At 45.4% G+C, this 71,441-nt stretch overlaps 1 protein-coding gene and 1 pseudogene across 4 annotated transcripts; one reads left to right on the top strand and one right to left on the bottom strand.

The window, feature by feature from the left end:
* The first annotated feature begins 18,409 nt into the window (after positions 1-18,409).
* ZC3HC1 (zinc finger C3HC-type containing 1) lies at positions 18,410-54,037 on the top strand. Of its 4 annotated transcripts, XM_025380160.1 has the most exons (11): positions 18,521-18,635; positions 19,364-19,401; positions 20,721-20,851; positions 29,489-29,639; positions 30,989-31,072; positions 44,391-44,518; positions 46,488-46,642; positions 47,901-48,144; positions 48,951-49,163; positions 50,147-50,353; positions 53,591-54,037. In XM_025380160.1, the coding sequence occupies exons 1-11, from the start codon at positions 18,598-18,600 to the stop codon at positions 53,657-53,659; spliced, it is 1,458 nt and encodes a 485-aa protein (XP_025235945.1). In that variant the 5' UTR covers positions 18,521-18,597; the 3' UTR covers positions 53,660-54,037. The 4 variants fall into 4 exon arrangements, with proteins under 4 accessions (XP_025235944.1, XP_025235946.1, XP_025235947.1 ...); XM_025380159.1 differs by lacking the exon at positions 19,364-19,401 and having other exon boundaries at positions 18,410-18,634; positions 20,740-20,851; XM_025380161.1 differs by lacking the exon at positions 19,364-19,401 and having other exon boundaries at positions 18,410-18,634; positions 20,740-20,851; positions 48,030-48,144; positions 53,591-54,031.
* On the bottom strand, positions 36,130-36,545 carry LOC112621016 (annotated as a pseudogene).
* Positions 54,038-71,441: the final 17,404 nt, after the last annotated feature.

Below are 71,441 nucleotides of genomic sequence, written 5' to 3'. Positions count from 1 at the left end.
ATCACTGGAACCTGGGAGGCGGAGGCTGCAGTGAGCTGAGATCGTGCCATTGCACTCCCACCTGGGTGACAGAGTGAGACTCTGTCTCAAAAGAAAGAAAAAAGAAAAAAAAATTGATTAATGGTCAGTCGTTTTAAAAATTATGTGAATAAGTCATTTGAGTACTTACCTCCTTCAACAACCTAACAGAAACTTCTGGGCTAAAACTAGACACTTTTTCAACATCTGCAGTGATTGCACTTGAAGTCCAGATATTATTTCCTGTTCCCTATTCCAACAATAATTGGCTTAGACACTCATTTAATGCAGATTTGAGTAACACTAACTTAACTACAAGGGAACAAGTTTGTTTTAATGAAGATATCAAGTCACATCTCATTAAATTGACATTAAAGAAATGCTTTCTTGCAAAATCTTTTGTGACTTATTAAGTTCAATTATTTTGAATAAGTAAATAAAGCCTTGAAATTATGAATATCATTTTGTATTTCTGGTGTGACAAACTTATGTGAACAGGCATTCTCTGCATGTGTTAATATATTAAAACAAAATTACACAAGCAAATTAAATAAACTAAAATAGAGCTATATTTTTCTGCTTTGTTCCAACATTGGTAATTGTGTTTCAGCAAAGCAACATCACTCATCAGAGAAAATGAATGCCATTAATGTGAATTGTTTTGAATTTGTGGTTATTTAATTAATAAATTTATTCTTTTTAAATTTTTATTGATTTATTTTTTTGAGATGGAGCCTCACTCTGTTGCCCAGGCTGGAGTGCAGTAGCATGATCTTGACTCACTGCAACCTCTGCCTCCCAAGGTCAAGCAATTCTTCTGCCTCAGCCTCCCGAGTAGCTGGGATTACAGGTGACCGCCACCATGCCTGGCTAATTTTTGTATTTTTAATAGAGACAGGGTTTTGTTATGTTGGGCAGGCTGGTCTCAAACGCCTGGCCTCAACTGATCCTCCAGCCTCAACTTCCCAAAGCACTGGGATTACAGGCATGAGCCACCATGCCCGACCTATTTAATTAATAAATTTATTCTGATTTCATATTCTGATTTCAAATTTGTTTTGAGAAAAACAAATTTACTTATATGCATAAATTATTTATAAGCGCCTTATGCTTATAGGAGCTTATAAATAATTTATGCATATAAGTAAATGTGGTTTTTTTGGCTGAGATCTCACATATAAGCAAAATTGGATAAAATAACTTGTTAACATTGAGGAAGGGGTTTCTTTTTCTTTAGAATAGGAAGAACAGAATTAAAAGGTGGAGGGAACATTCCTCAATTTTAAGAAATGCTGTTCCATTCAGTTTTCCTTCTTTTTTTTTTTTTTTTTTTTTTTTTTTTTTTTGAGACGGAGTCTTGCACTGTCGCCCAGGCTGGAGTGCAGTGGCCGGATCTCAGCTCACTGCAAGCTCCGCCTCCCGGGTTCACGCCATTCTCCGGCCTCAGCCTCCCGAGTAGCTGGGACTACAGGCGCTGCCACCTCGCCTGGCTATTTTTTGTATTTCTTAGTAGAGACGGGGTTTCACCGTGTTAGCCAGGATGGTCTCGATCTCCTGACCTCGTGATCCACCCATCTCGGCCTCCCAAAGTGCTGGGATTACAGGCTTGAGCCACCGCGCCCGGCCTAAGTTTTCCTTCTTGCTTAGGTTAAATTGGATTTTTACCTGAAACCAATAAAATTATAATTAATACACTACCTCTAGAGCTGTGAGAAATAGATTCAAACCATAAAGTACAATGGAATCAGATATTTACTACACAGAGAGAGAGTGTGTGTGTGTGTTTTGTGAGATAACATCTCCTCTGTCACACAGGCTGGAGTGCAGTGGCACAGTCATAGCTCATGGCAACCTTCAACTCCTGGGCTCAAAGGCTCCTCCTGCCTGCACCTCCTAAGTACAGGCACCTGGCTAATTTTTTAATTTCTTGTAGAGATAGGGCAGTATCGGGGAGGTAGTCCTACCTTGTTGCTCCAGCTAGTCTAGAACTCCTGGCCTCAAACCATCCTCCTGCCTTGGCCTTCTGAAGCATTTGTAATTTTAGGCATGAGCCACCATGCCCAGCCAAAGTAGATTCTTAAATAACACTTCCTAATTAATCAACTGGGAGAGATGAAATAAGAAAACAACATATAAAGTTTTGGCTGGACGCGATGGCTCACGCCTGTAATCCCAACACTTTCTGTAATCCCAATACTTTGGGAGGCCGAGGTGGGCGGATCACCTGAGGTCAGGAGTTCAAGACCCGCCTGGCCAACATGGTGAAACTCTGTCTCTACTAAAAATTCAAAAAAATTAGCCAAGCATAGTGGTGGGTGCCTATAATCCCAGCTACTTGGGAGGCTGAGGCACGAGAATTGCTTGAACCCAGGAGGCAGAGGTTGCAGTGAGCCGAGATCATGCCATTGTACTCCAGCATGGGCGACAGAGCAAGACTCTGTCTCAAAAATAAAAAATATATAAATAATTTTTAAAAGGGCCGGGTGCGGTGGCTCATGTCTGTAATCCCAGCACTTTGGGAGGTCGAGAGGGGCGGATCATGAGGTCAGGAGATGGAGACCATCCTGGCTAACACGGTGAAACCCCATCTCTACTAAAAATATTTTTAAAAAACAAAAAAAAAATTAGCCAGATGTGGTGGCAGGCGCCTGTAGTCCCAGCTACTCCGGAGGCTGAGGCAGGGGTATCACTTGAACCTGGGAGGCAGAGGTTGCAGTGAGCCGAGACCGCGCTGCGACACTCTGGCCTGGGCAACAGAGTGAGACTCCGTCAAAGGAAGGAAGGAAGGAAGGAAGGAAGGAAGGAAGGAAGGAAGGAAGGAGGGAAGGAGGGAAGGAGGGAAGGAGGGAAGGAGGGAAGGATGGAGGGAGGGAGGGAGGGAGAGAAGGAAGGGAGGAAGGAGGGAGGGAGGGAGGGAGGGAAGGAAGGAAGGAAGGAAGGAAGGGAGGGAGGGAGGGAGGGAGGGAGGGAGGAAGGCAGGAAGGAAGGGAGGAAACATATAAAGTTATAGTAGTCCCAAGGTTTGGCTCCATAGCTATATGGGTAACTGCTATGATTCTAATGTGTCCCCCACAGTTCATGTGTTGGAAACTTAATCCCCAATGCAACAATCTGGAGAACGAACCTTTGAGAGTGATTAGGACCTGAGGGTTCTGCCCTCATGAATGGATTAATGCTATAATGGCAGGAATGGGTTAGTTATCTCAGGAGTGTGTTCCCAATAAAAGGATAACTTTGGTGCCTCTCTCTCACTCTCCCTCTCTCTCTCCCTTTCTCTCTCTCTTCCTCCTTCCCTCTGCCTTTCCCTTTCACTCTCTCTCACCCAATGTGATGCTTTTTCTGCCATGTTAAGATGCAGCAAGACGGCCCTTTTCAGATGTGGCTCCAGGATCTTGAACTTCTAAGCCTCTAGAACCATGAGCCTAATAAATTTCTGTTCATTATAAATCATCCAGTCTGTCAGTATTCTCTTATAGCAGTACAAAATGGACTAAGACAGTAACTCTACTGTCTTTAAATTTAATCCTAATGTTCAAAATAATGGCCAGGCACGGTGGCTCACACCTGTAATCCCAGCACTTTGGGAGGCCAAGGAGAGCAGATCACCTGAGGTCAGGAGTTTCAGACCAGCCTGACCAACATGGAGAAACCCCCCTCTCTACTTAAAATACAAAATTAGCTGGCGTCATGGTGCATACCTGTAATCCTAGCTACTCAGGAGGCTGAGGCAGGAGAATTGCTTGAACCCAGGAAGCGGAAGTTGCAGTGAGCCAAGATCCCACCATTGCACTCCAGCCTGGGCAACAAGAGTGAGACTTGATATCAAAAAAAAAAAAAAAAAAAAAAAAAAGTACATCCTTATTTTATAATCTTAAATAAACAGAGGAATATAGAGAAAAAGTGAAACTTTCCATTTCACCCTTCCCCCAGTCTTATTCTCCTCTTCAAAAGACTATTAGTAGTTTGATGGCTGGGCTCAGTGGCTCATGCCAGTAATCCTAGCACTTTGGGAGGCTGAGGCGGACAGATGGCTTGAGGTCAGGAGTTCCAGACCAGCCTGGGGAACATAGTGAAATCTAGCCTGTACAAAAATTAGCCAGGCATGGTGGCACATGCCTGTGGTCCCAGCTACTCAGGAGGCAGAGGTAGGAGGATTGCTTGAGCCCAGGAAGTAGAGGCTGCAGTGAGCCGAGATCACACCACTGCACTCCAGCCTGGGTGTCAGAATGAGACCCTGTCTCAAAAAAAAAAAAAAAAAAAAAAGACTATTAACAATTTTATATAGGCCAGTCGCAGTGGCTCACACCTGTAATCCCACACTTTGGAGGCTGAGGCGGGTGGATCACCTGAGGTCAGGAGTTTGAGACCAGCCTGGCCAACATGATGAAACCCCATCTTTACTAAAAGTACAAACATTAGCTGGGCATGGTGGCAGGCACCTGTAATCCCAGCTACTTGGGAGGCTAAGGCAGGAGAGTCGCTGGAACCCAGGAGGCGGAGGTTGCAGTGAGCTGAGATCGTGCCATTGCACTCCAGCCTGGACGACAAGAGTGAAACTCCATCTCAAAATAAAAAACAAAAAAAACACAGTTTGATATAGTTTTAGTTCTCTTTCTATGTAAACGCATACACATTTGTAGACCTATGCAGGTATTCTGTTTTTGCTTATTACATAAATGGGATTGGGGATTGTACAGAATGTATTCAGCAGATAGGTTTTTGTTCTTTTATACAATATGTCTTAGAGAGCTCTATACATTGTTTTTTGTGGGTTTTGTTTTGGTTTGGTTTTTGTTTGTTTTTTGAGACAGGGTTTCATCTTTCACCCAGGCTGGAGTGCACTGATGCAATCTTGGCTCACTGCAGCCTTGACCTCCTGGACTCAAGCCATCCTTTCACCTCAACCTCCCAAGTAGTTGGTCATAGGCATGCATGATCATGCCCAGCCAATTTTGTTTATTTTTTATAGAGATGGAGTTTCACTGTGTTTCATTTTTATGTTTTTTTTTTTTTTTTTTTTTTTGAGACGGAGTCTCACTGTATTGCCCAGGCTGGAGTGCAGTGGCACGATCTTGGCTCACTGCAACCTCCAACTCCCAGGTTCAAGTAATTCTTCTACCTCAGCTTCCTGAGTACCTGGGATTACAGGCGTGTACCACCACACCTGGCTAACTTTTTTTGTACTTTTAGTGGAGACAGGGTTTCACCATGTTGGCTAGGCTGGTCTCAAACTCCTGACCTCAAGTGGGCCGGGCTCGGTGGCTCACGCCTGTCATCCCAACACTTTGGGAGGTCAAGGCAGATGGATCACCTGAGGCCAGAGTTCAAGACCAGCCTGGCCAACATGTTGAAACCCTGTCTCTACTAAAAGTAAAAAAAAAACCCCGGGTATGGTGGTACACACCTGTAATCCCAGCTACTCAGAAGGCTGAGGCAGGAGAATCACTTGAATCTGGGAGGCAGAGGTTGCAGTGAGCCGAGATTGTGCCATTGTACTCCAGCCTGGGTGACAGAGCAAGTCTCTATATCAAATTAATTAATTAATTAATTAATTAATTAATTTTAAAAGTAAATAAATAAAATCTGCAACCATTCTTTTTTCACCATTGGTGAAAACAACTAGTAAAGAGTTCTCAAAAAAAAAAAAAAAAAAAAAATGAGGCCAGCCGCAGTGGATCACGCCTGTAATCCCAACACTTTGAGAGGCCAAGGTGGGTGGATCATGAGGTCAGGAGTTCAAGACTAGCCTGGCCAAGATGGCCAAACCTCTTCTCTACTAAAAATAGAAAAATTAGCTGAGTGCAGTGGCCGGTGCCTGTAATCCCAGCTACTTGGGAGGCTGAGGCAGGAGAATTGCTTGAACCTGGGAGGCAGAGGTTGCAGTGAGCCAAGATTGTGCCACTGCACTCCAGCCTGGGCAACAGAGTGAGACTCTGTCTCAAAAAAAAAAAAAACAGGCCGGGCGCGGTGGCTCACGCCTGTAATCCCAGCACTTTGGGAGGCCGAGGCGGGCGGATCACAAGGTCAGGAGATCGAGACCACAGTGAAACCCCGTCTCTACTAAAAATACAAAAAATTAGCCGGGCGCGGTGGTGGGCGCCTGTAGTCCCAGCTACTCAGGAGGCTGAGGCAGGAGAATGGCGTGAACCCGGGAGGCGGAGCTTGCAGTGAGCCGAGATCGCGCCACTGCACTCCAGCCTGGGCGACAGCGCGAGACTCCGTCTCAAAAAAAAAAAAAAAAAAAAAAAAAAAACTGCTAAGCCCCAAATCAGCACATTGCAAGTTTAAAATGTAAGTTTAAGGCCAGGGGCAGTGGCTCATATCTATAATCTCAGTCCTTTGGGAGACTGAGGTAGGAGGATCGCTTAAGCCCAGTTCAAGACCAGCCTGGGCAATATAGTGAGACCCCCATTTCTTTTTTATAGCCCGTGCCTGTAGTCCCAGCTACTTGGAAGGAGCAGGTAGGAGGATCCTTTGAGCCCTAGGGCTCCAGGCTGCAGTGAGCTATGATCTCATTGCTGCACTCCAGCCTGGGTGACAGAGCAAGCAAGACTCTGTCTCAAAAATCAATAAATTAAATTTTTTTAAACACAGAAAAAATTAAACAAAAGATGTTAAAATCATTCCAAGACTCCAAATAAATAAAAGCAAAGTTGAAGTTGTCCTCAGCATATTAACAATCTTTCCTTTCAAAAAAAAATTAAGGGTGGCTTGGGATTTCTCTAAACAGGAAGGATAATTCATCAAGATCTGAGTGAATCTGAGGACATCCCTGTACAGTAGGTTCAAAAAGTTTGACCAGGTGGGGCAGCCCATGCCTGCAATTCCAGCACTTTAGGAGGCGTAGGTGGGCGGGTTGTTTGAAACCAGGAATTTGAGACCAGCCTACACAACAGGTGAAACCCCATCACTATAAAAATAATACAAAAATTAGCCCGGCGTGGTGGTGCCCGCCTGTGGTCCCAGATGCTGCTCTGGAGGCTGAGACAGGAGGATCACCTAAGCTGGGGCAGTTGAGGCTGTAGTGAGCTGTGTTCATGCCACTGCACTCCAGGCTTGGCGCCAGAGTGAGACCTTGTCTCAAAAAGAGGAAAAAGAAGGAGAAGGAGAAGGGGGTGGGGGGAAGAACCAGGCGCCTGTAATCTCAGCACTTTGGGAGGCCGAGGCGGGTGGATCACTTGAAGTCAGGAGTTCGAGACTAGCCTGGCCAATATGGTGAAACCCTGTCTCTGCTAAAAATAAAAAAATTAGCCAGGCACGGTGGCAGGTGCCTGTAATCCCAGCTACTCAGGAGACTGAGGCATGAGAATCGCTTGAACCTGGGAGGTGGAAGTTGCAGTGAGCTGAGATCATGCCACTGTCAACAGGGCAAGACTCCGTCTCAAAAAAAAAAAAAAGAAAAAGTTCCACTGAGTTTTATCTCCCCTGAGAGAATTTGTTCATAGGACACTGTTCTGGTTTCTCCATGCAGTTATTGCTCCTTAAATCAGGAGTTCCTGGCTGGGTGAAGTGGCTCACACCTGTAATCCCAGTACTTTGGCAGGCTGAGGCACGAGGATTGCTTGAGGACAAGAGTTCAAGACCTGCCTTTAGCAAGACCCCCGTCTCTACTAAAAATTTTTAAATTATCAGAGTGTATTGGCGCCCCCTTGTGGTCCCAGTACTCAGGGGACTGAAGTGGGAGGATCACTTGAGCCCAGGTCTTTCAAGACTGAGAGACAGAGTAAACCATTGTCTCAAAAAAAAAAAAAAAATCAGGGTTTTTTAACCTCTATCAACCTGGCAGAGCCTATGAACACTTTTTCAGAAAAAATGTTTTTAACGCATAAAATAAGACGTGTAGGATTACAAACAAAACCAATTATATTGATATATAGATATTATATATCAAAATAATTAAATTTGTAATATAGTAAATTTTTTTTTGAGACAGGGTCTCACTCTCGTCTAGGTTACAGTGCAGTGGAGCAATCACAGTTTACTGCGGCTGCAACCTCCTAGGCTCAGGTGTTCCTCCCGTCTCAGCCTCCCAAGTAGCTGAGACTACAGGCATGCACCACCACACCTGGCTAAGTTCTGTAATTTTTTTAGAGACAGGGTTTTGTCATGTTGCCCAGGCTGGTCTCAAACTCCTGGGCTCAAGCGATCTGCTCATCTCAGCCTCCCAAAGTGCTGGCATTACAGGAGGGAGCCACTGCACCCAGCTGTGATAATGTAATTAATGTGCCTCTAACACATTACATAACAAGTCAAGGCCAGGTGCAGTGCCTCATGCCTGTTATTACAGCACTTTGGGAGGCCAAGGAAGGTGGATCACCTGAGGTCAGGAGTTCAAGACCAGCCTGGCCAACATGGTGAAACCCTATCTCTACTAAAAATATAAAAATTATCCGGGCACAGGGGCACACTCCTGTAATCCCAGCTACTCAGGAGGCTGAGGCAGGAGAATTGCTTGAACCTGGGTGGCGGAGGTTGCAGTGAGCTGAAATCATGCCATTGCACTCCAGCCTGGGCAACAAGAGCGAAACTCCGTCTCAAAAAATAAATAAATAACAAGTTAAGTGGTAGTCTAATAACTATTATAGGGAATAAATAATATTTCTTTGGGTGCAGTAGCTCATGCCTATAATCTCAGCACTTTGGGAGGCCAAGGCAGGCAGATCACCTAAGGTCGGCAGTTCGAGACCAGGCTGACCAACATCAAGGAACCCTGTCTCTATTAAAAATACAAAATTAACTGGGTGTGGTGGCACATGCCTGTAAGCCCAGCTACTCAGGAGGCTGAGGCAGGAGAATCACCTGAACCCAAGAGGCAGAGATTACAATGAGCTGAGATTGCACCATTGCACTCCAGCGTAGGCAACAAGAGCAAAACTCCATCTAAAAAAAAAAAAAAAAACACCCACAATGTTTCAAAAAAATTGCAATAACTATAATGGGATATGAAAGTATCTGGATTTCTATTGGTGACAAACTCACAGTACAGTTAATACCACTGTGGCTTGTTGACTACATTTATCATAGATGGAAATTCCAAATTTCAGTTGGAAGATTATGAAAACAGTGGTACTTTTTTCCTATTTATATTAATCTCCCAGGTGTATTAGTTGGCTAAGGCTGCCATAACAAAATACCACAGTCTACTTAAACAATAGAAATTTATTTTCTTACAATTCCAGAGGCTAGAAGTCCAAAATCAAGACATCAGCCAGATGTCTTGATGTTTGATCTGATGCCTGTCTCCTTGACTTGCTGACAGCCACTGGGATTACAGGTGCGTGCCACCACACCTGGCTAATTTTTGTATTTTTAGTAAAGCCGGGGTTTCACCATGTTGGTCGGGCTGGTCTGGAACTCCTGACCTCTTGATTCGCCTCCGCCTTCCCAAAGTGCTAGGATTACAGGCGTGAGCCACTGCACCTGGACCTGTTTTTTTGTTTTTTGTTTTTTGTTTTTTAAGAGACCAGGTCTTGCTCTGTTACCCAGGCTGGAGTGCAGTGGCATGATCACAGCTCACTACAGCCTCAACCTCCCGGGCTCAGGTGATCCTCTGACCTCAGCCTCCCAAATAGCTGGGGTTACAGGTGAGCGCCATACCCAGCTAATTTTTTGTACAGTCACTATGTTGCCTGGACTGGTCTCAAAACTCTGGGGGCTCAAGCAATCCTCCCTCCTCGGTCTTCCAAAGTGCTGGGATTACAGATGTGAGCCACCGCACCCAGCCTGCTAGGTATTTTTTTAACCGCAATTTAAAAAAGAGATAAGGAATGAAAAAAAAAGGAAAAGGATGCCAGAAGAAGACTGAACCCATTCAGTACTATATATACATCTTTTTTTTTTGAGACGGAGTCTTGCTCTTCACTCTGTCACCCAGGCTGGAGTGCAGTGGTGTGATCTTGGCTCACTGCAAGCTTTGCCTGCCAGATTCACCCTATTCTCCTGTCTCAGCCTCCCAAGTAGCTGGGACTACAGGTGCCCGCCACCACACCCAGCTAATTTTTTGTATTTTTAGTAGAGATGAGGTTTCACCTTGTTAGCCAGGATAGTCTTGATCTCCTGACCTAGTGATCCACCCACCTCAGCCTCCCAAAGTGCTGGGATTACAGGTGTGAGCCACTGCGCCCAGCCCCCATTCAGTAATATTCTATTCTACCAAAAATATTCTATTCAACTTGGCTTCCTTTGGACCCAAAATGTGAAAATGTGAACAGTATTTCAAAGGAATTTTTATGATAATTATCTTATTCTTATCGGTAATGTTCTTGTATTTACCAGATAATAAACTCAGAAGTGGCTGGATGGGGTGGCTCCTGCCTGTAATCCCAGTACTTTAGGAGGTCGAGGTGGGAGAATCACTTGAGGCCAGGAAGACCAGCCTAGGTAACAAAGTAAAACTCCGTATCTACAAAAAAATTTTAAATCAGCCAGGCATCATGGAGTATGCCTCTAGGTCTAACTACTTGAGAGGCTGAGGTGGGAGGATCCCTTGAGCTTAGGAATTTGAGGTTGCAGTGAGCCGAGATCCCTACTGCATTCCAGCCTGGGTGACAGAGTGAGACTCTGTCTCAATAAATAAATAAATAAATAAATAAATTCCTAAAACTCTACAACAAAAAGACAACCCATTTAAAAAATGGCCAAAAAAGCACAAATAGCTATTTCTGCAAAGAAGATATACAAATGACCAATAAACACAGGAGAAGATGTTCAGCATCATTAGTCCTTAGGGAAATGCAAATTGAAACCACAGTGAGATACCACTTCACACTCACTAGAATGGCTAAAATATAAAAGACAGACAATTATAAGTGTTGGCAAGGATGTGGAGGAAGGGAATCCCTCATACGTTGCTAGTGGGAATGTAAAACGGTGGAGCCATTTTGAAAAACATTTTGACAGTTTCTCTAAATGTTAAATATACAATTACCATATGATCCAGAAATTCTGCTCCTTAGTATATGCCCAACAGAATTGAAAACATATGCCCTTACGAAAACCTCTGTATGAATATTCATGGTAGCATTTTTCATAATAGCCAAAAGTGTAAACAACCCGAAGGTTCATCAATGGATGAATTGAGAAACAACATATGATATGCCTATACAGTGAAATATTGTTCAACCATACAAAGGAAGTATAGTACTAATACATGCTACAACATGGATGAACCTTGAAAACATGATGCTAAGTGAAAGAAGTAAGACACAAAAATCCACATATTTAATGACACCATTTATATTAAACGTCCAGAATAGGCAAATCCATAGTGACTAAAAGTAGATTAGTGGTTGCCAGGGAGGGAGAGGAGGGATGGCAGTAACTGCTAATGGTTACTGGGTTTCTCTTAGGGAGTGATAAAATGTTCTGGAATCAGTGGCAATAATTGCACATATCTGCGAATATACTAAAAACCACTGACTTGTACACTTTAAAGGGTAAATTTTATGTTACGTGAGATCTACATCAATAAAAAGCAGCTCAAAAGAAATGAAATGTTTTGACTCAGCGCAGTGGCTCATGCCTATATTTCCAGCACCTTGGGAGGGTGAGGCGGGCGGATCACTTAAGGTCAGGAGTTCAAGACCTGCCTGGCCAACACGATGAAACTTCGTGTCTGCTAAAAATACAAAAAAATTAGCCAGGCATGATGGCACACACCTGTAATCCCAGCTACTGGGGAGGCTGAGGCCTGAGAATTGCATGAACCCAGGAGGTGGAGGTTGTAGTGAGCTAAGATCATACCACTGCACTCAAGCCTGGGTGACAGCAAGACTCCATCTCAAAAAAGAAAAAAAGAAATGAAAATGTTTAATAAATGTATATTCACTTAAAAACCTGTGTCGCCGGCCAGGTGCGGTGGCTAAAGCCTGTAATCCCAGCACTTTGGGAGGCCGAGACGGGTGGATCACGAGGTCAGGAGATCGAGACCATCCTGGCTAACACGGTGAAACCCCGTCTCTACTAAAAAATACAAAAAACTAGCCGGGTAAGTTGGCGGGCGCCTGTAATCCCAGCTACTCGGGAGGCTGAGGCAGGAGAATGCGTAAACCCGGGAGGCGGGGCTTGCAGTGAGCTGAGATCCAGCCACTGCACTCCAGCCCGGGGCGACAGAGCAAGACTACGTCTCAAAAAAAAAAAAAAAAAAAAAAAAAAACACCTGTGTCACCTTGTATATAAATTAAATTTTCACTAAAAATGAAAATTTTGCTTTTTTTTTTTTTTTTTTTGAGACAGGGTCTCACTCTGACATTGTCTAGAAATCAGTGAGGCAGTCATGGCTCACTGCAGCCTTGACCTCCAGGGCTCAAGCGATCCTTCTGTGTCAGCCTCCTGAGTAGCTGGGATTACAGGTGCATACCACCAAGTCTAGCTAATTTTTTAATTTTCTGTAGAGACAGCATTTCACCATGTTGCCCAGGCTGGTCTCAAACTCCAGGCCTCAAGCTATCCACCCACCTAGGATTCCAAAGTGCTGGGATTAAAGATGTGAGCACAGAGCCTAGCTAAATTTTGCTAGTTGACACATTTTTCTACTTCATGAAAGAATTATACTCACAAAAATAGTATGTTTGATTTATTCCTAAGAGGAGAGGTCCTATGAAGTCCTAAAAGCTTCTCAGTTTAAATGTTTGTGTGTTTTTTTTTTGTTTGTTTTTTTTTTTGAGACAGAGTCTTGCTCTGTCACCCAGGCTGGAGTGCAGTGGCGTGATCTCAGCTCACTGCAACCTCCGCCTCCCAGTTTCAAGCAATTCTCATGCCTCAGCCTCCCAAGTAGCTGGGATTACAGGTGCATGACACCATGCCCATCTAATTTTTGTATTTTTAGTAGCGGCAAGGTTTGACCATTTTGGCCAGGCTGGTCTCGAACTCCTGACCTCAAGTGATCTGCCCACTTCGGCCTCCCAAAGTGCTGGGATTACAGGCATGGGCCACCACACCTGGCCAAATGTTTGTGTGTTCTCACATTAAAAACCATACATACAGCTGGCCGGGCATGGTGGTTTATGTCTGTAATCCCAACACTTTGGGAGGCCGAGGCAGGCAGATCACGAGGTCAGAGGATCAAGACCATCCTAGCTAACACGGTGAAACCCCATCTCTACTAAAAAATATATATATAAAAAATTAGCCAGGCATGGTGGCAGCCGCCTGTAGTCCCAGCTACTCGGGAGGCCGAGGCAGGAGAATGGGGTGAATCCGGCAGGCAGAGCTTGCAGTGAGCCAAGATCATGCCACTGCACTCCAGCCTGGGCGACAGAGAGAGACTCCGTCTCAAAAACAAACAAACAAAAAAACTCACAAAAAACAAAGAAACATACATATGACTGGGTACAGTGGCTCATACCTATAATCCCAACACTTTAGGAGGCCAAGGCGGGCAGATCACAATGTCAGGGGATAGAGACCATCCTGGCCAACATGGTGAAACCCCATCTCTACTAAAAATACAAAAATTAGCTAGGCATGTTGGCATGCACCTGTGGTCCTAGCTACTTGGGAGGCTGAGGCAGGAGAACTGCTTGAACCTGGGAGCAGAGATCGCGCCACTGCACTCTAGCCTGGTGACAGAGCGAGACTCTGTCTCAAAACAAAACAAAAAACCATACATACAGTAAAGACAGTCTGACAGCTGGAGCAATCAGCAGAACTGTCTACTTCCCCAGTATAAACAAAATGGATGAGCAGCTCCTGAGAGGGAGATTAGCATGCAGGAGGTTTTTGGGGAGGACTCTTGGGGTCAGCACCATGGAAAGGATGGGAAGGAAGCTGGTCTGGGCAGGGGGAGAAGCTGGGCTACGATGCAGTCTCAAGGGAGACCCTCCAGGAAACCCTGAGACTGGATGGCCCTTCAGCATTATCCTGAGTTAGGACACACGGCTGGGCCTTTTATAACTGTCTGGATTAGTTACTGGATGCCCTGAGGAAGGGAGTGGAGGTGACCTCAGGAGAAATGGCTTCCTTCAGTGAAGTAGATATTAAAGGAGATGACAGCCAAGGACAGCAGGGCTTCCTGCTGCTGCTATGCCTAGTGGCTGGGGAGATTAGTTCTTTATTCCTGAAAGGATGTGGAATAATGCATCACTAAAATGCTTAGGAAGAAAACTAACACTTACCAAGAACCTACTACGCACCAAACATTTTCGTATACATTATTTCATTTAGTCTCAAATCCAGAAGTTATTTGACCCTAAGGCCACATGGCTAGTGATGGAAGCAGAATAAGAGACCATCTCTGTCTCCAAAACTCTTTTCTTCACATCACACTGGCCAAGTGACTATCTGAAACTTGGAAATTTTTTATTGATTCCTGTCTTAAAATTGACATCTTCTGGCTGGGCGTGGTGGCTCACACCTGTAATCCCAGCACTTTGGGAGGCCAAGGCGGGCAGATTATGAGATCAAATGATCAAGACCACCCTGATCAACATGGTGAAACCCCGTCTCTACCAAAAATACAAAAATTAGCTGGGCATGGTGGCACGTGCCTGTAGTCCCAGCTAATCGCTTGAACCTGGGAGGCAGAGGTTACAGTGAGCTGAGATGGCACCACTGCACTCCGGCCTGGCAAAAGAGCAAGACTCTGTCTCCAAAAAAAAAAAAATTGACATCTTCTGAACATCTACTACATGCCAGATGCTGGAGAATTAAGGGGAAAAAAACTGAAATATCTCACACACACACAATATATACATTATACATAATAGATATAAATAAATAAATAAATATGTATACATCAATATACATATAGTTGTCCCTGCATATCCTCAAGGGATTAGTTCAGGACTACTCTTCAATATCAACATCCACAGATGCTCAAGTCCCTTATATAAAATGGTGTAGTATTTGCATATAACCCATACACATCCTTCCATATGTGTATCTATTAAATCATCTCTAGATTACTTACAATACCTAATACAATGTAAATGTTATATAAATAGTTGTTATACTGTATTGTTAAAAGAATAACAAGGAAAAAAGTCTGTACGTGTTCAATACTGATGCAACCATCCATTAAAAAAATATTTTCTAGGCTGGGCATGGTGACTTATGCCTGTAATCCCATCACTTTGGGAGGCTGAGGCGGGCAGATTACAAGGTCAGGAGATCAAGACCATCCTGGCTAACGTGGTGAAACCCTGTCTCTACTAAAAAAACACAAAAAATTAGCCGTGCATGGTGGTGGGTGCCTGTAGTCCCAGCTACTCTGGAGGCTGAGGCAGGAGAATGGAGTGAACCCGGGAGGTGGAGCTTGCAGTGAGCTGAGATGCACCACTGCACTCCAGCCTGGGTGACAGAGCGAGACTCCATCTCAAAAAAAAACCAAAAAAACGAAAAAAAAAAAAAACCCCACAAAGCCAAATTTCTTGCTTACTATAAACAGTAAGAGCCGTGCAGGTGAGGCACAGTCTTCAAGCAGACCAGACTACTAATCTTCTATCAGGCTTTGAGAAAGTGAGGAGTTCAGAGATGGGCAAACTTTCAAAGGTGTAAGTGTGTTGGCATCATTTGTAGAAGTGATAACTTGGGTGAAACTATTGTTGAGTGGCTGGTACTCAGAGGAGTGGTTATTGAAGTGAGTCTTTGTGATTGGTTGAATCAAGAAGTTGTCATTGATTGGATTTACAAAAGCACGTTCACTGTGATGAGTAATCATGGGTCAATTGAACTTAAAACTGGCTCTGATTGCTGGTTGTTATCATGGCTAACTGTATAGTCAATATTTTCGTAGGAGTGTGTCATTAGCAGAAAGGAAGTATGGATAAGTGGAAGTGTTGAAGGTGTTTGAGGAGAGAGTTACACAATAGCCATCTATGAAGGCGGGCGCAGTGGCTCACACCTGTAATCCTACCACTTTGGGAGGACGAGGTAGACAGATAACTTAAGGTCAGGAGTTTGAGACTAGCCTGGTGAATGTGGTGAAACCCTGCCTCTACTAAAATTATAAAAATTAGCCAGGCATGACATATATAAAAGTGGCCGGGCATGGCAGCTCATGCCTGTAATCCCAGCACTTTGGGAAGCCAAGATGGGTGGATCACCTGAAGTCAGGAGTTCAAGCCCAGCCTGGCCAACATGGTGAAACCCCGTCTCTACTAAAAATAGGACAAATTAGCTGGGCATGGTAGCAGGTGCCTGTAATCCCACCTACTCGGGAGGCTGAGGAAGGAGAATCGCTTGAACCCAGGAGGCAGAGGTTGCAATGAGCCGAGATTGTGCCACTGCACTCCAGCCTGGGCAGCAGAGGGAGACTCTGTCTGAAAAAAAAAAAAAAGTCATCTATGAAAAGTGGGAAGAGAAGTGGACTAGATAAAGGTAGTATAATTACTGGGAAGAATTAAGGTCCCACTTGAAGTCAAGAATATAAAAAGACAAGAAGTTAGTTTGTCATTTCTCTTTAGCCATATTTAGTTGTATGGGTACAGAAGCAGTAATACAGAACTTACTTCAACTGCGATTGAGGTTTTGTCAAGTAAGTACCATTAAGCAAGAGAGGTTCAAGGAAATTCAAAGGGTATGCAAGAACATGTATTTTTTAGCTTATGTATTTTGCTTTTTATTATGATATTGTCAAATATACTTAATAGCAGAAAGAACAATATAATGAACCCCACAATTCTATCATCCAAGTCCAATAGTTTAAAATTTTGCAATCTTTTTTCATCTATTTCTCCACATGGTTTCTTTTCCTGGATAATTTCAAAGCAAATTCCAGACATCATATCAGTTCACCTATAAATACTTCCAGATGCATTTCTAATAAAGAAGGGCTTTTAAGAATCGTAACTACAATGCTATTATTACATATAGTGAAATCAACAATGATTCCTTCATATTAACTAATTCTCAATCCATGTTCCAGTTTTGCAAAGGAATGATGATAACAACCAGTAATGAATTTAAGCCAGCTAAGAAAAGAAGAAACAAGGCTGATGGTGGAGTTAGGAATAGCAGAAAAGTAATTGGATCAATAGGTTGCAGGTCCTGCTGCTGGGAGCATTGATAGAGTCAGGAACCCACAGGTAGGGTGCTCAAAGGATAGGAGGTGATCCCAATTTCCTCTTTGCCCATCGTTTAGTCACATCAGTCTTCCAACCTGGGGGGTTGGAAGATTCTATACGGATTTCTTCCCTTCAATCTCATCCATCTCAGCTCCAGCACCTGATTTTCTCAGGAGAATGTGCAAACTAAATTAGATTCTCCTATTACAACCTTGGTGCATCTTTGGAACACTTGTAATCATAATTTTAAAACTATAAGAAAATTTATTTGACATCTAACTCCACCAAGATCTACAGCTCCTTTGCTCACAACTGTCATTGCCAGTGCCTAGAGACTATCAACAGGAGATTTTTGGCTGGGCAAGGTGGCTTATGCCTGCAATCCCAGCACTTTGGGAGGCCGAGGCAGGTGGATCACCTGAGGTCAGGAGTTCAAGACTAGCCTGGCCAACATGGTGAAATCCCATCCCTAATAAAAATACAAAAAAAAAAAAAAAAAAAAAAAAATTGCTGGGCGTGGTGGCGCATGCCTGTAAGCCCAGCTACTCAGGAGGCTGACATAGGAGAATTGCTTGAACCCGGAGGCAAAGGTTGCAGTAAGCCGAGATTGAGCCATTGCACTGCAGCCTGGGCAACAAGAGCGAAACTCCGTCTCAAAAAAAAAAAAAAAAAAAAAAAAGGATGCTTTCAATAAATATTTGTTGAACGAAGGAAGGAGTATCAATAGTGTCAAATGCCACAGACTTCTAAATCCATCCATAACACAGTTTCCAACAAGGATTCTAAATTATTTGCTCTCAAGAGAGGGACACCATTTCCTCGCTTGTAAAAAGACGCAACTTAGTAGGGTCGTAAGAGTTTTTTTTTTTTTTTTTTTTAAACGGAGTTTAGCTCTTGTCGCCCAGGCTGGAGTGCAGTGGAGCGATCTCGGCTCACTGCAACCTCCGCCCCCCGGGTTCCAGTGATTCTCCTACCTCAGTCTCCCTAGTAGCTAGGATTACAGGCGCCTGCCAGCACGTCCAACTAATTTTTGCATTTTTGGTAGAGATGGGGTTTCACCATGTTGGCCAGGCTGGTCTCGAACTCCTGACCTCAGGTGATCCGCCCGCCTCGGCCTCCCAAACTGCTGGGATTAGGCATGAGCCACTGTGCCCGGCCGTATTAGTTAGTATTAGTTGAAAACTAAGTTAAGCCCCTCATCCCTGCTGAATTTGGACAGACCGCGTTCTAAAAATCTCTTATCAACCTAAATATGCTAGTTGATAAAGGAAATGATTAATCAAGATTGTCCTAAACACTACAGCCCTCCTTAAGCTCGCTCTGAGGTTCTAAAACGACCAAAAAAGGCGTGGACCATGCGGTTAAACTCTCCCGGTCAGGCTGCCTCAAGAGGCGGATATTAACCTCTCAGGACGGAAGTTCCGGAGCCTTCAAACGCTCGGGGAAGCGACTCGGCAGCGGACCAAGATGGCGGCGCCCAGTGAGGAACAAGCGTTTGCCGTAGGGGTTGAAAAGAATTGGGGTGCAGTTGTTCGCTCCCCAGAAGGGACCCCCCAGAAAATCCGGCAGCTGATAGATGAAGGGATTGCCCCGGAAGAGGGAGGCGTGGACGCGTGAGTTCACGAGTTAGCCCTGGGTCCGGCATTGGAAGATTGGAGAAGGCTTGGGGAGGGGGTGGCGTGTCGCGTGGGGGGTTCCCCTCGGTCGGCGTCTCGGGCAGTGGGGATGGCTTCTTCTTAGGATCTGAAAGATACTCTGGTTACTATGTTTGATTGGCTTTGATCTTCCCGTCGGGATGTACCGGATTCCCAACCGCAGCCGAAGTTTTGTCATCGGACATTATTTTTGGAAGGAAAAAAAGAGGACCGTTAACTGAATGAGTTCACCTGACTTCTCTTAATTGGGAATTCTTAACCTTTTTTTGTGCCGTGGACCCCTTTGGTTCTCTGGAGAAGCTTATTAACTCTCGTAATATTTTTAAATGCTTGAAGCAAATTACATAGGATTATAAAGGAAACCAGTTAGATTAGAATGTAGTTATCAAGATAGTAAAAGGAAAAAGTTATGCAGTAACATTCTTTTTATTAAAGAGTTCATAATATCTAGTAGTATGTCTTGTCAACCGTAAAAGGTATTTGAAGACGTGCAACCACCGTAATGTGGGAACATTATTTCCATAGATGACAAATTAACGGGTACTAATACTACTATGGTGTTTTTACCTTCATTCATAATTGAAGAAAATGCTAAATCTTGTCATTTAAAGAGAAATAAATGTCATTTTTACCCATCCAAGTTTATGGATGCTGTGAATTTTTTTTCTTGGGGAAAAAATTTTTTTTCCCACACCGCCTTGAGGCTTTCTATGAATCTCTTGAGAGTTTTAGAATAAGTTTATTTCTTTTGAGCTATAATCGTTGATGTAATCCTATTTTTATTAAAATATGTTTGTCGCCTGGCGCGGTGGCTCATGCCTGTAATCCCAGCACTTTGAGGAGGCTGAGGCGGGCAGATCACGAGGTCAGGAGATTAAGACCATCCTGGCTAACACGGTGAAACCCCGTCTCTACTAAAAATACAAAAAAATAGCTGGGCGTGGTGGCCCGCCCCCGTAGTCCCAGCTACTCGGGAGGCTGAGGCAGGAGAATTGCTTGAACCCAGGAGGCGGAGGTTGCAGTGAGCCGAGATCGCGCCACTGCACTCCAGCCTGGGCGACCGAGCGAGACTCCGTCTCTGAATGAATGAATGAATGCATGCATGCATGCTTGTCTTTCAGCAATTCCCCGAATTCCCCGAGCACTGTTGAAATGCCTTCCACTGAAAATGAGAGAATTGCTTTGCTGAGTTTTTTTCTCCCTGATTTTTTTTTTTTTTCCATGAAATCTCCTGAAGATCTTTACTTTGATTCGAATTTTCTAATTGGTTCTTTTTTTTTTTTTTTTTGGAAGGAGAGGGTATCAAAGGTTCCTCCAGGTAGAAATATCAAAATTGTTTTTTCCGCTGTTATGAGTCGAATTTCTGCCAGGCGCAGTGGCTCATGCCTGTAATCCCAGCACTTTGGGAGGCTGAGGCGGGCAGATCACGAAGTCAGGAGTTTGAGACCAGCCTGACCAATATGGTGAAACCCCGTCTGTACTAAAGATACAAAAAATTAGCCGGGCCCACGCCCAGTGGTGCGCAACTACTCGGGAGGCTGAGGCAGGAGAATTGCTTGAACCCAGGAGGCGGAGGTTGCGGTGAGCTGAGATCGTACGTACCATTGCATTCCAGCCTGGGCTACAGAGTGAGACTCCGTCTCACAAAAAAAAAAAAAAAGGTCGAATTTCTGAAGAGATTCAAATTGTATAATGCATACCTGAAGTCTTTCTGTTTACTAAAGTTATGCAAAATACTTATGGAGAACAGTGAATGAGTGAGGAGAATAGTTTACTAGGATTAGTGGAGCCCTGTAGAGGTAGAAATTGATTGAAGTTTAGATATGGGTAAACTGTAAAGAGTTTTGAATGCCAGACTGAAGAATTTGGATTTTATTTAGTAAGTATTATAAAACCATTGAAAATAATAACCTGAGGAATGACATGAGTAAAATGATTTTTAGGAAGCTTAAAATCCAGCGTTGGTGTGATTTATGATACAATGTGTAGAAAAGCTAGATAGAAAACATTTAAGCAGAGGGTACTGTGAAAAGTTTACCAACAGTTTTGCCACTTTATATTAGGAAGAACACGTCTGCCACTTCCCAGTCAGTTAATGGATCACCCCAAGCGGAACAACCTTCATTGGAATCTACAAGCAAAGAAGCCTTCTTTAGCAGAGTGGAAACATTTTCTATATCCTTTTTTAGTTCATGTGAATTGCACTTTCTGCCTGCTTCTAGAATTCCCCCAACGTATTACACTACTTACTGTAATGTTTTAAACTTTAGAATCAAACCTTGGTAAGAAGTTATATAGGAAAGTCAGCATCCTAATGTGTTATCACTCAGAGGGACAGTTGAGGTTATCTAACCTTTTCTTTTTACAGAAGAAAAAACTAACAGCCTGAGAAAAGAAGAAATAACAACTAATACTTGTATATAGTATGTTTTTGCGTATATTATCACATTCAATCTTGACCTTAAAGCTACGAAAATAAGCATTATTATTATACTTGTTTTACAGAAGAGGAAACAGTTTGGGGCAGGTTATATGACTTGCCCAAGATGAACCTGTTAGCGAACGGCAGATCCAGGATTATAATCTAATGTTTTTTAGATTATTAGAGACTATACTGCTATAATGTCTCTTTCTAGATTTTCCTTGTATATTAGCTACCTATTGCTGCATAACAAATTGCCCTAAACTTAGTGACCTTAAAACAACAAACATTTTTTATTTCATAATTTCTGTGGATCAGGAATCCAGGCATGGCTTAGCCGAGTCCTCTGACTCAGGGTCTCTCACAGGCTGCAATTAAGGTTGGTCAGGGCACTGTCATTTCAAGGCTTAACTAGGAAAATTGTCTCAAAAGAAAAATAAAAACGCCGGGTGCGGTGGCTCACGCATGTAATCCCAGCACTTTGGGAGGCCAAGGTGGGCGGATCACGAGGTCAGGAGATCGAGACCACTGTGAAACCCCGTCTCTACTAAAAATACAAAAAATTAGCCAGGTGCGGTGGCGGGCACCTGTAGTCCCAGCTACTCAGGAGGCTGAGGCAGGAGAATGGCGTGAACCCAGGAGGCAGAGCTTGCAGTGAGCCGAGATTGCGCCACTGCACTCCAGCCTGGGCGACAGAGCGAGTCTCTGTCTCAACAAAAAAGAAAAGAAAAAAGAAAACAAAATTAGCCAGGTGTGGTGGTGCTCACCTGTAATCTCAGCTACTCGGGAGTCTGAGGCAGGAGAATAGCTTGAACCTAGGAGGCAGAGTTTGCAGTGAGCCGAAATCGCGCCACTGCACTCCAGCCTTGGCAGCAGAGCAAGACTCCATCTCAAAAAAAAAAAAAAAAATAGGAAAGGGTCACTTCCAAACTCAGTCATTGGCACACTGTTGGCAGGATTCATTTACTTGTGTCTGTTGGACGGAGGGCTTCAGTTCTATACTGGCCATTGGCCAGAGATGCCCCTCCCGACTTGGTTCCTTGCTATGTGGGCCTCTCTAAAAGAAAGTTCACAGCTTGGCAGCTGGCTTCCATCAGAGTGAGCAGGCCAAAGAACAAGATACAAGCCAGCCTCATTTTGTAATCTAATCTCAAAAGTGACATCTCATCATTTTTGTCATATTTTATGCATTAGAAGCAAGTCACTAGGCCAGCCCATACTCAAGAGGAGCAGATAACACAAGGGCATGAATACAAGAAGGCAGGGATCATTGGAGCCACCTTAAAAGCTGCTCACATCACCTTGCTTTGAGAGAAGTCTTTAGTAGCTCCACCTGCTTTTTTTCCTGCAAGTTTGCACCCCCACCCCAGTGTGTGTGTGTGTGTGTGTGTGTGTGTGTGTGTCTGTGTGTGTGTGTAGACGGTCTTCCTGTGTTGCCCAGGCTGGTCTCGAACTCCTGGTCTCAAGCAATTAAGCTGCCACAGCCTCCCAGAGGGTTGGGATTACAGGCCTGAACCGCCAAACCTGGCCCTGAATTTCTTTTTTTTTTTTTTTTTTTTTTTTTGAGACGGAGTCTCGCTGTGCTCCCAGGCTGGAGTGCAGTGGCGTGATCTCGGCTCACTGCAAGCTCCGCCTCCCGGGTGCACGCCATTCTCCCGCCTCAGCCTCCCAAGTAGCTGAGACTACAGGCGCCCGCCACCACGCCCGGCTAGTTTTTTGTATTTTTAGTAGAGACGGGGTTTCACCATGTTAGCCAGGATAGTCTCGATCTCCTGACCTCGTGATCCACCCGCCTCGGCCTCCCAAAGTGCTGGGATTACAGGCTTGAGCCACCGTGCCCGGCCCTGGCCCTGAATTTCTATCTTATAAACTATTAACAAGGTCTTGACCTAGGAATCAAAAATTAACAAAATTTCAGAATTTAGGACCATGAAGTAAGCCAAATCACACACCTTTTTTTAATCCAGAAACTAATACTGGCTAGGCGTGGTGGCTTACGCCTGTAATCCTAGCACTTTGGGAGGCCAAAGTGGGCAGATCACCTGAGGTCAGGAGTTTGAGAGCAACCTGGCCAATATGGTGAAACCCCGCCTCTACTAAAAACACAAAATTAGGCCGGGCGTGGTGGCTCACGCCTGTAATCCGAGCCCTTTGGGAGGCTGAGGCAGGTGGATCATGAGGTCAAGAGTTTGAGACCAACCTGGCCAACATGGTGAAACCCCGTCTCTACTAAAAATACAAAAATTAGCTGGGCATTGCGTGTAGTCCCAGCTACTCAGGAGGCTGAGGCAGGAGAATTGCTTGAGCCTGGGAGGCGGAGGTTGCAGTGAGCTGAGATAACACCACTGCACTGCAGCCTGAGCAGCAGAGAACACTCTGTCTCAAAAAAAAGTTATACTGGAATATTACCCAAATGAAAAAGTAAGCACATACCAGCTATCACATTGCATGTTTCAGGAAGAGACCTTAAGTGTTATGTCATAAGTTTATTTACAAACATACCTCGTGTGCTATATGCCTGAGATCAAGAATTTGATCCATTGTTTTGTTTCTTTTCTTCCTTCAACTTTTTTTTTTTTGAGACAGAGTTTCATTCTGTCATCTAGGCTGGAGTACAGTGGCGCCATCTCGGCTCACTGCAACCTCCTCCTCCTGAGTTTAAGCAATTCTCCTGCCTTAGCTCCCGAGTAGCTGGGATTACAGGCATCCACTACCATGCCTAGCTAATTTTTTGTATTTTAGTAGAGACGGGGTTTCACTGTGTTGCCCAGGCTGATCTCGAACTTTTAAGCCCAGGCAATCTGCCTGCCTTGGCCTCCCAAAGTGCCAAGATTACAGACATGAGCCACCATGCCCGGCCTTTTTTTCTTCAACTTTTATTTTCAGTTCCGGGGTACATGTGTAGGATGTACAGGTTTGTTACATAGGTAAACGTGTGCCATGGTGGTTTACTCACAGATCAATCCATCACCTAGATATTAAGCCCAGCATCTGTTAGCTATTCTACCTGATGCTTTCCCTCCCCCGACTCCCACCTCCAACAGGCCCCAGTGTATGTCCTTCTCCCCACGTGTTCATGTGTTCTCATCAGTCAGCTCCCAGTTATAAGTGAGAACATGTGTTTGGTTTTCTGTTTCTGTGTCAGTTTGCTGAGGATAATGGCTTCCAGCTCCATCCACGTCCCTGCAAAGGACAAGATCTCATTCCTTTTATGGCTGCATAGTATCAAAGAGATTGTGAGCTCAAACATCCATCTTAAGCAGTTGATGTCTCTTTTTTTTTTTTTTTTTGAGATGGAGTCTCACTCTGTCACTCAGGCTGGAGCGTACTAGTGCGATCTTGGCTCTCTGCAACCTCTGTGGTTCAAGTGATTCTCCTGCCCCAGCCTCCCAAGTAGCTGGGATATAGGCTCCCACCACCACGCCCAGCTAGTTTTTGTATTTTTAGTTTCACTGTGTTGGCCAGGCTGGTCTCAAACTCCTGAAGTCAGGTGATCCACCCGCCTCAGCTTCCCAAAGTGCTGGGATTACAGGCATGAGCCACTGCGCCTGGCCCAGTTGATGTCTTATAAAGAAAAGTGCAACAAGGCCGGGCGCGGTGGCTCAAGCCTGTAATCCCAGCACTTTGGGAGGCCGAGGCGGGTGGATCACAAGGTCAGGAGATCGAGACTATCCTGGCTAACATGGTGAAACCCCGTCTCTACTAAAAATACAAAAAAAAAACTAGCCGGGCGCGGTAGCGGGCGCCTGTAGTCCCAGCTACTTGGGAGGCTGAGGCGGGAGAATGGCGTGAACCCGGGGGGCGGAGCTTGCAGTGAGCCGAGATCGCGCCACTGCACTCCAGCCTGGGAGACACAGTGAGACTCCGTCTCAAACAAAAAAAAAAAAAAAAAAAAAAGAAAAGTGCAACAAATCAGATCCAAAGTACAAGTCATCATAATTAGTAATTGCCACTTGTTTTCCACTGAAAATGGCAAATTCTTCTCTGGGCTGTCATTTTGGCACCTATAGACCATAGACGTTGTGAAGCTGAGGATACTCTATCCCAACATGGCCAACATGGTACTGACAGGTAGCTCTGTGAAAGGAGCAGAGACTGAAGGCAGAAGAAATGTGGTACCACACCAAGTCCTCCACTTTTCACTACTTTATTCCCTGTGTGCAAGGACAGAAAGACTTGGTAGTTTTTTACATGATTCTTAAAAATTTTTACATTACAGACTTACAGAAAGGTTGCAGAGGTTACAAAGAACCTTTTTTCCCTGAGCTATTTGAAAGTAAGCCACCAAAGTGATGTCTTACTACTCCCAAATATTTCCTACAAATAAGGACTTTGTCCTATATCACCAGAATGCAACCATCAAAATCAGAAAATTGACATTGATAGGTTACTACCCTCTAATCCTCAGACCCCAGCTTTTTGATCAGTTGTACTAATAACATTCTTTATAGTTGAAAGATCCAGTTGAGAATCACACAGTACATTTAGTTGTCATGTTGCTTTATTCTCCTTTAATCTGGAACGTTTCCTCCGTTTTTTCTTGAATTTCATGATCTTGATACTTTTGAAGATTACAGAACAGTTATGGTATAGAGTGTATGTCAGTGACATTTGTTTGATGTTTCTTTGTGATTAGATTCAGGTTATGCAGGAGTGTCGTGAAGCAGTGCTGCATTCTCATTGCATCCTGTCAGGTGACACATGATTTCTATTTATCGCTTTATGGTGATGATCACTTTGATCACTTGATTAAGGGAGTATCTGGCATTTCTGTTGTAAAATAACTCTTTCCTCCTTTGTAAATAAAAAGTACTTTGTGGGGAGTTTCTTTGAAACTATGTAAATATCCCATTCCTTGTCAAACTTTATGTAATTGATTTATTTGTAGCAATGTAGACTCATGATTTTCTTTGTTATTCAATGGGTTATAATTCATTACTATCATTATATATTTTGATACTCCAGTTGTTCCTTATTTAGTCAGTGACATCGCCCTCAGGTTGGCTTCTGTGGCCTTTTGACATGTCCCATAACCCATGACCTCTTTATTGCTTTCAGGAACAAGTTGTTCTTGGCTTATCTTGTATTTTTCTCGCCCCATCCCTGGAATCAGCCAATTCTACAAGAATCCTTGGCTGTTTTTCAGTGGAGAATGTTATTTAAAAGCTAAGATCTGAACTGGGTGTGGTGGCACACCTGTAATCCCAGCACTTTGGGAGGCCCAGGCGGGAGAGTTGCTTGAGCCCAGGAGAGACCAGCTTGGGCAACATAGCAAGATCCTGTCTCTATATAAATGAATGAATGAATGAATGCCAAGATCTGGGTGCAGGGAGAACTGATAGCTACTGGGATGCCACTGTTCTCAGGCCCTGTCAGAGGAAAAAGCTAGAGAATATATATGTTTATGGACACACACACACACACACACACACACAGAGACACACATTGACATGTATACACACATCTAAATTTACATCCATTTTTCTCTATATTTTAAAAAACAAGGAGTTCCTGCTGACATCTCCAGTTGCAATTGTATATCACAGGATTCATTCTAGTTTTCTCCCTTTCCCTATTTTTCCCTCCCATATTCAGCACTGTGAAACATAATTTCTGTTATCCTCAATATATTTACTACTTTGATCAATCCCCTATATGCGCTTCACTTAATCTCACATTTCTGCCATGCTGCCATCCTTTCTTGCATGAATCTCTCGTCACCCCATTTAGGCCCTAGCACTCCACACTTGGCTGCCCGCAAGTGAATGCCTGGTACATACCATTTTGGTTCTGACACCCTGGGCTGAGCCACCTCTTCGCAGCCTCCTGGGTCAGACATCTTCCTTGTTCACCATCTAATGGCTTTAAGACTAAATTGCTCAGGAAAGGGAAGGTATTTTAACCATCCTTCTACCATTATTTCTTGCATTAAATCTTGATTTGATACAATATTTAGATCCATTTCCTTTTTGTTCATTGGCTATAAATTGATCACCATTTTGGATATAATGATTATTTAACCATTACTTTTATTCTAGATAATCATGGCTCCTTTAATATTTGTATCTAAATTTTGTTTTCCAGTCTTCATTCTTCCTTTGCTGATGTGGGAATGTTTTTCAAATTCCTATATCCCTTTATAAAAATGTAGAACTTTGCTGCATCTTCTTTCATATTTTATCTTTTTCTTACTGTGCTTTGTAAAATAAGAGCTCTTCAGGTAAAATTTTTTTTTTGAGACAGAATCTTGCTATGTTGTCTAGGCTGGAGTGCAGTGGTGCCATCTCAGCTCACTGCAACCTCCGCCTCCCAAGTTCAAGTGAGTCTCCTGCCTCAGCCTCCCCAATAGCTGGGATTACAGGTACATACTACCACACCCAGCTGATTTTTGTATTTTTAGTAGAGGTGATGGCCGGGTTGGTCTCAAACTCCTGACCTCAAGTGATCCGCCCATCGCAGCCTCCCAAAGTGCTGGGGCCACCACACCCGGCCCAGGTAGATTATTAAAAACTGAGGCTGGGCGAGGTGGCTCACACTTGTAATCCCAGCACTGTGGAAGGCCAAGGAGGACCAGCCTGGCCAACATGGCAAAACCCCTTCTCTATTAAAATTACAAAAATTAGCAGGGCATGGTGGCGCATGCCTGTAATCCCAGCTACTCAGGAGGCTGAGGCAGGAGAATCGGTTGAAACCAGGAGGCAGAGGTTGCAGTGAGCCGAGATCATGCCATTGCATTCCAGCCTGGGCGACAGAGCAAGACTCCATCTCAAAAAACAAAACAAAACAAACAAACAAAAAAACTGAGCATTTAATATTAAGGAGTAATAAATGTTTTAGGATACCTTTCCAAATACATACTTAACAGATGCTTTTAGCTATGTAAAACACATTCTCACACATCCCCATTGATACTAGCAATCAAATTTTGGAGGGATAATTTTATTGCCTTTATTCTTTGGAAAGTAAAAATGGATGGGGTACAGTAGGAGAGCATAGGTGAGTGGCAGAAAATATTTCTGTGTATTTGACTTTGACCATCTCTTATTGTTTAGGCATATCCCAGTACTTTCACTAGTGTCTTTAAGTTCCTAGTATTTCAGATTCAGTGAAAATTAACGGATGCTATATTCTACCAGAGAACCAATAATAAACTTTTTTTTTTTTTTTTTTTTTTTTGAGACAGGGTCTCATTGTGTTGCCCAGGCTAGAGGGCAGTGGTGTGATCGTATCTTACTGTGGCCTTGATCTCCTGGGCTCAAGCCATCCTCCTCCTTCAGCCTCTCAATTAGCTAAGACTACAGGTGTGGACCACCACATCCCACTAATTTTTTTATTTTCCGTAGAGATGAGGTGTCGCTGTGTTGCCCAGGCTGATCTTCAACTCCTGAGCTCAAGCGATCCTTCCGTTTCAGCCTCCCAATGTGCTGAGATTATAGGCATGTGCCACTGTGCTTGGACAATAAACATTTTAAACACCTAAAATACATAGTACTTCTTCAAGAATAAGTTAATAACTTTTCCCTCCCACTTATTACTTAAATGACCTTCATCATTCTGTGAAGTATGGGCCTGTGCATTAAAAATAGTTTTTACCACTTTTCTCATTGCCTTTCTCCTTAATGTTTATTCCTATATACATTAAGAATGAGTTGGGCTGGGCGCAGTGGCTCACGCCTGTAATCCCAGTACTTTGGGAGGTCGAGGTGGGTGGATCACGAGGTCACAAGTTCAAGACCAACCTGGCCAAGATGATGAAACCCGTCTCTACTAAAAATACAAAAATTAGCTGGGCGCAGTGGCAGATGCCTGTAATTCCAGCTACTCGGGAGGCTGAGGCAGGAGAATCGCTTGAACCCAGGAAGTGGAGGTTGCAGTGAGCTGAGACTGTGCCAATTCAATCCAGCCAGGGTGACAGAGCGAGACTCCATCTCAAAAAAAAAAAAAGAATGAGTTAAGATTGTAATTTATGACTTACTCGTTTTAATATACTTGCAGTGTTCACCTGTGATTCCAGCACTTTGGGAGGCCAAGGTGGGCGGATCACCTGAGGTCAGGAGTTCAAAACCAGCCTGAGGAACATGGTGAAACCCCATCTCTACCAAAAAATACAAAAATTAATTGGGTGTGGTGGCATGCACTGTGGTCCCAGCTACTTGGGAGGCTGAGGTGGGAGAATTGCTTGAACCTGAGAGGGTGAGGTTGTATTGAGCTGAGATTGTGCCACTGCACTCCAGCCTGGGTGACAGAGTGAGACCTCTTCTCAAAAAAAAAAAAAAGTACATATATATATACACACACACACACACGTATATATATACGTATACATACACACACACACACACACACATTTATATATATATTTGCGGTGTCGTTTTTCTTAACATGGATACTCTTTGAAATGGGCAGGTAAGCCCCCCGAGCTGTCTCCACTCGTCTGTGCAAAATATGGCTGGGTCACAGTTGAATGTGATATGCTCAAGTGCTCTAGCTGTCAAGCTTTTCTCTGTGCCAGTTTACAACCAGCTTTTGACTTTGACAGATGTAAGTATAAGGTACAAATTACATTTTTCTCCACACTCAAATATGTACTATTCTGGTTTTCTGGGGTGGGGAAAAGGTCATTTTAGTTTGATCAAAAAATGCATACTTCAATCTTTTTTTTTAAATCTTTTTTTTTTTGAGATGGAGTCTTGCTTGTTGCCCAGGCTGAGCGAGATACAATAGTGCAATTACAACTCACTGCAGCCTCAACCTCCTGGGCTCAAGCGATCCTTCCACCTCAGCTCCCAAGTAGCTGGGACTATAGGCGCAGTACCACTACACCTGGCTAATTTCTGTGTTTTTTGTAGAGGTAGGGTTTTACCATGTTGCCCAGGCTAGTCTTGAACTCCTGAGCTCAAGTGATCCGCCCACCTTGGCCTCCTAAAGTGCAGGGATTATAGGGGTAAGCCATAGTGCCTGGCCAGTCTTTTTTTTTTTTTTTTTTGAGACGGAGTCCGGCTCTGTCGCCCAGCCAGGAGTGTAGTGGTGCGATCTCAGCTCACTGCAAGCTCCACCTCCTGGGTTCACACCATTCTCCTGCCTCAGCCTCCCGAGTAGCTGGGACTACAGGTGCCTGCTACCATGCCTGGATACTTTTTTGTATTTTTAGTAGAGACGGGGTTTCGCCATGTTAGCCAGGATGGTCTCTATCTCCTGACCTCGTGATCTGCCCACCATGAGCCACCACACCCAGCCTTTCTTTTTTTAAAACTAAACTAGCTACTGCAGCATGGACTTAACTTAATGTAATCTAGGTAACAGCAGCATGTTTACTTTATTATTCCAAAATGTATACTTCTAGACAAAGAGTGACAAAGGACTTTTATGAAGGATCACACTTTGGAATGTTCTGCTTTGTAAGATACATGGGGGCTGGGCGCGGTGACTCACACCTGTAATCCCAGCACTTTGGGAGGCTGAAGTGGGCGGATCACATGAGGTTGGGAGTTTGAGACCAGCCTGGCCAACGTGGTGAAAACCCATTTCTGCTAAAAATACAAAACACTACTCAGGTGACTGAGGCAGGAGCATTGCTTGAGCCTGGGAGATGGAAGCTGCCATGAGCTGAGATTGCACCACTGCACTCAAGCCTGGGTGACAGAGCAAGACTGTCTCAAAAAAAATAAAAAATAAAAATAAGATACATGGTATCTCCTTTGTTGATCTTTAGGATCTCAATTTAGAACCTGTTTTGTGGAAAATATTAAGATTATGTAGTTGATAATATTTTCACATTTTAAAAATCTCTTATTTGTATTTTTAGTTAAATCTCTGCTCTTAGAGGCCATTCATTGGATTCTGAATCTATATAGTGTTTTCTAAGGTGTTGCTGTTTATGTGGATTTCAGATAAGCAACGATGTGCTGAGCTGAAGAAAGCCTTGTGTACTGCCCATGAGAAGTTCTGTTTCTGGCCAGACAGCCCATCCCCAGGTACTTATTTTTGAGAACTCCTGTTCACCATTTTCCTTCATCATTGCATGTCTAATATTGTCTATTTGTTGGTGAAAACCTAGTCTTTGAAGTTTCTTTTTCTCCTTTTCTTTTTTTTTTTTTTTTTGAGATGGAGTTTCACTCTTGTTGCCCAAACTGGAGTGCAGTGGTGCGATCTTGGCTCACTGCAAACTCCGCCTCCTGCATTCAAGTGATTCTCCTGCCTCAGCCTCCAGAGTTGCTGGGATTACAGGCGTGCGCCACCATGCTCAGCTGATTTTGTATTTTTAGTAGAGATGGGGTTTCGCCATGTTGGTCACTCTGGTCTCGAACTCTTGACCTCAGATGATCCGTCCATCTTGGCCTCCCAAAGTGCTGGGATTATAGGGGTGATCCACTGCGCCGGCCTCTTTTTCTCCTTTTCTATTTGCATTTTTCCAGAAAAATTTATATTTACTTGTGTTACTACTTACCTTCATTAAGTGCATTTGACATGCTTAAGGCTTTAGACATATGTATGCATTATCCCATTTAATCCTTACCGGGGCCCTGGGAGGTAGATGATTATCAACTCGGTTCTTTTTTTTGTTTTTGTTTTTTGGTTTGTTTTTTTTTTTTTGAGACAGAGCCTCGCTCTTTTGCCCAGGCTGGAGTGAGGTGGCACGATCTCAGCTCACTGCAACCTCCACCTCCCAGGTTCAAGCAATTCTCCTGCCTCAGCCTCCCGAGTAGCTGGGATTACAGGTGTGTGCCACCACACCCTGCTAATTTTAAAAATTTTTTGTAGAGGTGGGGTTTCACCATGTTGGCTAGGCTGGTCTCAAACTCCTGACCTCAAGTGATCTGCCCACCTCGGCCTCCCAAACTGCTGGGATTACAGGCATCAGCCACTGTGTCCGACCACAACCCAGTTCATTTAGGTGAGGAAACTAAGAATCAAAGGTCTTAAAACCAACTAGAAGAAGCTATAACTAAGTTTAATCTGATTTCAAACCCTCTGCTTTTCCCACCACACCAAGAAACGCCATATTCTACCTAGGCCTCCTGTAGAGGGAGTACTAATAGCAATCATGGTGGAAGTTCATTTGCTAAAGAAGACTCACGGGACCCCAAGTGAGAGTGATCACAAATCTGCAGTTTATTACAGTAAAACGGTACACTATCACAACAGCATTGAAGTAAGGGTGTCATCACAGCCACAGGCTGCCTGTCTGGGGAGGCCAGGTCCAGCCTCCTATTTCCTGTCTACATAAGGGCCATAAGAGAACATACTCACCCTTGAATCAGAAACTACTGATGTGTGCACAGAACACTTTGGAATAAGCCCAAAATGTAATCTCAACTGGGTTTTAAAAAATATTTTGTTCATCGGCCAGGCACAGTGGCTCCCAACCATAATCCTAACACTGGGAGGCCAAGACAGGAGGATCACTTGAGTTCAGGAGTTTGAGACCAGCCTGAGCAATAAATGCAGTAAGACCTCATTTCTATTAAAAATAAAAATTAAAAAATATTTTGTTAATCATGTAGGCATATTCCTGCTAAGTAAACAGCTTCAAAGCAGAGCCCTCTGGTGGGGAATCTAAGCGCAAGTATAAAAAATTATTTAGACCCATAGTTAAAAAGCAACACTATTCATCTGTATATTTCATGCCTTGACCAGGAATCAGTGCCATATAGGTATATTTTTTATTTCAGTAGGATGGCAGGCTAATTCCAGGGTCACTGATAGCTGGGAATATTCCATGATTTATCACTAAAAGGAAAAAATAGATTGAAAATAACCAGAGATTCCCCTCTACCTTTGATCAGTGAAAGGGTGGTAGAAAAGGGATTATTAAATAAAATTGTTAAAGTGAAGATGATTGTATAATAAGGATTTCCTGCTGTTGAAATCGGTAGGATTTACTAGTTATTTAACTGTATTGTATAACAAAACTTGGTCCTATGAGGATTTGAATCCATCCTTGTCTAGTGTACTCAGTCCAAGTTTGTTTTTGTTTTTTGTTTTTTTTCTTGAGACGGAGTCTTGCTGTGTCACCCAGACTGGAGTGCTGCAATGACTCAGTCTAGGCTCACTCCACTTCCTGGGTTCAAGCAATTCTCCTGCCTCAGTCTCCCGAGTAGCTGGGACTACAGGCACTTGCCACCACACCCGGCTAATTTTTGTATTTTTAGTAGAGATGGGGTTTTACCATGTTGGCCAGGCTGGTCTCGAACTCCTGACCTGAAGCAATCCACTTGCCGTGGCCTCCAACAGTGCTGGGATTACAGGCGTGAGCCCCCATGCCCGGCATCTAAGTTTTTAAGGTCTGCCCGGGGCTCTATTGGTGGTTCCCAACTCTTGTCACTATACATTTTGCTTTCCTGATCTCATTCGTAATTCAGCTACCACCTCGGAGACCTCTAATTCCTATCCAGATCTCTCTTTTGAGCTTGACTCATATTTTCATCTACCTTCTAAACATTTCCACTTAATATTATAGGTACCTGGAACTCAGTGTGTATAAAACTGAACTCTTCCTCTTATACCTAAAACTTTCTCCATCTTGGCAAATAGCACTGACCTCCCATCCAGTTGTCCTAGCCAGAAACCTGAAAGTCACTTTAGATGCTCTTCTCTATCGTCACCCACTTTGACCTATCCATTCTACCTCCTAAATGGATCTTATATATGACCTTTCAATTATACGATCCCTTGGTTTGGTTCTTGAACATTCAAAGGACATTTGTGTAGATAGAAGAACACAATTATTTTCACTTTATGCTTAAATTTATTAAGCAAAACTACTAATTTTGAAGGTAATTTTTTTCTAACATTTACCCATAATTATAAACTAAATTAAATTTCTTTAAACAGTTTATTTTATTTTATTTTATTTTATTTTATTTTTTGTTATTTTGAGACGGAGTCTCGCTCTTGTTGCCCAGGTAGAGTGCAGTGGCACAATCTTGGCTCACTGCAACCATCGCTTCCTGGGTTCAAGCAGTTCTGCCTCAGCCTTCCGAGTAGCTGGGATTACAGGTGCCCACCACCACACCTGGCTGATTTTTCCCTCCTGAGTTCAAGCGATTCTCCTGCCTCAACCTCCCAAAGTGTTATTTTTAGTAGTGATGAGGTTTCACCATGTTGGCCAGGTTGTCTTGAACTCCTGACCTCAGGTGATCCACCTGCCTCTGCCTCCCAAAGTGCTGGGGTTACAGGCATGAGCCACTGCACCCGGCCTTACCTTGACTTTTAAAGCCAACTTTGTTCTTTCTCCAGCTTTTCCCTCGGATTGCACATTCATACAGAGTCAACAAGTGCCCCAAAGAAAAACCCCTGAGTTGTGAAAAAAAACAGACATATTTCTCTCCAGAAAAATCAAAGCTAGAATGTTTAGCTGTGAAAATATCTCTCCCACCTAGGCTCAGATCAGATAGCTTCACTGTTGTGGCTCAGAAAGGGGCAGACTCCTTCCTTCCAAATCACCCCGTCACAGAACACCTGTTGCTAAGTAGCAAGCCAGAGGGTTAGACTGGATGCCCCGTAAGAGGAGACTTCGAAGTGTTGAGACCTTCAAGTATAGCCTGTGAAGGAAAATCTTAATCTGTGGGTGACAAAATAAGTGCTTCAGGACCACTTACTCCAAATCTACATTCTGCAATACAGTCCAAGAAAAAAGGCAAAGTGGTAAGGCACGATGGCTCACGCCTGTGATGTCAGCAGTCTGGAAGGCCAAGGCGGGAGGACCACAAGGTCAGGAGTTCAAGACCAGCCTGGCCAATATGGCGAAACCCCGTTTCTACTAAAAATACAAAAAAAAATTAGCCAAGCGTGGTGGCGCATGCCTGTAATCCCAGCTACTCGGGAGGCTGAGGCAGGAGAACTGCTTGAACCCGGGTGGCAGAGGTTGCAGTCAGCCGAGATCCCACCACTGTACTCCAGCCTGGGCAACAGAGTGAGGCTCCGTCTCAAAAAAAAAAAAAAGAAAAGGAAAAAGGTGAAGTATCTGTCCATCTCAAAGCCCTGGGCCCCATGACACTTAGCACAGTTGTCCCCACCAGATGGAAATGCTTTCCATGGCATTACCTTCTCCCTGTCTCCTGGGTTAGGCACAATGCTCCCAAGGCTCTCTCAGGCATCAACACTCTCACCCTTCTTTAAGAATTTCAGGCCGGGCGCGGTGGCTCAAGCCTGTAATCCCAGCACTTTGGGAGGCCGAGACGGGTGGATCACGAGGTCAGGAGATCGAGACCATACTGGCTAACACCGTGAAACCCCGTCTCTACTAAAAAATACAAAAAACTAGCTGGGTGATGTGGCGGATGCCTGTAGTCCCAGCTACTCGGGAGGCTGAGGCAGGAGAATGGCGTGAACCCGGGAGGCGGAGCTTGCAGTGAGCTGAGATCCGGCCACTGCACTCCAGCCTGGGCGACAGAGCGAGACTCCGTCTCAAAAAAAAAGAAAAAAAGAATTTCAAACAATGATACTGGTTTAATTGTTCTTTTGGCATCTAGGTAAGAATGTTCTTTCCCTATAATGTTTACTATGTTCTGGTCTAGTTTCAAAAAGCATGAACAGCCATGCATGGTGGCTCATGCCTATAATCCCAACACTCTGGGAGGCGGAGGTAGGAAGGGCCCTTGAGCCCAGGAGTTTGAGACCTGCCTGGGTAACATGGTAAAACCCAGTTGCTAAAACAAAACAAAACAAAAGTATAAACACACTGAAATTAAAACAGAAAATATTAAGAATAAAAGATGATGTAGAGCCAAAAACCCATGAGGCAGTCAACAACGTGACTTAAACACACCCCGCCACCTTATCCTTCCTGGAGATACCCTGAGGAAGCCACAGGTTGCCACTGCAAGGCTGTTCCAAGATTACATGTCATTTTGGCCTAACAGTTATTTGAAACAGCAACCTAATCCAACACCAAGCTGGACCGTTCTCTCTAAAAGAATCCTAACTGTCTTCTGCAATGGGATTTCTGTGCAAGTCAGCCCCAAACTCTGGGAAAGTGGTGCTGTGCTGGGGCCGGGGTTCTCCCAAAGAGCCAAGTGTTGTTTGGAGATTAATACTGAAAGGTGCGCTTTCTAAATATCATCAAGAATCTGCTGTAGCTCATCTTCAAACCACCCTTCTAGGCTTGGGATTAGGGCCTTGGACTCCTCAGCAATCTCTAGGCAAAAGTTGGCCAAGCAAGGCCAACCTAAACGTATGAAGCTTTTCCTGGAGCAGTAAGCTATGAACACTGGCAGTGGTCTCTCTGTTTTTGAAATGGGCTGTGTGTAGTTAAACGTTTGCATGGAGACCTTTGAGAGTTTCTATTCATCCTCTTTACTCTTGTTATATTGCTTTTGATGCTCCAGAAGCATATGAACTTCTGAATTTAGAAGTGTCTCAGCTGTCTCAAACTCTGGGAAGGATGAGCTGTGAGGCGTCCTCCCCTAAACCACCAGCCTGCGGATCACTGTTGCCGGCTGTCATCACTGCCTCGCACACCACCACCTAGACCGCTAGAGGTGGAAGCATGGAGCCCGCAGCCTACATTTTCATACTGTTTAAGCCATTTAGTTACTTATTCTATTTCCTGTCTTCCTTCTCCATCCCTCCTCTTTTCCTCCTCCCTCCTTTTCTTTTTTCCTCTTCTTTCCCCATCCCTGCCAAAGCTTCCTGCATTCCAGCCTGGACAATAGAGTGAGACTCCGTCTCAAACAAACAAACAAAAAAAGCAAATTCAGCTTAGCCCAGGCTGGAGTACAGTGGCACGATCTCAGCTCACTGCAACCTCTACCTCCCAGGTTCAGGTGATCCCCTTGCCTCAGCCCCCCAGTAGCTGGGATTACAGGCATACGCCACCATCCCCAGCTTATTTTTGTATTTTTAGTATGGACAGGTTTTGTCATGTTGGCTAGGCTGGTCTCAAACTCCTGATCTCAGGTGATCCACCTGCCTCGGCCTCCCAAAGTGCTGGGATTGGCTGGGCGCAGTGGCTCATGCCTGTAATCCTAGCACTAGGGGATGCTGAGGTAGGAGAATCGCTTGAACACTGCACTCCAGCCTAGACGACACAGTGAGACTCCATTAAAAAAAAAAAAAAGTGCTGGTACATTTGGGGAATGCTGAATAGTTTCACAGGGCTCACTGCAACCTCTGCCTCCCAGGTTCAGGTGAGAAACTACGAGATTTTTTGAAGAAGGAAGCCACTTCACTCGGCTGTTTTTTGTTTTTTGTTTTTTGCTTTTTTTTGAGATAGGGTCTCACTCTGTTGCCCAGACTTGAGTGCAGTGGCTCGATCTCAGCTTACCACAACCTCTGCCTCCCCGGCTCAAGCCATTCTCCTGCCTCAGCACCCCCGAGTACCTGGGATTACAGGTGCACGCCTCTACCGCCTGGCTAAGTTTTGCATTTTTAGTGGAGACAGGGTTTCACCATGTTAGCCAGGCTGGTCTTGAACTCCTGACCTCAAAATATCCACCCTCCTCAACCTCCCAAAGTGCTGGCAAAGTGCTGGGATTACAAGCGTGAGCCACCGCACCTGGCTTCTAGGCTGAATTTGAAAGACCAACAACAGTGGGTAAAAGCAAAAGGCCAAAGGATGGTACATTTGGAGAATGCTGAATAGTTTCACAGGGCTGGCTCACAGTGTCCCCGTGGGGAGAATAGAGAAGACTAAAGTGTAGACAGTGGCCAAACCATGATTTTATTAAATGTACGTGATGAGAAGCTATGAGATTTTTTGAAGAAGGAAGAGATGGTATAGATAGCATGAACTAGGGTAGAGTACAAACTGTAAGGGGTAAGTCTCAAGGCAAAGAACTAAACTTAGAAGACATAAAAGGATTTAAAGTAATAACCCCAGCCAGGCATGGAGTCTCACGCCTGTAATCCCAGTGTTTTGCAGGGCTGACGTGGGAGGATCACTTGCGGCCTGGAGTTTGGGACCAGGCTGGGCACCCTGTCTCTACAAAGAAAACAATCTTTAAAATTAGCCAGGTGTGGTGGCATACCCTGTCATCCTAAGCTACTCGTGAGATTGAGGCAGGAGAATCCCTTTAACCCAGGAATTCGAAGTTACAGTGAGCTATAATTGTGTCACTCACTGCCCTCCAGCCTACATGACAGAGCAAGACCCTGTCTCTTAAAAAAAAAAAAAAAAAAAAGGGAAATGAAAGAAAAACAGGATAGAATAATAATATGCAGCATTAAATTGGGAAAATAAATATAAACTCAAGATGTTAGAAATCTAGCAGTGATAGCTGCATGGATGTGCACATCAAAACTTACCAAACTATATACCTAAATATGTACAATTTATGTCAATTAGACCTCAGTAAGGCTGTTTAAAAAAATATCTTTTACAGTTTTGTTATTAGATGGGGCCCAAATGCAGTAACAGCAGCACTTCTGCCCACACTTCTTTGCATTGTTAGCAACCAGATTTTGGTCCCTCATTTTAGTCTAGTATGATTAAAAGGATCAGGATCTTTGGAGAGTTGCTGATTCCATGTCTTGGGGCAAGGACAATAAATCAACTTGGATCAGAATATCCTGTTGTTGCTAGAAAGCAAGAATGCTTTCAAGAATGCTACAGACAGGCCAGGCGTGGTGGCTCATGCCTGTAATCCCAACACTTTGGGAGGCCGAGGCAGGCAGATCACGAGGTCAGGAGTTTGAGACCATCCTGGCTAACACAGTGAAACCCCATCTCTACTACAAATACAAAAAACTAGCCTGGTATGGTGGTGGGCACCTGTAGTCCAACCTACTCAGGAGGCTGAGGCAGGAGAATTGCTTGAACCCGGGAGGCAGAGGTTGCAGTGAGCCGAGATCGTGCCACTGCACTCCAGCCTGGGTGACAGAGCAAGACTCCGTCTCGGAAAAAAAAAACGAATGCTACAGACAATGCTAAAAGACTAGAATAGCCAGCCTAAAGGAGATCCACTACCCCACTTATGGATATCTGAAACTCAAATAAGAAAATAATCATTACAATTTAAAATGCAGCCAGGCGTGGTGGCTCATGCCTGTAGTCCCAGCACTTTCGGAGGCTGAAGTGGGCAGATTGCTTGAGTCCAGGAGTTCAAGACCAGCCTGGACAATATAGTAAAAAGAGAGACCCCAATATAATAATATGCTCTGTCATGCAGGCTGGAGGGCAGTGACACAATATAAAAAAAGAGACCCCATCTCTACAAAAAATACAAAAAATTAGCTGGGGATGGTTACGCATACCTGTGGTCCCAGCTACTCAGGAGGGTGAGGTGGCAAGATCGCGTAAGCCTGGGAGATTAAGGCTGTGGTAAGCCATGATTGCACCACTGCATTGCAGCAAAGGAAAAAGATGGGGTCTCACTCTGTTGCCCAGACTGACCTTGAACTCTTGGGCTCAAGTGATACTTCTGCCTAAGTCTCCAGAGTAGCGGGGCTTACAAGTGCCACCTGGCTAATAATAATTAATTTTTAAAATTGATTTTAGTAAGCAGGAGAGCACTGACATATTTGTAAGTATTATTTCTTCTATCAGGTAGTCCATCCCTCCCTCTCTCCCTCCCTCCCTCCTTCCTCCTTCCCTTCCTTCCCTTCCTTCCCTTCCTTCCCTTCTTTCCCTTCTTTCCCTTCCTTCCCTTCCTTCCCTTCCTTCCCTTCTTTCTTTTCCTTCCCTTCCTTCCATTCCCTCCCTCCCTTCCCTCCCTTGCGTCCCTTTCTCCCTTCCCCCCTTTTCCCCTTCCCCCTTCCCCTCCCTCCCTGCCTCCCTCCCTCCCTCCCTCCCTTCCTTCCTTCCTTCCTTCTGTTTCTTCTATCAAGTACACGTTTCTCTCTCCCCTCTCTCTCTCCCAGGCTACAGTGCAGTGGCATGATCATAGCTCACTGCAGCCTTAATTCCTGGGCTTAAGCAATCCTCCTGCCTCAGCCTCCTGAATAACTGTGACTACAGGCATATGCCACCACATCCCGCTAATTTTTTTTTTTGGTAGAGATGGAGTCTCACTATATTGCCCAGGCTGATCTCAAACTCCTGGCCTCAAGTGATCCTTCTACCTCAGCCTCCCAAAATGTTAGGATTACAGTCATGAACAATTATGCCTGGCCTCAAATATGTGTTTGTCTCAATCCACGTAGGATATCTCCAGTGGGGATGGTGGAGGAAGGGCATCTGAAAATCCTCTATAAGAGCAAAAAGAACACTTGCAAAATTATCAAAATCAACTTTCTTTTTTTTTAGACAGAATTTTGCTCTGTTGCCCAGGCTGGAGTGCAATGGCGTGGTCTCGGCTCACTGCAACCTCCGCCTCCCAGGTTCAAGCACTTCTCCTGCCTCAGCCTCCTGAGTAGCCAGGATTACAGGCGCCTGCCACCATGCCTGGTAAATTTTTGTATTTTGAGTAGAGACAGGGTTTCACCATGTTGGCCAGCCTGGTCTTGAACTGCTGACCTCGTGATCTGCCCACCTCGGCCTCCCAAAGCGTTGGGATTACAGGCGTGAACCACTGTGCCCGGCCTCAAAATCAACTTTCACAGGACGATTGGACAGAGATTTCTTTAAATGCCTAGAACAAATAAGTCCCCCAGCCTTGCCAAGGAGCTCTGTGTGGTAGGGGGAGCACACCTTCAGTAGTCAAGCAGGCAGTCTGCAACTCTGTGTTAGCCTTCACACAAGCAGGACCTCAGCATCAGCCAGAGGTGAGAGCCTAGCGCCTTTTTCAGGTCTTTCCTGGGCATGTGTATAGCTCAGTACTTGCACATGCGCTTCTAGATTCCAAGGAATATGTCAGAGCCTTTCAAGCCTGCCTATGGACATTTCATTTCCCAGCTTTTAAGGTTTTTGGTCAGCTTATTATTTGCTCCAACTCATACTGCTGCCTCAAAGCAACTGTGATGTTAAACAGTTGCCAATGATCATTTTTGAAAACCTGTCTGGGGAAAAGGGTGTTCTCACTGGGACAGTATGATGTTCCAGGCAACTGCCACACAGATCAAATAATGATGGTTCTCTGGAAGGGGGCTTTGGAGGAGCTCCACCTCTTTTCTGTGCTCTCCGGTGACTGCTAAGCTACTGGTTTTCACCATGATTGTGGGGATGTTGGTTTTCTTTTTCTCTCTTTTTTTTTTTGAGATGGAGTTTCGCTCTTGTTGCCCAGGCTGGAGTGCAATGGCGCAGTCTCGGCTCACCAAACCTCTGCCTCTCAGGTTCAAACGATTCTGCCTCAGCCTCCCCAGTAGCTGGGATTACAGGCATGTGCCACCATGCTCGGTTAATTTTGTATTTTTAGTAGAGACAGGGTTTCTCCATGTTGGTCTTACTGGTCTCGAACTCCCAACCTCAGGTGATCCATCCGCCTTGTCCTCCGAAAATGCTGGGATTACAGGCGTGAGTCACTGCGCCCGGCCAGGATGTGCGTTTTCAAGGCTACCACAGACCTGAGCTGGGGAAGGGAAGATGGAAACGACAGTTAAAACATCACAAAATGGGCCGGGTGCAGTGGCTCACACCTGTAATCCCAGCACATTGGGAGGCTGAGGTGGGCGGATCATGAAGTCAAGAGATGGAGACCATTTTGGCCAACGTGGTGAAGCCCCATCTCTAATAAAAATACAAAAAATTAACTGGGCGTGGTGGCAGGCACCTGTAGTCCCAGCTCCTTGGGAGGCTGAGGCAGAAGAGTTGCTTGAACCCGGGAGGCGGAGGTTGCAGTGAGCCGAGATCACGCCGTTACACTCCAGCCTGAGCCACAAGAGTGAAACTCCGTCTCAAAAAAATAAATAAAACAAAAAATAAAAGCCGAGATAGCTTTATGTTTGCTCCTCGCTAAGACAAAAATTAAGAATTCTTATTTTTAAAAAAGTAAGAATTGCCGGGTGTGGTGGCTCACATCTGTAATCCCAGCACTTTGGGAGACGGAGGCAGGCAGATCACATGAAGCCAGGAGTTCGAGACTAGCCTGGCTAACACAGCAAAACGCCATCTCTACTAAAAATACACACACAAAAAATTAGCCAGGCGTGGTGGCACATGCCTGTAGTCCCAGCTACTCGGGAGGGTGAGGCATAAGAATCATTTGAACCCAGGAGGTGGAGGTTGCAGTGAGCCAAGATCATGCCGCTGTACTACAGCCTGGGCAATGGAGCAAGACTGTCTCAAAAAATAAAATAATTTTTTAGGATTCCTGCAGGATTGGTAAATTTATTGGCTCAGACATAGCACTAAGGACCCAGTCCTTGCAAGAAGCATGTCATCTTGTTCTAAAACTAGTTCCTCTCAAGGCAGCAGTTTGAAGAGTCATGTGCAAACACCATCTAGCCTTCACATAGTCACAGAATCCCTCCAGCCCGCTACCTTTCCTGTCTATTGACCACGACTGGATCAAATACCCCTTCCTAAATGGGTCACTGTTAAGGAAAACGCTGCTGTTGAGATTGGTAGAGACAAGTCAGGAATTTACCCTATGGGAAAGACAAGACACCAAACAAAACCTTGCTTCTGCTAGCAAGGCAGGAGCAGGAGATAGCTGGGTGAACAGCTAACAGTATCTGCTGTATCCCTATTGTACACTCTTATAATGGTCTCTCTTTACTGTTGTGATAACACTTATCACACTGTAATCACATTGCATGTCTGGCTTCCATATTAGATTATGAGTAACTTAAGGATGTTGAATGTGTGTCTCATCTTTGTAGCCTATGGGGCTGCCTTATAGTGCTGTTGAGCAACTAAATGTTAATTTGAGGCTGAGAAAAGACCAGTGAGTTGAGTGGCTTCCTACTTTTTAGATGATCAGGTTAGGATGACATGTTCTTTCTTCACTTTTCCTATGAAATCTCTTCCAGTATGTGTTTTCATTCTTTATTAAAGCTGATTCAGGCTGGGTATGGTGAATTATGCCTGTAATCTCAGCACTTTGGGAGGCCGAGGCGGGTGGATCACCTGAGGCCAAGAGTTCAAGATCAGCCTGGCCAACATGGTGAAACCCCGTCTCTATTAAAAATATAAAAATTAGCCACGCATGGTGGCAGGCGCCTGTAACCCATGCTACTCGGGAGACTGAGGCAGGAGAATTGCTTGAACCTGGGAGGCAGAAGTTGCAGTGAGCCAAGATCGCACCATTGCACTCCAGCCTGGGCGACAGCAAAAACGCTGTCTGGGGGCGGCGGGGGGGAAAGCTGATTCATTGTAGTTTCTACTTATCATTCTAGGCCTACTAGACTGACCTCTTTAAGAAGTAGCTTAGCAAGGCCTTTCTGCACTCATCATTTGCCTTTGTACCAGTATACCAAATATGCAGTAGATGAATTGGGTAATGCCAGAGATAATTATACTATAGTATATAATCAGTTTCCACACTGCTTAGATTTCAGACAGATTCTTTTCCAACTTAGGTATTACCAGTAGAATTCTTAATTGTATACTTTATTTACTCTGGTACCCAGTTAATGCTTCACCTTATAATGTGAGCCTTTTTGTATCTCTTGTGTACACTTTAGGAACATGCCACTTTTTTCATTCTTAGCTCACAGTAAATTATAACTTGGTAGCTGTTATAAAATGATGGTTCTTTAAGCCCTTTCGCCTATTTAAGTCTCCATCTTTACTAACTGTTTTGTTTTCTCCTTCTTAAGGTAACAATTTCAAACATACACAGAAGCACACGGAATAGTATAAATAATAAAACCCCATCACTCAACTTCAACAATGATCAACTCATGGCCGATCTTGTTTCTTCTGTATTCCTAACACCTAACACCCTGCCCCTCTGCGTTGTTTTGAAGTTCAGTCCCACATATTATGCCATTTTATCTGTAAATATTTCAAGATATAAAAGATACGGATTCTACTTTTTAAACGTAGTCTCAGTAGTATCATCACAGCCCCATCAAAATGAAAATCAGTAATTTCCTGACACCGTCAAATAGCTCATCAATTTTACTACATTTCCTCAGTCATTTAATACATGTTTCTTTATTTTATTTTATTTTATTATTTTTTTTTGAGACAGAGTCTTGCTCTGTTGCCCAGGCTGGAGTGCAGTGGCGCGATCTCAGCCTCATTGCAACCTCCGCCTCCTGGGTTCAAGTGATTCTCCTATCTCAGCCTCCCAAGTAGCTGGGATTACAGGCGTGCACTACCATGCCTGGCTAATTTTTTGTATTTTTAGTAGAGATGGGGGTTTCACCATCTTGGCCAGGGTGGTCTTGAACTCCTGACCTCAGGTGATCTACCTGCCTCAGCCTCCCAAAGTGCTGGGATTACAGGCATGAGCCACCGTGCCCAGCTGTGTTTTTTATTTTTTACAGTTTATACCAATACAATCTTCCAGTTTACTTTTTCCACAGACCGATTTGGGATGTTGCCCCTGGATGAGCCTGCTATTCTTGTTAGTGAATTCCTAGATCGTTTTCAAAGCCTTTGTCACTTGGACCTCCAGCTTCCTTCCCTAAGGCCGGAGGACTTGAAAACTATGGTGAGTTTTTCCTGACTAGGCTGCAATGGCTTCCAGTTGTTGCCAGTATTTATACCTGAAGCATTTCTTTTAATGACAAGAAGATGCAATTGCTGTGAAGAGAACTGCTTGTCTATCTCTCAGCTCACCGTTTCAGTCTCCACCAGGAAAGTGACTGTTGAGAGTTCCATTTGAATGTTTAGGTATGGTTTTTTAAATGGCATGGATTCAATTTAACATATACGTATATAAGCAGAGAGTTTATTTGGACCAAGTTTTAGGGCTATAACCTGGAAGCATAGATTCAAGTTTGCTCTGAATATATGCTGCCCATAAATTCTATTTTATCTTGATTTATTACTTAAATTATTATTATTATTTTGAGACCAAGTCTCTTTCTGTCATCCAGGCTGGAGTGCAATGGTGTAATCTTTGCTCACTGCACCCTCCGCCTCCCAGGTCCAAGCGATTCTCCTGTCTTAGCCTCCTGAGTAGCTGGGATTACAGGTGTCTGCCACCACACCCGGCTAATTTTTGTATTTTTAGTAGAGGTGGGGTTTCACCATGTTGGTCAGGCTGTTCTTGAACTCCTCACTTCAGATGATCCACCCACCTCAGCCTCCCAAAGTGCTGGGATTACAGGCATGAGCCAGCTCACCCAGCCTACTTAAACTATTTAACAGAAAATACTGAAATGTGACTGCATATGGTTTATTGCATATCATTTTTCAAAGAAAGTACAAACTCCTTTCTCCTTGTGAGTAGAAACGTTTAAATGCTGTAGTCAGCCTGGGCACGGTGGCTCATGCCTGTAATCCCAGCACTTTGGGAGGCTGAGGCAGGCGGATCATCTGAGGTCAGGAGTTCGAGTCCAGCCTGGCCAACATGGTGAAACCCAGTCTCTACTAAAAATACAAAAAATTAGCTGGGCATGGTGGTTTGTGCCTGTAGTCCCAGCTACTCAGGAGGCTAAGGCAGGAGAATTGCTTGAACCTGGGAGACAGAGGTTGCAGTGAGCCGAGATCACACTACTGCACTCCAGCCTGGGTAACAAGAGCAAAACTCCGTCTCAAAAATGAAATAAAGTAAACGCTCTAGTCAATCTGTACTTTGAAACTGAATATTTACTGTTCCATTTAATCACCCTATGGGTACTCCATGAAGACAAGCTTTACTGTAGGAAATAGTAGCCTCTTCAAATTAAGAGAGTGGTACGGGTTTTAGCATCAAACTGTTAACTTCCCAAACTCCCCTCCAAGTACTAACCAGGACTGACCCTGCTTAGCTGCTGAGATCAGACGAGATTGGGCACATTCAGGGTGGTATGGCCAGCGACTGAAACTGTTAACCTCTGATGCTTATTATGAATATAACCCTGTACCAAGCCAAGGCAATTTTTTTTCACCTGGTCATAGTTCCTTATTTTTCTTAGAACAAAAATAAAGTCTAACAAGCTTTGTCGTTCCATCAAAAAGTAAATTTAGAGCCTGGGGCATGGTGATGCACGCCTGTAGTCCCAGCTACTCAGTAGGCTGAGGTGGGAAGATTGCTTGAGCTCAGGAGTTCAAGACCAGCATGGCTAACATAGTGAGACCCTATCTCTAAAATTTTTTTTTCTTTAATGTGTAAGTAAATTTAGCATCAGGCTAAGACATAAGGAGCAATTTGTTTTCACTATTTGGGTTTGAAGTTTGCAGGTTTCAGGGAAAATCTGCAGCTGATAAATTGAAAACAATTTAGTACTAACAAGAGTTTTGGCAGTTCCAGGGAGATTCCGTCTTTCTCAGTCAGCAGATTCAGGGCAATTCAGAAAGCTTCTGTGTGATACTATATCCCTGTCCTGGAAGTATTTGTTCTCTGTGAAGAGAACTGTCTTCATGTTTGTAATTTCCTTCCTGATTTTCCGCTTGTACTATCTAGGTATGTTATAATGTGTAATTTTTCTTTTTATGGTAGTTGAAACGAAGTTTTTTACTTGGCTCCCTTGTAGTGCTTGACAGAAGACAAGCTCAGTCTTCTCCTGCACCTGCTTGAAGATGAACTTGATCACCGAACTGATGAGAGAAAAACTACAATCAAATTAGGCTCAGACATCCAAGTCCACGTCACTGCCTGTATTCTCTCTGTGTGTGGCTGGGCATGTAGGTGAGTCAGCGAATTTTGCCCGGAGACATGAGCCATGACAACAGCATTACAGTTGTATATGTCAGTCACTTATCGCATTTAGGAATCACATGGTGTTTCCCGTGAGAAAAAGAGACAAAGAGAAACTGGGTGGGGGATGGCAGCGAGGAGAATGGATAATAAGAATTAGTAACAAAACCAGAATTGGAATTCAGGAATTCTTGGTGTTCACAACTGAACTTTGTTTATTGTACGGTTGCTTCTCAACTGGGAATTTGTGTTCTATAAACAGTGAACCTCCTTTCTAAAAATAGAAAGAAAATAAGCTCTTTTCTATTTTTAAGAAGGAAAAATAGAAAGGAAGTTCTTTTCTATTTTTAGAAAGGAAGAAAAATCCACTTAATTGATGAAAACTACCATAGGAAACACCAGCTGGAGTCTTCTAGGCCCCCATGTTGCTATTTCCATTCCAGCTGCTCAATTTGGCATAGACTCTCACTATCCTTAATCTACCAAAGAGAGCATATTTAAAGTCAGTTTGGTTCTGACAATAAATAAATCTTGATTTATTTTAAATATGCTCTCTTTGGTAGATTAAGGAATGTTTTTCGTCTAAAGGGAAAAGACTTTAAGAGGGACAAGAGAGGCGGGTACACTGGCTCACCTGGCCAACATGGTGAAACCGCATCTCTACTAAAAATACAAAAATTAGCCGGGCGTGGTGGCAGGTGCCTGTAATCCCAGCTACTCAGGAGGCTGGGGCAGGAGAATCACTTGAACCCGGGAGGCAGAGGTTGCAGTGAGCCGAGATCATACCATTGCACTCCAGCCTGGGCAACGAGTAAACTCTATCTCAAAAAAAAAAAAAAAGAAGGACAGGAGAAACCTTTTCGTTGTTGTTGGTGGTCAGGCTGGTCTCAAACTCCCGACCTCAGGACCTCAGGTGATCCACCCATCTTGGCCTCCCAAAGTGCTGGGATTGCAGGCATGAGCCACCGCACCTGGCCGAGAAACTTTTAAAACATGCCTGCAAAACAGTCTTACCATAAAGAGCACACTAAGAACCCTAGGTCTTTCTATGGAAAATACGTGAGAGATGATGAAGTATGAAGCTGGGGTCCTGAGATTGGAGCACAGAGGCTCTGACAGGCCATGGTTCCCTGTCCACTGGACTGTTCCAGAAATTGGATGAGATAAAGCATACTTGCGAGACATTACACTTAGTCATTTGGAAATGTTACACTTTGAGAAAATTCTCTTTTTTTTCATTCCTATCTAGTTCCTCTTTGGAACCCATGCAGCTTTCCCTGATAACATGTTCGCAGTGTATGAGGAAGGTGGGGCTCTGGGGCTTCCAGCAGATTGAATCATCCATGACTGACCTGGATGCATCCTTTGGCCTGACCAGCTCCCCGATCCCAGGCCTTGAGGGGCGACCAGAGCGCTTACCTCTGGTGCCTGAATCTCCTCGGAGGATGATGACGCGGAGCCAGGATGCCACTTTCTCCCCAGGCTCAGAGCAGGTATGCACTTAGCTTGTTTGGGGTGGACTTTTAAACAACATTCTTGGCAAAAGTGTTATTGGTAGGCCGGGCGCGGTGGCTCAAGCCTGTAATCCCAGCACTTTGGGAGGCGGAGACGGGCGGATCACGAGGTCAGGAGATTGAGACCATCCTGGCTAACACGGTGAAACCCCGTCTCTACTAAAAAAATACAAAAAACTAGGCGGGCGCCTGTAGTCCCAGCTACTCCGGAGGCTGAGGCAGCGTAAACCCGGGAGGCGGAGCTTGCAGTGAGCTGAGATCCGGCCACTGCCCTCCAGCCCAGGCGACAGAGCAAGTCTCCGTCTCAAAAAAAAAAAAGTGTTATTGGTAGAAAGTTGGAAAATAATTTAGGTGGATAGGCTTCACTTCCCACTACATTGGTCACAATACCACGTAGTGTTTCTGTTCACTAATGGAGAAGCTAAATTCAGCCACACCCGGTGGCTCACGCCTGTAATCCCAGCACTTTGGGAGACTGAGGCAGGTGGATCACTTGAGGTCAGGAGTTCGAGACCAGCCTGGCCAACATGGTGAAACCCCGTCTCTACCAAAAATACAAAAATTAGCCACGGGTGGTGGTGGGCACCTGTAATCCCAGCTACTTGGGAGGCTGAGGCAGGAGAATCACTTGAACTCAGGAGGCAGAGGTTGTAGTGAGCCAAGATCGCCTCACTGCACTCCAGCCTTGGAAACAAAGCAAGATTCTGTCTCAAAAGGAAGAAGATTAAAGAAAGAAGTATCATTAATATCATTCGTGTACTTCCATTATCTCCCCTTTCCTTCAGGCTGAAAAGAGCCCTGGTCCCATTGTCTCTCGAACTCGGAGCTGGGACTCTTCCAGTCCTGTTGACCGTCCTGAGCCAGAGGCTGCTAGCCCCACCACCAGAACTCGCCCAGTGACCCGAAGCATGGGAACAGGAGACACCCCTGGCATGGAGGTACCATCTAGCCCTCTGCGGAAAGCCAAACGAGCTCGCCTCTGCTCCTCCAGCAGTTCGGTGAGTCCACCGCGCATGTAGCAGTGGCTGAGCAGAAACAGCATGTTGGGCTCTCCCTGGGCAGCACGGAGAAGCAGGCATGAGCCCTTCCATGGTCCAGTGCAAAAAGTAGACCCTGTGAATAAGTTTAAAGTTGGGTGACCAAAGGGGAAAAATGTCAGTCATGTTTTTTGCTCCTTTTTGCTCCTTTGGGGTGGATTCTGGAGAAATAATAGATATTTCAGGCAAATGGAACAGCAGTGTGATACAGGGACAAACCTGATATGGCAGTGGTCCCCAACCTTTTTGGCACCAGGGACCGTTTTCGTGGAAGACCATTTTTCCACGGACCAGCGTTGGGAGGATGGTTTCGGGATGATGTAAGCACATTACATGTATTGTGTACTTTATTTCTATTATTATATTGTAATGTATAATGAAATAATTATACAACTCACCATAATATAGAATCACTGGGAACCCTGAGCTTGTTTTCCTGCAACTAGATGATCTCATCTGGGGGTGATGGGAAACAGTGACAGACATCAGGTGTCAGACTCTCATAAGGAGCCCGAAGTCTAGATCCCTCACATGTGCAGTTCACAGTAGGGTTCCTGTTCCTGTGAGAATCTAATGCCACTGCTGATCTGACAGGAGGCAGAGCCCAGGTGGTAATGCAAACAATGGGGAGCGGCTGTAAATTCAGATGAAGCTTTGCTTGCCTGCCTGCTGCTCACCTCCTGCTGTGCGACCTGGTACCTATCCATGGCCTGGGGGTTGGGTATCCCTTATCCCTTGTGATAAAGTGTAGCTTGTTTAACACAAAAGGAGTGAAAAAAAATAAATAAAATGCGAGGAAAATGTATAGGCAAAGTTTAAAGGAGAGCATAAACACTCGAAGTATAGGTAGTTGTGAGATTCTGGACTTGATGACTAGTAGCAGTGTCTCCCTGAACTTACCTAGCGTCTACCCATGAATGCTATTTCTTTTTCTCCTTCCTCAGGACACATCTTCCCGAAGCTTCTTTGATCCCACCTCTCAGCATAGAGACTGGTGCCCTTGGGTGAATATCACACTTGGCAAAGAAAGCAGGGAGAATGGTGGAACTGAACCAGATGCCAGCGCCCCAGCAGAGCCAGGCTGGAAAGCAGTGCTGACCATCCTCTTGGCCCACAAACAGTCTAGCCAGCCAGCTGACACGGACTCCATGGTGAGATAAGCCATTGCCTGTGTGTGGGCAGCACTTGCTGTGTATAGGAGGAGGAGCAGAGGCTGGTCCTGTAATTAGCACCCTGCTTGCCTTCAGCTCCCATACATCAAGTTATTTGGGTTTGTTTGTTTGTTTTCTGAGATGGAGTTTCGTTCTTGTTGCCCAGGCTAGAGTCCAATGGTGCAATCTCAGCTCACTACAACCTCCGTCTCCTGGGTTCAAGCAATTCTCCTGCCTTAGCTTCCCAAGTAGCTGGGATTACAGGTGCCTGCCACCATGCCTGGCTAATTTTGTATTTTTTAATAGATGGGGTTTCACCATGTTGGCCAGGCTGGTCTCAAACTCCTGACCTCAGGTTATCCACCGGCCTCGGCCTCCCAAAGTGCTGGGATTACAGGCATGAGCCACCATGCCCAGCTTACACGTCAAGTTAGACTCATTCTGCTTTAGTCCTAGGGAATAGGCATAGAACCGGTTCGTCTTTCTGCAGTTTAGCATATGGCATTCCATCAAGTTCTGATAAATTCTTTTGTTCTCCTAAATAAAATGACTCCAAGTAGAAAAGGAGTACAGAAACAGAAATAGATGAATAGGTAGCTGCTCTGGCCTCATGTTGCAGACAGCTGCTTTTTCTTTCAGTTGCTATCACTTGCACTTGGAGCCTGGCCAGTTAACTTAGCTGTTTGGAGCACTGGGCTCTGACACCAAAATGATGGTTTCATTCCACACGCCGGGCACATTACTCTGTTCTACAGCCCAGACTGTGACTCTGCTAGCCATTGCAGCCATGACTGCTGTGGGTTACAAATGTGGGTGACAACTGAGAAGAAAAGTCAAGTGTTTGCTCTGTTTAAAGATTGGAAGTGATAGGCTGGGCAATACAGAATCATGAAAACTGGGTTCTCTCCTTGGCTGGCTCACTCCCAGATTTTCCTTGTAGCTTGTAACAATTTCTGACCTGTATAACGTTCAAGGACAAAGTAAAATAATACTTGTCAGCAGATATTTACCAGCAGCACTCCTAGATTCATGGTTTTCTAGGGTTACAGGATTCCACTGGAGGGAACTATTGTAATGCTAAAAGTCCAACAATGCATGGCGGCGTGGTGACTCATACCTGTAGTCCTAGCACTTTGGGAGGCCAAGGTGAATGGATCACCTGAGGTCAAGAGTTTGAGACCAGCCTGGCCAACATGGTGAAACCCCGTCTCTACTAAAAATATAAAAAAAAAAATGAGCCGGGTGTGGTGGCAGGCACCTGTAATCCCAGCTACTTGGGAGGCTGAAGCTGGAGAATCACTTGAACCCAGGAGGCGGAGGTTGCAGTGAGCCGAGATCGTGCCATTGCACTCCAGCCTGGGCTTCAGAGAGAGACTCTGTCTCAAAAAAAATAATAATAAAAATAAATGTATATTAGTACCCTCAGTAAATATGCAGGTGAAGGTTTTCTAAGTTTTCACAGAAAAAAAAAAAATCTGCATTTCTCTACCTAGATCTTCAGGAACTAGTACATTGGCAGTTTTCAATAAGACTCCTCTCTCTCACTGCCATATGAAAAAGAAAGCCCATGGGGTTTTGTTTTTGTTTTGTAGTGGGAAAAGTTGGCCTCATAATTGGCCCTGGATTCCAGGACTTTTAAGATCTTTTTTTTTCTTTTTTTTGGGTAGTGTCTTTTAACCTTCTGACAGCTGCTGCGACTGGATGCTAGAAAGCTTAATGAGACTGTGTGGTAAAGGATCCTGATGTTTGAAAAAAAAGTATATACCGAGGCCAGGTGCAGTGGCTCATGCCTGTGATCCCAGCACTTTGGGACTCTGAGGCAGGGGGTCACCTGAGGTCAGGAGTTCGAGACCAGCCTGGCCAACATGGCAAAACCCCGTCTCTACTGAAAATACAAAAATTAGGCAGGCCTGTTGGCATGCACCTGTAGTCCCAGCTACTCCAGAGGCTGAGGCAGGAGAATCGGGAGGTGGAGGCTGCAGTGAGCCGAGATCGCGCTACTACACTCCAGCCTGGGCAACAGAGTGAGACTCCCTTTCAAAAAAAAGAAAAAAGTGTATACTATTTTTTCAACTCATGTTTCTTTCAACTTTGTCATTCTATTAACTAAATTTCCCTCAGTCATTAGTAAGAGTTCAAACTTTTTCCTCCTGGAACTTATTGAAACATCCTCAAAGAGGATAGATTTTTTTAAAACTGAAAGTGAAAGTGGGCCGGGCGTGGTGGCTCACGCCTGTAATCCCAGCACTTTGGGAGGCCGAAGCAGGCAGATCACGAGGTCAGGAGATCGAGACCATTCTGGCCAACATGGTGAAATTCCATCTCTACTAAAACTACAAAAATTAGCAGGGCATGGTGGCACATGCCTGTAATCCCAGCTACTCAGGAGGCTGAGGCAGGAGAATCGCTTGAACCAGGGAGTCGGAGGTTGCAGTGAGCCGAGATCGCACCACAGCACTCCAGCCTGGGCGACATTGAACATGTCATATGAGAAACTGGAGGTAACTGTGGATCATCTTGCTAGACATTCTTTGCACTCTCACTGAAGCCCTTTCTGCATGGAACATTTGCTCTTTATTGTGACGCTCAAAGGCAGACAGAACCAAGTGTTCTGATTCACCAAGAGCTTTTGTCTCCTAAGGAATTACTTTGTCTCCCTTTACCACCATTTCTCAGAATCTCAGAGTACTTCATCGCATAATCAGATGGCAGTGAGATTCTTCCTATTACTAGCACTGCTGGCTAAAACATAAAGCTGTGAAGACCAAGGCCAGAGCTTAAACTCACAGGGATCATTCAACTCTGTTTTTATTACTTGGCCTTGGTTTATACTGTTAACCTCAGCTAGGCATCACATAAGTATAAATGCTTATTCACAAGAAATAATGAACTAGGGCCAATTCAGCATCATGAATGAAAAACCAGTGCAAAACATGTCATGCAGTAACGGCAAGTCAGAAGTGTCATCCACAAGTACAAAGATGAGGACAGACACAGATGCCTGACGGGAGGATACGTGCCGTGTCTTAGAGGCTCAGAGTGTGTTAACAGGAGTCTGACAGTAGAACATCAGCCCCTCGATCTTTAGTCTGACTTTAGGTATACATTATATATAGCATACTATAAAGTGAATTTTTACTCAGTTCTAGACATATCCAGATCATTGGGGGACAAATGATTTATCCTTTGTCTCTATCAAAGAACCTAATCACTAATAATAAGCTTTTCTGCCTACAGAGTCTCTCTGAGAAATCAAGGAAAGTATTCCGAATATTTCGGCAGTGGGAATCTCTATGCTCATCCTGAAGATATTCTAGCCCCTTCCTGAAGAGAGCTGGAACGCGAGTGACTTTTGGAAAAATTAAGGCTGAGTTCCTTTTGGTCAGCTGACGCTAAGTTTTTCCTGTTCTGGGTTAATCATAAGGAGCCCCCTGCCATAGCAAAGGCAGGGAGTGTCAACTGTCTGCATCTGGCTGAGGGAGACCCGTTTCCTTTCAGGGATGTGGACAGGGTAAGGGCAGCAAGCCTGATTCTGTTGAAGGAGTGCGGGGTTAACAGACCAGAAGGAGGACTAAGGACCTGACCACCCATTTCAGCATCTTCAGTGTGGGGTGGTGTTCTGAGGACTCTTCTATCCCAGGAGTATGACAGCGTATATTAATAAAATATTTGCTAAGATTCTCATTGTTGGAGAACTGTTTTCCCCCTTGCCTTGTGGGCCAGAGACAATGTCAGTGGAACATTCAACTTTTGATTTTCAGATTGGCTGCGAAGCCTAAAATTTGTGATTCCAGTCAAGGAGGTATAATCTTTCCTAAACCAAAAAAGCAAGATGATTTTCATTATGCCACCAGGAAATTTCCTGGTATGTTATAGTGAATGGTAAGCTGATAATTTTCTCCTTGCTTTGATAATAACAGAATAAAACAGTGTAATGGGGAGGAAGACACTTCAGAAGAGACCCCTCTCCATGTGCCATTGAATACATGACTCCCTCAGTTGGGCTTCCCCAAGAATCACTGCTTTTGGGGGATCATCAGTTTTTGTGGTAGAGAAGGTTGACCCTGAACTGCCCACTGATAGAGTAACCATGACCTAGCAAAGGCTAGAAAGTGATTATTCTCTGATATGCCATGTTTTTAGTCACTGAGATTGTTTTATTTTATACTTTTGTACTGAAGTATTTTAAAGAAAATAACAGACATAATATTTTACTCACAGTTTAATCTCTAAAAAATAGAACCTAGGCTAGGTGCGGTAGTTCACGTCTGTAATCTAGCACTTTGGGAGGCCAAGGCGGGTGGATCACTTGAGGTCAGCAGTTCAAGACCAGCCTAGCTAACATGGTGAAACCCCATCTTTACTAAAAATACAAAACTTAGCCGGGCATGGTGACAGGTGCCTGGAGTCCCACCTACTGGAGAAGCTGAGGCAGGAGAATCATTTGAACCCAGGAGGTAGAAGCTACAGCGAGCCGAGATCATTCAGTGTACTCCAGCCTAGGTGACACAGCGAGACTCTGTCTCATTTTATATATATATATATATATCTTTTCTCCTACATATTACACCCAACAAAAATTAATAATCCAACCGGGTGTGGTGGCTCACGCCTGTAATCCCAGCACTTTGGGAGGCCAAGGTGGGCAGATCACCTGAGGTCAGGAGTTCAAGATCAGCCTGGCCAACGTGGTGAAACCCTGTCTCTACTAAAAATACAAAAATTAGCCAGATGTGGTGGTGCACACCTCTAATCCCAGCTACTTAGAAGCCTGAGGCAGGAGAATCGCTTGAACCCGGGAGGTGGAGGTTACAGTGAGCTATCACACCATTGCACTCCAGCCTGGCCAACAGAGGGAGACTCTGTCTCAAAAAAAATAAAGGGGGCAGATCACCTGGGGTCAGGAGTTCGAGACCAGCCTGACCAAAATGGAGAAACCCCATCTCTACTAAAAATACAAAATTAGCTGGGTGTGTTGGCGCATGCCTATAATCCCAGCTACTCGGTAGGCTAAGGCAGGAGAATCGCTTGAACCTGGGAGGCAGAGGTTGCGGTGAGCCAAGAGCGTGTCATTGCACTCCAGCCTGGGCAAAGAGCGAAACTCTGCCTCGAAATAATAATAATAATAATCCCAGAATATCATCTAATACTACCTAGTCTATATTCAAAATTCCTGATTGTTCCAAATACATTGTTTACATCTGAGTTGCCCAAACCAGGACACGATCATGAATTGCGTAACTCGTTTTAATCTAAAGGGCAGTCTTTTCTTTCATGCATGTCAGATTTTAAATTGGTCATTTTTCAATCTTAGCTTTTAAAAGGTAAAATCTCTCCTACACCAATCTTTTATCAATGGACGAAGCTAGGTAGAGGCTGTCTAGGTGGCTTTTCTAGGTGTGTTCTCTTACCTTAGGCCATGGTAAGTGGTTCGTTTATTGTTGGTCTCCAGGTCTCTCTTAGGAGACTAGAAAGGAGACCTCAAGTCTCTCCACTACCGTTTTTAATTTATACTCCCCCCAAAAGTATTTACACTTATTTAAAATAGACAAGACTCCACATTTTTTTTTAATCGATATGTATTTTGAAATCATAGGTTGGGAACGGTAGCTTACACTTGTAATCCCAGCACTTTGGAAGGCCAAGGGGGGCAGATCATCTGAGGTCAGGAGTTCAAGACCAGTCTGGCCAACATGGCAAAACCCCATCTCTACTAAAAATACAAAAATTAGCCGGGTATGGTGGCGTGCACCTGTAATCCCAGCTACTCTGGAGGCAGAGTCAGGAGAATCGCTTGAACCCCGGGGGCAGAGGCTGCAGTGAGCCCGAGATTGCCGCCATTGCACTCCATCCTCGACGTCAGAGCAACAGTCCAGGTCAAAAAATAAAAATAAAATAAAATCATAAATGGAAGCAGAGGCCAGGCATGATGCCTCATGCCTATAATCCCAACACTTTGGGAGGCTGAGGCAGGAGGATCACTCGAGTCTAGGAGTTCAAGACCTGCCTGTGCAACAAGGAGAAACCCTGTCTTACGAAAAATAGAAAAAAATTAGTGAGGTATGGTGGCTTTCACCTGTAGTCTCAGCTGCTCAGGATGCTGAGCTGGAATGATCTCTCGAGCCTGGAAAGGCAGACTGCAGTGAGCTGAGATCACGCTGCTGCACTCACTCCAGCCTGGGCAACAGAGTGAGACCCTGTCTCAAAATAAAAATAAATTGAAGCAGATTGAGACTGTGTAATTCAAGAAACATTCTCTTTCATGTGTGAGGCACTGTGCTAGCCCTTACAGATGAATGACTACCTAGTTTCTGCCTCTAAGAAGTGTACAGGCCAGGCCAGAAGACACACTGGAATATCAATGTTGCACAGGACAAACTGCTAAATGCTCTAGTCTAGGAGAGGTATAAAAAAGGAAGAAGTTAATGGTCACATATCACTGGGAAGAGCTTTGAGGAAGGTGTAGATTTGAGCTGGTCCTTGGAGATGAGTGGGAGATGTAGGCTCCATGAGAACAGGGACTTTGTCCTGGTTTTAATCTCAGCACTCGAAACAGTGCCTGACACGTGATAGACCCTCAGTTAAAAATATGCACATCCGAGACTGAGGGAGCCGCATGTAGGATATGTTCCAGGAAGAGCAGGTATTCTGCTGTGGCTAGAACTCTGTGTTGAGTAGAAAAGAAAGGAAAAGAAAATGGAAGTTGGGCCAGATTAGAGACTTGTATGTTATACTCAGGAGTCTGGACTTGATTCTATAGGGAAAGAGAAACTCTTAAAGAATATTTGGGGCTGGGCGTGGTGGTTCATGCCTGTAATCCCAGCAAACTAGTCCCAGTTTGAAATATGCTTTCAAACATACTCATTCCAGTTTAATCACATAATGGGGTGTTCTCAGATGGGACTGAGTGCATGAGCTTCCTTTCCCAAAGCACCTGTTCTCTTCCACACCCCAAGACATCCTTTTAACCCCAGGCCCTATTCATTCGTCTTATGGTTTGTTCCTGTAAAGGTTTTTAGTTTGGCCTTTCTAGGAACCTAGTCTTCCCGATTTGATTCTTTATTTGAATTTTTTTTTTTTTTTTTTGAGACAGAGTCTCGCTCTGTTGCCCAGGCTGGAGTGTAGTGGTGTGATCTTGGCTCACTGTAACCTCTCCCTCCTGGGTTTAAGCGATTCTCCTGCCTCAGCCTCCCAAGTAGCAGGGATTACAGGCGCAAGCCACCATGCCTGGCTCATTTTTGTATTTTTAGTAGAGACAGGGTTTCGCCATGTTGGCCAGGCTAGTCTCAAACTCCTGACCTCAAGTGATCTGCCTGTCTCAGCCTCCCAAAGTGCTGGGATTACAGGCGTGAGCCACCGCCCCTGGCCTGAATTTTTTTTTTTTTCCTTTTGTTAGAGCCCTTTAAAAAAGATAATTGCCTGAAATTTCATTTTTGCTACTTGACTGTCCACAAAGGTAGCATTATAAGTCGGCATTCTAAGGAATTTCTCCACCTGTGTTAGCCACATTAGGTAGCTTATGAGGATCCTGTGTGATTTCTGTGTTGTTTCCTGCTGGTAAATAGAACTTCAGCACCTTCCTCCTGGCCTCCCAGGCCAGCACCTTCTTTTACAGCACTTGGTCAGTGATCAGGACAGGTGGTGGCATGTTGAAGAGCCCTTGCCATTCCAGATTATTCATACCCCATTATGACAGTCCCCCCAACCTTCAGATTCTCCTTTCACTAATTTTCTCCACTAAATCCTCTAGGATTCTGTGTTTTAACAAGGTTGCATTCCCCATTCAAGTGGATTTTGTTTTTACCGAGAAGACTGAAGCTCAAAGACATCTAATAACTAGCTGTCATATAGCTAGAATGAGGCAGAGCCACACTGAAATCCATCTTTCCCAGCCTTCTGTTCTTTCCATTACGATACAGCTGGGAACAGCTTCCAAGCACTGTGAGTCTATGATTTTCTTTCCCAAGCTCAAAGTTGAGATCTCCCTGTCACAGTAGAAAGGAATATCTTGCAGCCACTCACGGGATACTAGTGCCCAGAACAGTCTTTCCCCTGGCTCCTTTTTGATTTCAGCCAACTTTAATAGACTTAACAGGTGGAGCATTCTCTTTGGGGCTTTCCTCACTTACACTCTTCTGGTTGTGGGTGCCTGAGAGCCCCTTCTGAATCCCTTCCATCCTATTCCATCTTAGCAACAAAAACAGCTGCACACACAGCTTGACCATTGACAAAAGTACAAACTCAGTTTTCCTTTCTATGTTTAGTTTTATTTCTATTCTAGGTTTTCTTTGGCTTTATCCAGCTGCCATCTTGGTCAGTTGGCCCATGCCCTCAGAAGTGAATACTGCATTTAAACCCTTTAATTAGAGACCATTCATTCCATCTGTATCCCATACTCTCTTTTTTCTCGTTGCTCCTTGGCTACAGCTGTGGTGGTTATTGTTTTTCTTGCCAAAGTGCCTCTCTAGTTGAACTGACTGTTGTATGGCTGAAGCCAATTAGGAAGAGAGGGAAACAGGAACATACAAAGGCCTCTGTGTAGGACAGGTAGGTCATGGAGATTTGGTCACGTATCCACAGATTATCCAACGAGTCAGATAATTATAATAACATACTCTTCAGCTTTCTGTACTCACTTCTTTCTATTAGCCACCTATTGATATCCCAGTAAGCAGATATGGAGGAAAATTGTTTCCTGTAATGGGTCAGTAACAGCCCTCAAAGGGATGGTAGCAGAAACAGAAAATGTGAAGCCTGGAAGGGAATCAAGATGCACCTCCAAGGCCTTCATAGTTCTCATGGGGAAGCCATGATCACAGAGACAAGAAAATCCTTTTTAGCCTCCGTGTCCATTTCTTGGCCAGTCTTGTCCAACCTAACTAGAACCAATGCAGAAGGAGGAAAGGCACAAAGAATAGCTGGACGGCACAGCGGGTTTTGAGCCAATCAGAAGTGATAGCAAAGCCAGGCACAGTGGCTCACGCCTGTAGTCTCAGCACTCTGGGAGGCCGAGGCAGGCGGATCATTTGCGGTCAGGAGTTCAAGACCAACCTGGCCAACGTGATGAAACCCCATTCCTACTAAAAATACAAAAATTAGCTGGGCATGGTGATGGGTGCCTGGAGTTCCAGCTACTCGGGAAGCTGAGGCAGGAGAATCACTTGAACCCAGGAGGCGGAGGTTCTGGTGAGCCAAGATTGCACGACTGCACTTCAGCCTGGGCGACAGAATGAGGCTGTGTCTCCAAAAAAAAGCGGGGGGGATAGCAAAACCAAGACTGCAGCTGGAGTCTACCTCCCACTAAGATGTGGGGAATCAGTCTTCAGAAGAACCTCTGAAACTTGATTTTACTACTACTGCAAATAGCTATCACTTGTAAGTACAGATTGTTTGCCAAGCACTGGTCTAAGCATTTTATCTTATTTAAGCCTCATAGCAGTCCTATGAGGTAGGTATAATTACTGTTCCATTTTTACAAATGAGGAAACAAAAGCATAAGTTGATTACTTTGTTCAGGATCACACAGCCCAGTAAGTGAGGGCCAGGATTCAAACTCAGTCCATCAGCCTCCAAGGCAGACCCCACTGCCTGCCTCTAACCAAGGACATACATGACGATGTTTAATACCATTGTTACTTGGATTTTTTTTGTTTGTTTTTGTTTTTGTTTTTGTTTTGAGACAGTCTTGCTCTGTTGCCCAGGCTGGAGTGCAATACTGCAATCTCTGCTCACTGCAACCTCTGCCTTCTGGGTTCAAGTGATTCTGCCTCAGCCTCCCTAGTAGCTGGAACTACAGGTACCCACCACCATGCCTGGCTAATTTTTTTTTTTTTGAGACGGAGTCTTGCTCTGTCGTCCAGGCTGGAGTGCAGTGGCACAGTCTTGGCTCACTGCAAGCTTCACCTCCCGGGTTCATGCCATTCTCCTGCCTCAGCCTCCCGTGTAGCTGGGACTACAGGCGCCCACCACCGCACCCGGCTAATTTTTTGTATTTTTAGTAGAGATGGGGTTTCACCTTGTTAGCCAGGATGGTCTCGATCTCTTGACCTCGTGATCCGCCCGTCTCGGCCACCCAAAGTGCTGGGATTACAGGCGTGAGCCACCGCGCCCAGCCAATATTTTATTTTTATTTATTTATTATTTATTTGAGACAGGGTCTCACTTTGTCACCTAGGCTGGAGTGCAGTGGCAGGATCTCGGCTCACTGCAACCTCCACCTCCCAGGCTCAAGCGATTCTCCTCCCTCAGCCTTCTGAGTAGCTGGGATTACAGGCATATGCCACTACTGCCTGGTTAATTTTTGTGTTTTTAGTAGAGATGGGGTTTCACCATGTTGGCCAGGCTGGTCTTGAACTCCTGACCTCAAGGATCCACCCGCCTCGACCTCCCAAAGTGCTGAGATTACAGGGGTGAGCCACCATGCCCAGCCTGAGGACTTTCTTCTGTAGATCCAGAGAAACTAGATGTCAAGGGAAATGCAATTCATCAGATACTAAGTGATAAGAAAATCTCCCCTCCTAAGGATCATGCCATCTCCCAAGTCTCCAAGAGCTGGGGCAAGACACTGTAGCCGACTTGAGAATCAAGTTCACCTATGAGGCCAGGTGTGGTGGCTTATGCCTGTAATCCCAGCACTTTGGGAGGCCAACAGAGGCAGATCATTTGAGCCCAGGAGTTCAAGACCAGAGTAGATAACATAGGGAAACCCCGTCTCTACCAAAAAAAAATTAGCCAGGTGTGGTGGTGTCCCAGCTACTCAGGAGGCTGAAGTGGGAGGATCACTTAAGCCTGGGAAGTCAAAGCTGCAGTGAGCTGTGATCACACCAGTGCCCTCCAGCCTGGGCGACAGAGCAAGACCCTGTCTCAGGAAAAAAAACAAGTTCAAGAATGTGACCTCAGTGCCAGGCAGGAATGCTAGCAGTACCCACCAGGACCACTAGATGGCCCCCGTGTTCCACATCTGGCTTACCTCGATGGCATTGCCAACACAAGACATCATCATTCTTACTTTGTCCTTATTTTGTTACAGGGTCTCTCCGCTAACCCCACTTAAGCTCTACCAAGTGCAGTGATGGAAACAGAAAGAGACTGAAAGCATTGAGACAGTCAGCAGAGAGAGAGAGAAATGAAAATGGGTATTTATTGAGGAGACAGAGAAGGAAAAAGTCCTCTAAATTTAAGGTCAGAGTTGGGGCCTTGCATCCAGGAATAGTGGCTCGAGTAGCAAGGATAAGAATCAGATTGAATGGGAAGTCAACCGAAAGGGAAATCCAGGGGACTGTGAGCCATTGGCAGCCACACTGGGACACACGCAGCCCTCCCCAGGTGTCATCCTTTGGCTGATCTCAGCACCCACACTCAGGGCTGGACCACCGCAGGGCCAACCTGCACAGTTAGGCAAGCCACTAATGAAGCATGATGATACACTCACAGGGGCATGAGCGGTGTCTCATCATAGCCAGGGCGCCGCCCAGACCCACCAGATGACCCTTTTCTTGTGAGGATTCCCAAGTCTGTGACTAATGCTAATTAACCCTGACTCACTGTAGCACTGAGCACACAGAGGTCATTATCTCCACTGGAAGGAGTGGGGAAACTGAGGTGTGGAGTGGGGAAGCAGCTTTGCTCCATCAGTGTCACCAGGTCAGGAGTTGATCCCTGCCCTTCTCAAAAGCCCGTGAGGCTGTCCTTGGTAATCAGGAGTAGACACTTCCGGCGGGGCTAAAGGTGGAGGGGATAGGGCCTTTCCCCACTGCTGTTTCCGTGTGAGTCAGAGTCACAGAACTGGAAGCAGAGTTGCAGACTACTTGGTCTCATCCCTGAGGAATCTGAAAGCCAGAGTGGGGAGTGAAGGCTAAGATCACACAGCAGGTTGTGGCTGCGCCACGCCTAGAATCCTGAGGCTTCTTGCTGAGTCCCCTTGCACTACAGTCATGACGACAGAGCAGGAAAGAGGGAGTACCCTGTGAGAGTCAGGAGCACCAGCTCACTAGCCAGGAGTGGTGGCACGTGCCTATAGTCCCATTATACTAGGGAGGCTGAAGTGGGAGGATCGCTTGAGCCCAGGAGTTCCAGACTGCAGTGAGCTGTGATTGCACCACTGCACTCCAGTCTGGGTGACAGAGCAAGACACCTTGTTTATAAAAAAGAAAAATAAAGGGGGAAAAAAAAATGCACCAGCTCTAGGTCAGGTAGCTTGGCAGGTAGATCTAGCAGGCTGTAGGTTCGATAGCCTGAGTTCAGATCCTGGATTCACTGGTCACCAGCTGTGTGTTTCTGAGCCTGTGACAACCTCAGCTTCCTCATCTGTAAAATAGGGATAATACTAGCAGCTGTGTCACAGGAATGTTTCGAGAATTCATTGACATATGTGAAGTGCTTAGAGCGGGGCCTGGCACATGAGAAGTGCTCGGGAAACATTAGCTGTTTGTTTAAGCTGGCTGTTTGTTAAGCCCAGTCACCTCTCTGGCCGCGTGTCTCCAGTTTACCTGGTCTTTTGGAACTCCTGAAGGAAGGGAGCACCAAAACTGTAGGTGTTGGGATCACGAGAAAGACACGTACCAGTATCTCCTCAGCAGATTGTCTGTGGTCTCAGTAGGGCCCTTTCAGCCCAGCGGCCTCCATGCCACCATCAGACAGCACAGATGCTGGTGGATCAGCTCCAAGCCCAGCTTTAGAGGCATCGGGAAGCACCTTGGCAACAAGACATAAACCAAGATAACCACATTCCTGCCAGTCTCCATGGGCCCTGACTCCGGGCCTGGCAAGGTCACCCTCAGGAAGTGGTGGCACAATGATGACAGGAAAGCTAATGACAGGCATCACCGTGCTGGGCTGAGAATGCTGGCTTGTTTGTCCAGCACAGCTTACCTGAGTCACCCATTGTGGAGCCTGCAGCCACCTGGGCCTGGAGTTGGCCAACGGGCTGCTTGGAGGCTGGAACACCTTCTGCAGGCTGGATCCGGCGACGGCCGGCACTTTCTGCCTGTCCCCTCCTCAGAAAGCAGGTCCAGGCAGGTTAGCTCCATAGATCTGGCTCCAAACAGTGAAGAGCCTGGCAGGGCCTGACAACAGTCCAGAGACACAGAGCCCCCTCTATGGGGAGCAGAATGTGAACTGAGGCCTTAGAGTGTTTGGAAAATCAGCTCCATGAATCAGAGATGGACCGGGCAGCAGCTTCCCCTTCTCCTCCATCCCACGCCACACCCGTAGCCACTCTCTGTACCCCACTGGTCCTCAGGGGGCCCTGGGCCCTCTTGCCAAGTCCCAGCACTGCCCAGACCCACGCAGCCGGTCAACAGTGACTGGGCTCAACTCCCACTAACTCAACTGGGGGTTTTCCAAAGTGAAATGAGGAACAAAATAGGTGCTATGTTTCACAGTACCAAGTTTTAAAATACTAATAAAATTAGAAAATACTTTTTCAGGCTGGGTGCAGTGGCTCACGCCTGTAATCCTAGCACTTTGGGAGGCCGGGGTGAGTGGATCACATGAGGCCAAGAGTTTGAGACCAGCCTGGCCAACATAGTGAAACCCCGTTTCTATTAAAAATACAAAAATTAGCCGGCTGTGGTGGTGGGCGCCTGTAATCCCAGGTACTTGGGAGGCTGAGGCAGGAGAATCGCTTGAACCCGGGAGGTGGAGGTTGTAGTGAGCCGAGATTGCGCCACTCTGGCCTGGGCGACAAGGCAAGACTCTGTCTCATAAAAAACACAAAAGAAAATACTTTTTCAAAAGGTATGAAAAACGAGAATGAAAGTCCCCTGCCCCTTCTGGCCCTTGAGGGGCTTTCTACTGGAGGGACCGTTTGTGGCACAGTTGACATGGACACCCAAGAAGGCCAGAAGGGGATGCCTGTGGGTAGGGACAGGAGGCATAGGAAACAGTGTTTTAAGGTAGTGATCCCACAGGCCTAAGAAGGTGGCTGTGTTCCTCCAAGAAGGAGTACTAAAGAGCCGTCATAAAACAGTACTGACCGGGTGCGGTGGCTCACACCTGTAATTCTGGGAGGCCGAGGCAGGTGGATCACTTGAGGTTAGGAGTTCAAGACCAGCCTGGCCAACACAGTGAAACCCCATCTCTACTAAAATTTTAAAAATTAGCTGGGCATGGTGGCATGCACCTGTAATCCCAGCTGCTTGGGAGGCTGAGGCAGGAGAATCGCCTGAACCTGGGAGGCGAAGGTTGCAGTGAGGTGAAATCACACCACTGCACTCCAGCCTAAGAAATAGAGCGAGATTCCCTCTCAAAAAAAAAAAAAAAAAGAAGAAGACTGTCCTAGGGACTTGAGATATGCAAGCTGTGTGTGCTCAGTGCACACCAATGTGGTGACCTGGCGTTGGGGAGCCCAAGCTGGAATAGGGAGCCTGGCTATCTGGGTGCCCCAACCTGGTAACTGACCTTGGGCAAGTCAGTTTCCATTTCAGTCCCTTTATCTTTATATTTGTTTTTTTTGTAGAGACAAGGTCTCACCATGTTGGCCAGGCTGGTCTCAAACTCCTGTGCTCAATGATCCGCCCACCTCACCCTCCCAAAGTGCTGGGATTACAGGCATGAGTCACTGCACCCAGCCTTCAGTCTCTTTATCTGTCCAGTGGGGTAGTAACAAGTATCTAACGTTCGGAACAACATTAAGACGTTCAGAACATGTCAAAGAACCTTTGGAAGACGTTTGAAACTCTCTCTCACACCCCCCACATGAGGTGTAACTTGGTTTGGGCATGGGGGGTGCTCCCCCAGGTGGGAACAGTGGCTGGCACCTGAGTTGAGAACAGGGTAAGAGCAGAAGACAGAGGTAGCATGGAGAGCCAAGGACCACAGAAGAGTGCTGTGAGAATCAGGCTGCCAGGCACCTAGGCTGTGAGTTGGAAGCAAGAGGGCCATCGGGTGGTGACAGGCAGAGGAAGTCCTTTCTCTCAGCTGCTGCCATCTTGCCTTCTGCAATCCTGTGGGCCCAGCTGGCCTGCCACCCGAGGAGCAGGAGGTTTAGGCTCTGGCTGTGCCCCATCGCTGAGCCAGAAGTGAGGAGCAGAGCCTGCAAACTGTGCAGGACGGGTCACCGCATCCTAGGCAAGGGAGACAAGGCTTTGAGAAAGAAGCCTGACGCTTGCCCCCTTGACTGCCGGAGAGGGAATTTAGTGCCACCCAGGGTCCCCAGATCTTCACCTATGTCCAAAAGCCAGTCTGTCATGGACAGTCACCATGGTCACCTTATATCAGGTTCTCTGTCTCTGGCTTTGGCTCCTACTAGCTGACCTCGCCTACCTCAAAGTCACTTGAGAGAGCCAAAACTGCTATGTATCTGGGTGCCCCAAGAAGCTGAGTTCCTTGTCTATGTAGGGATGATAACCCCCTCCCCAAATCAGTGCCCAACCTCATCTGTGCACCCCAAAGCTGCAGTGCACTGTCCAAGTCTCCAAACCGGTTGTGAATAGTCAGGTTAGCTTCCGACCCTCACCCCCAAACCCCAGGGACTGAATGGAGACCGAGGATCTACAGGGGAGGGGACATTTTCCTCATCAGCCATCCTTCCCTCTACCAAGGCTGTCCCTCTGCTCTTTCCCTTGGCTCCTTAAGGCAGTTTTAGCTCCTTGGAGGCAGGACATATCCAACATCCCCATTTCAGAAGAAGCTGTTCCTTTTTGTTTGCTCATCTGCAAGATCGATTTCATTGTGTTTTCCTGAAATGAAGGAACTGGGTGTCCTAAAGGTATACGGAAGCTTTACACAGGGACAGGATTCCGGTGAGAAGTTGGATTTGATGTTCCCGTTGGTCTCATCAAAAATCTTAGGACTCAGCCAGGCGTGGTGGCTCACGCTTGTAATCCCAGCACTTTGGGAGGCCGAGACGGGCAGATCACGAGGTCAAGAGATCGAGACCATCCTGGGTAACAAGGTGAAACCCTGTCTCTACTAAAAATACAAAAAATTAGCTGGGCGGGGTGGCGGGTGCCTGTAGTCCCAGCTACTCGGGAGGCTGAGGCAGGAGAATGGCGTGAACCCAGGAGGCAGAGCTTGCAGTGAGCAGAGATTGCGCCACTGCACTCCAGCCTGGGCGACAGAGTGAGACTCTGTCTCAAAAAAAAAAAAAAAAAAAAAACAACTTAGGACTGAGTTTCTACATGTCACATTACGTAAGAGTAGGAGAAATAAGTAAGACACCCGGCCGGAAGTGGTGGCTAACACCTGTAATCCCAGCACTTTGGGAGGCCAAGGGGGACAGATCACAAGGTCAGGAGATTGAGACCATCCTGGCCAACATGGTGAAACCCCGTCTCTACTAAAAATACAAAAAAATTTAGCTGGGCATTGTGGTATGTGCCTGTAGTCCCAGCTACTCGGGAGGCTGAGGCAGAAGAATCACTTGAACCCAGGAGGTGGAGGTTGCAGTGAGCCAAGATCACACCACTGGACTCCAGCCTGGCAACAGAGCGAGACTCCATCTCAAAACCTATCGGAACTTCTCAACCACTCCTCTCCCCTCCACCATATGACTTTCCCATGATGGCAGCCCTGGCATTCAGCAGGTGCCTGGCACTCAGCAGGTGCCTGGCACAGAGAAGGTGCTCAGGAAATATTTGTTACCTAAATGAACAAATACATGTTTATCACCAATGTAGGAGTTTGTGGGCAGAGCTAACTTTGCCTTGCAACCTTGGCCTGGGGACGAGGGCTTCCATTCTGGTCCCTTGAAGAACCTACTTTGACAGGGGTCTGGAAGACATGACTGGCCTCCTCTTGATAACAAGAAGGCAGACCAGCATAGGCAGTGGAAGGGGAAAGCAGCTGGAGATTGAGAAGAGGAAATTTAGGGCTATGTTTAGGCTAAGAAACAAAGAGCAGGACTGTGTGCCCCAGCAAGCATGTGGCCTGATGATAGCATTAGGAAAATTTTGGGCCAGGTGTGGTGGCTCACACTGGTAATCCCAACACTTTGGGAGGCCAACGCGGGAGGATCACTTGAGTGTAGTTCAAGACCAACCTGAGCAACATAGTGAGGCCCCATCTCTATAAAAAATTTAAAAATTAGCCACTGCACTCCAGTCTGGGTGATAAGAGACCATGTTTCAAAACAAAAAACAAAAAAACCCACATTTTCATATAACATACCCTTCTATAGCTCCTCTCCATCTCATTTGATGTTCTCAACATGGGAGAGCAAAAAGAGAGAACTTACATGGAAACCCTCGGGTTTTTTTTATATCTTGTTTGAGACAGAGTTTCAAAAAAAGATAAAAGCCTTGTCCAAAGACTACAAACTTGTCGCCCAGGCTGGGGTGCAGTGGCGCGATCTTGGCTCACTGCACAACCTCCACCTTCCGAGTTCAAGTGATTCTCCTGCCTCAGCCTCCCGAGTAGCTGGGATTACAGGTGCATACCACCATAACTTGATAATTTTGTTTTTTTGTTTGTTTTTTGAGACAGAGTTTCACTTGTTGCCCAGGCTGGAGTGCAATGGCATGATCTCGGCTCACTGCAACCTCCACCTCCCAGGTTCAAGTGATTCTCTTGCCTCAGCCTCCCTAATAGCTGGGATTACAGGCATATGCCACCACACGTGGCTAATTTTTTGTATTTTTAGTAGAGATGGGGTTTCTCCACATTGGTCGGACTGGTCTCGAACTCCCAACCTCAAGTGATTTGCCTGCCTCAGTCTCCCAAAGTGGTGGGATTACAGGCGTGAGACACCACACCAAGCCTAATTTTGTATTTTTAGTAGAGATGGGATTTCACCATGTTGGTCAGGTCTCGAACTCCTGACCTCAGGTAATCTGCACGCCTCAGCCTCCCAGAGTGCTGGGATTACAGGTGTGAGTCACCGCGCCCAGCCCCCTTGGGTTTTTTTAATTATTAAAATAAGGATACCTAACCTTGTTTGGAGCCTTATAATTCACAAAACCTATACACAAGCATTGTCTCATTTGATCCTATGATACCTCTACAGAATTAGGTCAACAGACATTATTCTCAACTTTCTTTTGCAGATGAGAAAATTTTGAACTGCAGAGTCAGTAAACCAAGTAAGGTCTCGAACCCAGGTCTATCCAACTTAGGCCTCTGTACTCTGTCTGCTATAGTTTACCTTTTATTGATTGCATTAACACTATTACAACTCTATAACCAGTAACTAAATAAAAAGGTAGAGGGTTTTGTTTTTCGGGAGACAGGGTCTTACTCTGGTGCTCAGGCTGGACTGCACTGGTGCAATCATAGCTCACTGCAGCCTCAAACTCCTGGGCTCAAGTTATCCTCCTGCTTCAGCCTCCCAGGTAGCTGGGACTTATAGGACCACAAGCACATACCACCACGCCTGGCAGAAAAAGATAGTTTGAAAAGTATCTTGTAAAACATAAGGCTTTGGTCAGGCGCGGAGGCTCACACCTGTAATCCCAGCACTTTGGGAGGCTGAGGCGGGCGATCACCTGAGGTCAGGAGTTTGAGACCAGCCTGGCCAACATGGTGAAACCCCCACCTCTACTAAAAATGCAAAAATTAGCTGGGCGTGGTGGCACGCACCTGTAACCCCAGCTACTCAGGAGGCTGAGGCAGGAGAATCACTTGAACCTGGGAGGCAGAGGTTGCAGTGAGCAGAGATCGTGCCATTGCACTCCAGCCAGGGCGACAGAGCAAGACTCCATCTCAAAAAATAAAGAAAAATAAATAAATAAATAAATAATACTAGCCAGGTGTGGTGACAGGTGTCTGTAGTCGCGGCTACTTGGGAGGCTGAGGCAGGAGGATCGCTTGACCCCTGAGATTGAGACTGCAGTGAGCTATGATTGTGCCACTGCACTCCAACCTGGGTGACAGAAAAAAAAAATTGTTTACATTGAGATACAGCGTACAGTCAAAGCTACTTCTGGTCCATATGGAATCTGTCTAGCAGAGCAGGGACTGTTTGTATGGTGAGCAACCTGCCCAACCGTATGCACGTGGTGAATTATTGGGGGTGAGGTGGGGAGGCAGCATGAGATTTGAAGTCACAGAATTTGAAGCTTAGTTCCAGTTCTGCCTCTATTATTAGCTTTGTTGCGTTAAGCAAGTCATTTTGCCTCCCGGCATCTGTTTCCATGTCTATGCATCTCAGACGTTAATTATACTGTTCCCTTCATCAGAGTATTTTGAGACTTAAGTGAGGTAAGATGCTGGATGAATGCTGTTGTTTTACAGATGAGGAAAGACTTGCCCAAAGTCACGCAGCCAGTGAATGGCAGAGCTAGGACTCACATCCAGCTCTCCTGGCTGGAGGTCAGCTCTCTTTCTACCACGTTTGCATTTCATACATCTAGTTGGTGGTCTACAAACTAACTTTTTGGGGAAGTGTATTATTCTTTTTTCTTTCTTTTTTGAGATGGAGTCTTGCTGTTGTCGCCCAGGCTGACATACAGTGGCATGATCTCGGCTCACTGCAACCTTCGCCGGGGAAGCTTATTATTATTATTTTTTGAGACAGAGTCTCGCTCTGTCACCCAGGCTGCAGTGCAATAGCACTATCTCAGCTCACTGCAATATCTGCCTCACAGGTTCAAGCGATTCTCCTGTCTCAGCCTCCTGAATAGCTGAGATTACAGGCAAGCGCCACTACACTTGGCTAATTTTTATATTTTTAGTAGAGATGGGGTTTTTACCATGCTGGCCAGGCTGGTCTCGAACTCTTGACCTAAGGAGTTCCGCCAGCCTCGGCCCCGCAAAGTGCTGGGATTACAGGCATGAGCCACCGCGCCCAGCCTATTATTCTTAATTGTTTTGTTTTGTTTTTGGTGGGGATGGCTATGAGTTGTGGGTAAGTACTTCAGAGAAGGAGTTACTGGTGATCAGGCATTTCCCTTAGATTTCTAGTATAGCTCATCATCCGTCCAACACCCGTGCTCCTTTCTTCCTTCCCAAAATGACTGGGATAGGCTTGTTTTTGTTGTTTTTGAGACAGAGTCTCGCTCTGTCACGCAGGCTGGAGTGCAATGGCATGATCTTGGCTCACTGCAACCTCTGCCTCGTGGGTTCAGGCGATTCTCCTGTCTCAGCCTCCCAAGTAGCTGGGATTACAGGCGCATGCCGCCACACCTGGCTAATTTTTTGTATTTTAGTAGAGACGGTGTTTCACCTTGTTGCCCAGGCTGGTCTCGAACTCCTGAGCTCAAGTAATCCACCTGTCTCAGCCTCCCAAAGTGCTAGGATTACAGGCATGAGCCACCGTGCCTGGCCAGGGGTTGGCTTGTTTACACACTCCCCTGCATTGGCAGGTAAGGGACATTCAGCATCATATCTATTGATATGATACTCATATCTACTGTATTTACCCTATGGGCAGAGGTAAATGTGCAGCCCTCACCTGGCTTCAGGGCTGGAATTTTGCAGAGTGGATATCAAAGGACCCGCATGGTCCTCTTCATTCACCCTTGTTCACCAAAGGGTGACTGGGTGCCAGTTCACAGAGAGGAGGAAGATATGAGAAACAGCATACCTGAGGGAGAGTCAAGTGTTTCAAATGGGGCCGGGTGTGGTGGCTCAGGCCTGTAATCCGAGCATTTTGGGAGGCCAAGCTGGGTGGATCACTTGAGGTCAGGAGCTCGAGATCAGCCTGGCCAACATGGTGAAACCCCATCTCTACTAAAAATGCAAAAATTAGCCAGACATGGTGGCACATACCTGTAATCCCAGCTACTCAGGAGGCTGAGGCAGGATAATTGCTTGAACCCAGGAGGCAGAGGCTGCTCAGTGAACAGAGATCACACCACTGCACTCCAGCCTGGGCAACAGAACGAGACTCTGTCTCAAAAAAAAGTTTCAATTGGATCATAGTTAACTTTGAGATATTCATTAGAAATTCATGGCTGGGCGCGGTGGTTCATGCTTTAATGCTAGCACTTTGGGAGGCCAAGGCGGGTAGATCACCTGAGGATCAGAGTTTGAGGCCAGCCTGGCCAACATGGTGAAACCCTGTCTCTACTAAAAATACAAAAATTAGCTGGGCGTGGTGGAGGGTGCCTGTAATCCCAGCTACTCGGGAGGCTGAGGCAGGAGAATCACTTGAACCTGGGAGGCAGAAGTTGCAGTGAGCCAAGATCGTGCCACTGCACTTCAGCCTGAC

The sequence above is a fragment of the Theropithecus gelada genome, chromosome 3 (genome assembly GCF_003255815.1).
Source record: "Theropithecus gelada isolate Dixy chromosome 3, Tgel_1.0, whole genome shotgun sequence".
In the NCBI taxonomy this organism is placed as follows: Eukaryota; Metazoa; Chordata; class Mammalia; order Primates; family Cercopithecidae; genus Theropithecus; species Theropithecus gelada.
Note: the sequence above shows the minus strand (reverse complement) of the source record. Positions and strands in the feature narration are given on the sequence as shown.

What these genes read in the sequence shown, in the direction of transcription:
- ZC3HC1 (XM_025380159.1), top strand. Translation starts at nt 18,489, where the DNA reads ATGGCGGCGCCCAGTGAGGAACAAGCGTTTGCCGTAGGGGTTGAAAAG. An exon ending in GCAGAGTGGAAACATTTTCT is followed by an intron (nt 20,852 to 29,488) that starts ATATCCTTTTTT and finishes TAACATGGATAC; the next exon opens with TCTTTGAAATGGGCAGGTAA. An exon ending in TCTGCTCCTCCAGCAGTTCG is followed by an intron (nt 49,164 to 50,146) that starts GTGAGTCCACCG and finishes CTCCTTCCTCAG; the next exon opens with GACACATCTTCCCGAAGCTT.